Source organism: Salvia hispanica, chromosome 3, assembly GCF_029641045.1.
Source record: "Salvia hispanica isolate PSC_SH4W2 chromosome 3, Shi_PSC_v1, whole genome shotgun sequence".
Classification (NCBI taxonomy): Eukaryota; Viridiplantae; Streptophyta; class Magnoliopsida; order Lamiales; family Lamiaceae; genus Salvia; species Salvia hispanica.
In genome coordinates, this window is record NC_142694.1 from 27,490,902 (window position 1) to 27,562,990 (window position 72,089).

The 72,089-nt window shown below is 34.4% G+C and overlaps 6 protein-coding genes and 1 pseudogene across 7 annotated transcripts; 3 read left to right on the top strand and 4 right to left on the bottom strand.

Moving 5' to 3' along the window:
* The window catches only part of LOC148930478 (protein IRX15-LIKE pseudogene), a 716-nt pseudogene extending 14 nt beyond the window's left edge, over positions 1-702 (bottom strand).
* Positions 703-11,474: 10,772 nt separating this feature from the next.
* On the top strand, positions 11,475-12,599 carry LOC125210905 (transcription factor DIVARICATA-like). Its single transcript, XM_048110536.2, has 2 exons — positions 11,475-11,925; positions 12,012-12,599. The coding sequence occupies exons 1-2, from the start codon at positions 11,603-11,605 to the stop codon at positions 12,436-12,438; spliced, it is 750 nt and encodes a 249-aa protein (XP_047966493.1). The 5' UTR covers positions 11,475-11,602; the 3' UTR covers positions 12,439-12,599.
* Positions 12,600-27,082: 14,483 nt separating this feature from the next.
* Positions 27,083-29,305, bottom strand: PIRL4 (plant intracellular ras group-related LRR 4). Its single transcript, XM_048112901.2, has 4 exons — positions 29,095-29,305; positions 28,421-29,010; positions 27,368-28,272; positions 27,083-27,273 (listed from the first exon to the last, which is right to left on the bottom strand). The coding sequence occupies exons 2-4, from the start codon at positions 28,995-28,997 to the stop codon at positions 27,121-27,123; spliced, it is 1,635 nt and encodes a 544-aa protein (XP_047968858.1). The 5' UTR covers positions 28,998-29,010; positions 29,095-29,305; the 3' UTR covers positions 27,083-27,120.
* Positions 29,306-33,241: 3,936 nt separating this feature from the next.
* NTRB (NADPH-dependent thioredoxin reductase B) lies at positions 33,242-37,644 on the bottom strand. 2 transcript variants are annotated; one of them, XM_048116596.2, is made up of 3 exons: positions 36,518-37,644; positions 34,045-34,101; positions 33,242-33,412 (listed from the first exon to the last, which is right to left on the bottom strand). In XM_048116596.2, exons 1-3 carry the CDS (start codon positions 37,560-37,562, stop codon positions 33,384-33,386), a joined length of 1,131 nt encoding a protein of 376 aa, XP_047972553.1. In that variant the 5' UTR covers positions 37,563-37,644; the 3' UTR covers positions 33,242-33,383. The 2 variants fall into 2 exon arrangements, with proteins under 2 accessions (XP_047972553.1, XP_047972554.1); XM_048116597.2 differs by having other exon boundaries at positions 33,242-33,445.
* Positions 37,645-40,550: 2,906 nt separating this feature from the next.
* On the top strand, positions 40,551-45,292 carry PP7 (serine/threonine phosphatase 7). The gene is made up of 5 exons (XM_048109141.2): positions 40,551-41,143; positions 41,967-42,458; positions 43,614-43,760; positions 44,445-44,552; positions 44,829-45,292. The coding sequence occupies exons 1-5, from the start codon at positions 40,613-40,615 to the stop codon at positions 44,928-44,930; spliced, it is 1,380 nt and encodes a 459-aa protein (XP_047965098.1). The 5' UTR covers positions 40,551-40,612; the 3' UTR covers positions 44,931-45,292.
* Positions 45,293-53,819: 8,527 nt separating this feature from the next.
* On the bottom strand, positions 53,820-58,803 carry DGAT2 (diacylglycerol acyltransferase family). Its single transcript, XM_048111258.2, has 9 exons — positions 58,487-58,803; positions 58,323-58,397; positions 58,138-58,223; positions 57,486-57,592; positions 57,247-57,402; positions 56,412-56,498; positions 55,440-55,537; positions 54,310-54,397; positions 53,820-54,051 (listed from the first exon to the last, which is right to left on the bottom strand). Exons 1-9 carry the CDS (start codon positions 58,699-58,701, stop codon positions 53,950-53,952), a joined length of 1,014 nt encoding a protein of 337 aa, XP_047967215.1. The 5' UTR covers positions 58,702-58,803; the 3' UTR covers positions 53,820-53,949.
* A 3,386-nt stretch (positions 58,804-62,189) lies between these two features.
* LOC125212288 (uncharacterized) lies at positions 62,190-62,927 on the top strand. The gene has a single exon (XM_048112408.2). It carries the CDS (start codon positions 62,250-62,252, stop codon positions 62,814-62,816), a length of 567 nt encoding a protein of 188 aa, XP_047968365.1. The 5' UTR covers positions 62,190-62,249; the 3' UTR covers positions 62,817-62,927.
* The last annotated feature ends 9,162 nt before the right edge of the window (positions 62,928-72,089 follow it).

Below are 72,089 nucleotides of genomic sequence, written 5' to 3' on the forward strand. Positions count from 1 at the left end.
ACAAATTTAGCGACGGAACTAATTCGTCACTAATTGGGAGAAACTGAGCAGAATCCATTCTGTTATCCTCAAATTTTTCGATGACGAAATGCTCCAACAAATCTTTCGTTTCCACCAAATTCTCCACACACAGGAACTCCTCGTTGCAAACCCTCTCCACCTCCCGATTGAATTCGTGCACAAACACATGCGTCTCCGCCGCGCCGGCCCTCTTGCTCCGCGCCATCACTCCGGCGGTGAAAATCGCCTACATCCGCCCCGGCGCCGCCCCGAAGTAAGCCCTCGGCCCGTCGACCAGGATCACTTCCCAAGCGACGTCGTACAAGTGGTTCGGCAGGTCGTTTACGACCAATTTGCAATCGGAGAAGAGTAGATTCTGCAAGGCCGGCACTCCCCCCTCAATTCCCCTTTTGAATACTCAATCAGATCGTAAATTCGCTCACCTTTCGTCGTGAATTAGACGTCGTAGGCTTCGATCGACGACTGCTTCTCCTCCAATTTCGACACGAGGTACGCGCTGTCGCTGACGAACACGGTGCGGCCGTTGTGGTTGAGGGAATTCCACAGTAGGGTTTCGTGGCTGAGACCGAAGACGAGGAGGTTGCTGGGGGAGGCGCAGCCACGGAGCACGGCGGCGACGGTGTTCAGCTCGTCGGCGGATATGCGGCTGGTGGAGGAGGCATTGAGGGCGTCGGAGCGGAGTCGTCATTTAATTAGGAATGAAGAACTTTAATCAACCCTAATTAATTACCATTAGTATTTAATATAGTCAAATTGCAATCACCGTCTATTTTTTGACGGTTCTGTTAAGTGAGGACCGATTCGGGTCCGAGTTCATTTGTGCGGGACTAAATAATCAAAAAGATAATGTTAAGAACCAAATTGATAAAACGGTTATATGTTAGAGACTATTTTTGGCCTTTACTATTCTAAATTGGAGATGAGTGGTCCTTCACGCTGCATTATAGGAAAACAGTAGCCATTTCCACTCATTTTGTGAAATTTATTTTGTAAGCACAACACAACAGTAGTTTTGGGTAGTGTTCAAGCCAGGCCCGTCAGTCTTTTACGAAAATAATCCATGCAATAAAACTTAGGTGATAGGTGGATTACATGGCCCAATCCACCTTGAACCCATCAATAAAAAAGTTCCTACATGGTGTAACAAATAAATTAGTAAATAGATTATGTTTTTTCATTCTCTTAGATTGTAATGTATTATTATGATTAAAATAATAAATTTTTATTTGTATACTAGTGTATATATTTCGATTGATCTTTTATTGACTTAATTAATTCTCAATTCAATTATTCAATTGTGGTCTTCGATTTAATTTTATAATTGAAGATTTAAATTGATTTTATATCAATTAATGATTAGGAATATTAATAAATTTTAGATTTAACTAAATAGTTTAACATTTGATTATTTGGATTCCTACGTAGTGGAATAATTAGTTATTTCAATTGATCTTAAATTCATTTGAATAATTAAATTTTAAAACTATTGTTGGAGTATTAATTACTAGTATTATAAAATATTATGACTATCACATGCACTGTATATATTATTTGTTATATATATAAAATATAATTAAAAATATCTTAATTAGAAAAAAAAAATTCAATCTTAAACTTATATTGAAAAAATAAAAATATATAAATAACAGTACACTAATTTATTCAAACATATTTGTAGATATTACTAGTTTATTTTTGTCGAATAAATTCAGTTTTAGTTTTTCTTGGGCCATGAGGTGTTTTGGCTGTTTAATTTTTGTACATCTCTATATATTGTGTAACAACTTAATAATCATACAAACTATTCTTAATAACATAATACTCACAAAAGCATACAAATTATACAAATTCTTAAATGATGGAGGGAGTAATATATTAATAGTTTCAAAAGATATGAGATGCAACTTTTAAGAAATTAGCATGATCGTCCATGTCAAAGAACTTATCAAGAACTTGCATTCTCTCAAAGAGAGTTAAAAGATCTTCTACTAGTTGGTGAAATATTTTTTTACAATGAAATTATAATTAAACATCTTGCCAATTCATTACTCCATTTGTCCAACTAAAAATGAAATGATTTCTTTTTTAGTAATGGAAACAACACCATCTCTATTTTTTCATCTCTCTTACTGCTATATCTTTTCATTTCACAAAATAACACTACATAAAATCTCGTACAAAAAGCGACCAAATATTTCATGTTTGTTGGGACGATGTATAATTATAGAACTTGAAGTGTTAAAATTTAATTGATTTTTTTTTCACTCTAATATGTTCTCTCAATCAACATCTACATCTTTAATTAGATTCTTTTTTATATATAAAAGTCGATTGCTTTCTAATATTTAATTATAACAACTTGGAGTGTAAAAATTCAATTGATCTTTTACTACTTATATAACTTCCGATATTTAAAATCAAGATTCTTAGATAAATATGTATTACTAAAATAAAATACATTGGAAGAATTAAAAATAAAAAATATACGTACAAAATAAAACTTAAAAGAGAAAATATATATAATATTACAGCACAGAGACTTAAAAATAAAATGGACTCAAAGATAATGAAAGAATTCAAAACAAAAATTTCGTACCCACCCATGACAATTGATGAGGAAGGCATTGACGTACTGCAAGCCAAGAAATTGATTCTTCCGCTGCCTAGAGTTCTGTAGTGTTGGATTGACTTTAGGATATACAGTTACAATATAAATTAAACCATGATAAAGTAGAAATTTATATTTTTGGCAAGTGAAAAATTGGGACATCATATAGATGGTGTGGATTTTTGAGGGTTCATGTAAATATATTCTTTAAATCTAAACGAGTTTAGTTTTGCATATTTGGGAAGATTTACTATATATTTTTAAATTAAACTTGTTGGATTATAGTTGGATATTTATGCTAGACTCTAAGTTAATATTAGATCTCAAGTTTCTAATATTTTTAAGTATATTTATAGATTTTTTTAGTTCGGAGTTAGAGAACTGACGGATTTTTTTTTACAAAATATAGTACTAAATTAAGTTAAGAATCACTTAAAAGAGAATTTTGTTGGTACATATTATTTTTCCGTGAACTTTTTTTGTTCTTTCTAGTTGGGTAGTTTTTGTTCTTATCCCTAATAACTTTTCATCTCGTCTTATTAATTCATGTGACTTTACATTAATTAATATTCCTTAGGTGATTTTGCATTTTTCAAAATTATCTAGGTGATTTTATATTTCTTTATATTTCTATGTGCTTTTATAATTTTTAGGTGGTGTTCGGTTTCCTAGATAAAATAATACCAAGATACAATCTAGGATTGAGTTGTAAGATTATTTAGTTATAGGGTTAGCTATAATTAATTATTCCATAATTATCTATCTAGGATTGAGTTGTGAGATTGAATCTCATGAACCAAATACACTATAAATTTAATCCGAGATACAATCTTACAAACCGAAAACATCCTTAGTTTAATTTAAAACATTTACAGTTTTTCAGTTACAACTAATACTTCTTTTTATTTTATTTTATTTTTAGTAATGTTAACTAGGAGTAGTCAATAAACATAAATTGGTTGTTACCACACTTTGATTCGTGGGGCCCTAAAACTTTACCTCATCGCCCAAGTACGCCCCCACCCAAGTGAGAAAGTAAAGAAATAAATTGATTCGAACATCAATGCGTTTTGAAATTTTAGGTAGTTTGTTTATAGGTCATAATCTTAAATAAAATTTACGTGATTGTATATAGAATATTGTCAGGATTGTCGGCGTCGGCAAACATTAGTTTGATATTGTCCGCTTTGGGTCAAGCCCGCACAAATTTGTTTTCGGGTCATTCCCAAAAGGCCTCAAACTAATTGGGGTTGGACAAGAATTATATACACCTTCCAACTTCCCTCAAATGTCTGATGTGGGATAAGTTTGTACTAACAAACCTCCCCCTCAAACCGAGACCACATCGAAACACATAATGGGCTCCGACTCAGACGGATCGTCGGCCCCACTCAAACATGGGTCTCGCAAATCGGACAAGACCCGACGCCAACCTGGCTCTGATACCACTTGTCAGGATTGTCGACGTCGGCAACCATTAGTTTGATATTGTCTGCTTTGGGTCAAGCCCGCACGGATTTATTTTTGGGTCATTCCCAAAAGGCCTCAAACTAATTGAGGTTGGACAGGAATTATATAAACCTTCCAACTTCCCTCAAATGTCCGATGTGAGATAAGTTTGTACTAACAAACCTCCTCCTCAAACCGAGACCACATCGAAACACATAATGGGCTCCGACTCAGACGGATCGTCGGCCCCACTCAAACATGGGTCTCGCAAATCGGACCAGACACGACGCCAACCTGTGTCCAACCCCACTTGTCAGGATTGTCGGCGTCGGCAAACATTAGTTTGATATTGTCCGCTTTGGGTCAAGCCCGCACGGATTTATTTTTGGGTCATTCCCAAAAGGCCTCAAACTAATTGGGGTTGGACAAGAATTATATACACCTTCCAACTTCCCTCAAATGTCTGATGTGGGATAGGTTTGTACTAACAAACCTTCCCCTCAAACCGAGGCCACATCGAAACACATAATGGGCTCCGACTCAGACGGATCGTCGGCCCCACTCAAACATGGGTCTCGCAAATCGGACAAGACCCGACGCCAACCTGGCTCTGATACCACTTGTTAGGATTGTCGGCGTCGGCAAACATTAGTTTGATATTGTCCGCTTTGGGTCAAGCCCGCACGGATTTGTTTTTGGGTCATTCCCAAAAGGCCTTAAACTAATTGGGGTTGGAGAGGAATTATATACACCTTCCAACTTTCCTCAAATGTCTGATGTGAGATAGGTTTGTACTAACAAATACTCTCTCTGTCCCATTAGAAATGCAACGTTTTCCTTTTTAGGTTATCCGACTAAAAATGAAACGTTTCCTAAAATGGAAACATCACTCTCTCTAATTTTTCCTCTCTCTTACTTTACTCTCTCTTCATTAACTCACAAAACAACACTTGCATAAAATCCTGTGCTAGAAACCAAATGTTTCATATTTATTGGGACAGAGGGAGTATGTTTTAATGTGGGATGAAATATGTGATCATTATGTGCTTGGAAATGTGAGTGAGATATGGGTGATGATATTAAAAGAATTGAAATTTACTATATTTATGTGATATGATATTGTGTGGAAATAAGTTGTTGTTGTGCTATATATGTTTGGAATTTGTTGAAAATAGGTGTTGATACGAAAATAAGTATGACCGAACGGTGTTTATGACCCATGCTTGAGTTTATTCCGGGGTATAGTTGACATGCCATAGGATAATAGCGCTACAGTATCTGTGATCACTCGTCTTCTAGATAACTAAAGCGATGACTGTTTGTTATCCGATGATCCCTTATCTGATATGTCTGATATGTACTCTCATGCGCAGTCTAATGTTTTCTCGGAATTAATCTGTCTACACCCAAAATGGATGGTCCGTGCGGCTTCCTATTGAGGGCAATATCCAAATATGTAATTTCATCTGATCTGCATACCCTAGACTATCGCTAAGCATTTAGGCTATATATATGGGTGATATCTGATATGTAATAATATACTTTATGTGTATAATTGTTGGTTGATAAGAATGTCAATATTTTTTTATGTTCGACTTAATGACTTGTGTAGATATATACCTATCAAGTTACATAGTTCATTAGGCATTCTATCGAATTATTTCTATAAAATGATAGTATCTGTTATAGCTTTAGTAAAAATTCTTTGAGAATAAATGATCCTATATAAATGTCAGATTTGAGCTATTGTTTAATATTGGTTCTTGAGAGAAAGATTTGTGAGAGATAATATTGTACTGCAAGTATAGGTTGTATAACGTTTACTTAATTTCATAAATTATGTTCTAATTTTGAGCATACTATTGGGATTGTTGATGAAGCACACATTTCATTCCCCTTTCCTTAAAAAAAAAAAGTTTTTTTTTATTTTTTATTTTTTTTTTATTTTATCGTGCAGCTGCTCAGGTATGGTTGCTAATCAGCCTATTGTTGTCCGAGTATTTCTTTTAATTATGATAATTGTGGCGTGCATAAACATATTTTGGATGTATCTTTTCGCCTGCCTACATTTTAATAATATTGTATTCATAGTAAACAATTTTCCATGTCAATATGTATCAAGATTTGGTGATCAGGTTCATGGCTCCATTCTAGCCGTTATATAGTTGTTTTCTCGTTTGCCAAAAAAGAGAGAGGGATTTTATGTTAATATGAGAATTGATATGACCTCACTTAGATTGTTAAGTAAGGGATGATACAAAAGGTTAATTTTATAATTATTTTATATTGGCACAAAACAAGTACTCTAATTGACATAATTGAGAGCAATATCCACATATGTATTTGCGTATGAAATATTTTGAATCAATTATATCAATGTGAATTTTTTTAACCAACATAAAACAATGATGAATTTTTTTTTAAAGAATAATGCAAATTCCTCATTTTGGGTTATTTAAGCCAAAGACTCGGTGGCCATGTAGGAAAAAAGTTGACATTTTCAAATACATGATGACATAATGTATCACAATAAAACCAAATAATCGAATGTATAAGAGACATTTTTGAGTTTAGGATTGCAACCATAAACATGTGAAAAATGGTCAAAAGTTTTGTATGAACGATGTAGTTACTCTTCGTTCCAAGATGAGAACAAATCGTTAGTATTTGCAACCATAAACAAAATATAAATTTATTAGCATTAGGATTAGAGACTAAAATAAATGTAGTTAGCATTTTATTATTCTTTTTAGATAAAAATAAAATAAAATTTCGCAGGATCGGGGAGTGTCGACATTCACATTCTAATAGTAATATTTTTATAAAGTTCATAAAATTCTTTTTCGACCTATACTAGATATACTAATTCAAATGTGACAAAATCTTTATTACTTATCAAATAATTAGGATCTCTACAAAGTAATAAATTCATGTTTCCTAGCATAGGTTTTTATGTAAATTTAATACAATCTAGTTAATTTGAGGGCTACTAAAGCTAACTAAAAGTTTTAACATTGTGCTAGGATTTTATATAATAAAATGTATAATAGAGATTTTTTGGTTAAGCGATAGTCATATTTTATTTTAAAATATAATAAATCATTTAGTCCATAATCCAAATATATAAATAATAAATATATATCAAATAGATCGTAAAAAATTCTCCCTCCGTCCACGAAAAATAGACAAGTTAATTTTGTCATTTTGATCCGTCCACAAAAAATAGACTAAGTTCAAAAAGAAAAGTTTTCAACCAATACTAACCCTACACATCATTCTAAATATGGAGTCTACAATCCACTAATACTCATTTCACTATCTTTTTCTTCCCTTTTTTTTTTATTTCTTTCTTACTTTACTAATTATACATTAAAATCTGTGTCATTCACAATCTTGTTTATTTTTCGTGGAGGGAGTAGTAGTATGAACGCGTAGTGTTTCAGTTATGTCATTAATTTAATAAAATCAGTTAAATCTTGAAAATGTCCACTTACTGTTTTAATTTATGCATTTAAGAGGGGAAAGGAAAGGTGGAGAAAGAGAAAAAGAAAAAAGATCCCTCCTCTCCAAATTGTAAAACTGTTGGCTCAATAGTCAATACCTCTTCCTGTCGAAGGCTGTATTTCTTCATTTCCATTCCAAAATTTAAAATGAGTAACTTTAATTTATGAGTAACCGTTTTGTGGTGATGAATCGAATATGCATACAATTTTTTAATATTATTTTATTCATTTGTGAGACTATGATTTCTGGTTCATAGTTAGCAAATTACAAACTGCCAAATTAAAACACTGAGAATTCAAGACGTCGGCTTGGAGATAAGAACTAACTCTGCTTTATTTGAAAAAAAACAATATTATATTGCATGATAGTAAAAATTTTGATTCTCCTCATTTGACTCAATTCTTCGTTGTGTCAATCCGCGGGAAGAATGAAGTTTAAATGAAAAAAATAAAACAGCAGAATCTAATTAAAATATAGGCATTCTTCATGATTAAAGTCATTTTTTTGGTGAATTATGATTCAATCTCTTATGTTATGTACAAGACTTTTTTGTGATATCACTTCACTTGTTCTTCCAGAGATAAAACAGCCTATTTAAGTACACTGCTTACTAATTTGTAAATCCATATGAATTTAATTAGGAAAAGTTTAATTTCTACTTATTTTTAGTGGATTCGGACAACTTTTAGTACTCGCGTGGAATGAAAGCTAATATTATATTTTTAAATATAATGTAGAAGTACACCAAATTCAGAATAAAATAATAATTTTATTTCGAATGCAATTTATAACATAATGTGTCACACTTTTTCATTTTTGGACGTTTCATTTTAATTTTATTATTTTGGTAAATAAACATTACATTCCACACTCCTAATTCAGCCAATTTAAGTACTAATTTGGAAATCCATATGAATTTAATTAGGCCACCTTTAATTTCTACTTAATTATATATAGATGGATTCGGACAACTTTTAATCCAATAGTGTTTGCACGGAGTATAATAGCAAAAGTATTTTTAAAGTATAATGTAGAGGTTCACCAATTTCAGAAAAAATAATTACTTTATTTTGAATGCAATTTAAAACATAGTGTGTCACACTTTTCCATTTTAGACGTCTCATTTTACATTTATTATTTTGATAAACATTACATTCCACAAATTTATTTTGTGTCAATCTCATTTTACTTTTATTATTTTGGTAAATAAACGTTACATTCCATAAATTTATTTTGTGTCAATCTCATTTACTTTTATTATTTTGTTAAATAAACATTACATTCCACAAATTTATTTTGTGTCAATCTCATTTTAGTTTAATTATTTTGGTAAATATACATTACATTCCACAAATTTAATTTGTGTCAATCCGCAGGATGAATGAAGTTAAAATGCAAAATAAAGCAACATAATCTATTTACTTAAGCTAATATAAAAGTAAAAATATATATGCCGATGAACTACTTCTTAATGATTAAAAATTCTTATGCACTACACCCTTTTTTGTGATATCACTTATTCTTGTAGAGATAAAATCCCAAATCCCAAATCCCAATTCCTAATTCAGCCATTTTAAATAGCAAAAGTATTTGTAGGTATAATGTAGAGGTGCACAAGATTCAGAAAAAATAATTACTTTATTTTGAATGCAATTTATAGTAACGTAGTGTGTCACACTTTTCCAATTTAGGACGTCTCATTTTATTTTTATTATTTTAGTAAATAAATATTACTACATTCTATGGATTTATTACCTATATATTATAAAACTAATACTACTATTTTTCTTCAAATTTTATAAAATGGGTCAATTAAAGTGGGACAAATTAGGGATGTCGCTTATTATTTAACCACATGTGCACTCTTCTAATTCCAGCAATCTTCTTAATTAATCGTGTTATATATTCATAGTTCGTCGTAATTTTCAATCAGATGCTGGTAATAAATTTAATTTACATCTAGAAAAACATAAGTAATCACTCTCTACATGTGCTTGAGACAAATGAACTTTCAACTTTCGAAACCACATACATTTAAGTAGGTAAAATCTGTGTTCATATCCAGATTTACCATGTATTCATTCTAATTAAATCCAACTAAAGGCTTATTGATTATTACTAGAGTTGAATTAGATTTTAAAAAAAATTGGTTGCGATGTAAGATAACAAATTCATTCTATTTTTTTTTTTCATTAAAGCCAGAGTCTTCCGATTATTTGAAAATCGAAATTCGAAAATTTTAACATTGGAATAGCAAAAAGGGTATCTAAATGTGTTATAAATACATAATTAATGTCGCATTTCATAAGATTTGAGGTCTCATATTTTTTATAGTAGTGTATTAACATCAATTGTTTCATTTTCTATTTTGATATAATTAATTAAGTACGATGATGGGCGTCGTTAAAACCCATGTACTGAAATTGAGTTGAGACTTGGATATGAAATTGCATTGCAAAACATTTATTGCATATATCTTTTTATGGTTCATAATAATAAATTACATAGGACTTTTGACGCCCAAAGTTCTACCTTTTCTATAATACGCATGTAAGTATGTCATAAAAGGCTTTTTCTCTAAAGCCCTCTCATTCACTAAGACAACTGTTGGATTCAATTTAAATTTTTTTGCATGAAAACACGTTCTAAAAGAGTCTCTAATTTGGCCATTTCTACCAAACTATATGACCTATTAGCCTCAATGTTGACAAAACTATTCTATTGCAGATAGACATGCCACACTTTTCTGATATCACATTCCCTTCTTGCATGTGCCGTAGCCCGGCCCAAATTCCGGCCCGGAGAATTTAATTAGGACACTAGCCAATCGACCACCTCTCGTGTCGGTGCCATCACATATTAATATTCTCATAATCGCGGCAAATATAAATTAATCAGGACACCAGTTTGACCGCAATCCGACAACGGGGAATTAATTAGGACAGTATCTCGCGTATATTTGTCCGTCCGTACAAAGTGTTTCCGAGTACGACAAAGAGAAATCAATTAATTAAGACACTAGCTAGCATATATCCGGGCTTTGCCACGTTGCAAGTGCGACAACGACAAGTAAATCTAAACACAAGCTTGCGAATATTCGTACGACCGTACACCTTTCGACATCGAAAAATAGTTAGGTCACTAGTATATCAATGGTACCTTTCACAGTGACATATAATTAGCAAGATAGTAAAATTTGGTTTAAATCACACAGTTGTGTGTGATAATTAAGGAGAAATTAATTAATTAGTACATTAGCTAATATTCATATATTTGCACCAATTTTTTTAATTTCATCCTAGTTAGCAATAACTGCAATTTAGTAAAACTTTTCCATATAAAAAATACGGAAATTAGGATTAAATTTCATGCATCCCCACCATTGATGATTCACTCATTTCTGCATGCTTGCTAATTAGTAATGCCAGATCCTTAATTTTAATAAACTCTACTCACTGATTTCCAATTCTATCTGAAGAAAGATATAATAATCATAATCATAATCCCATGTTTATATATAAGCCACACTAATTGTCACTTCCAAGTCCTAACAAACCACAAATCACTTTCTGTTTCGCATTCTTTGTAATTTAGTTCTTTCCAGCCCTCTACGCCCCAAGTTTTTCACTCCCACCTAAAAACTACTCCTTCCCCATTATTTTTTATATTAAAATTAAATAATCAGTTAGCATTTCTAACACATTTCTAACACATTTCACCATTTTACAGAAGATTCATTACCTCACAAATTTGACTTCGAGTAGTCCCAATTTTTCTTATCTTTTTTTTTTTTTAATTTCTAGGGTATGAAATAAGGGTTTCCCCCCCTATTTATAGAGCCTTGAAATGCCTAAACAAAACCACAAACACAAGAAAAACTCAATGGAGTGGTCTGATTTCCATAACTCCAACTTGGACGAATCCCTCTTCAGCCTCCTTTCCCAATTCCCACCACCACAAACAACCCCTCCACCACCCCAACAAACCCCTCCACCACCACCTCCACCACCCCCCCAACAAATGCCAATGGTAACTGGAGAGTGGAGTAGTGAGGAAAACACTGTGTTCGAAAACGCCCTGGCCGAGGTGGACCACTCCTCTCCGAACTTCTTCGAGAGCCTCGCTGCCAAGGTCCCATGGCGCTCCCTTGACGACGTCAAGCTCCACTACGAGGCACTGCTGCACGACCTCGAGCTCATCGAATCCGGCCACTTCCCCATCCCTGACTACCCCCCTCTCGACGCCGGTGAGATGGATCCCAACGACCAAATCCTCGACGACATCCGTGGCAAATCTGGCCAGCCACGCCGCAGAGGCATCCCATGGACTGAAGAAGAACATCAGTAAATTTATTTTGCTTTCAATTTTTTTTTAAATTTTAATTTTTTTTTGTTTAGATCGGAGATCGAATGCTATTGTTTCATTTCAGGCTGTTTCTGATGGGGCTGAACAAGTACGGGAAGGGCGACTGGCGTAGCATCTCCAGGTACTACGTCGTCACCAAAACCCCAACTCAGGTGGCCAGCCACGCCCAGAAGTACTTCCGGCGCCAGACCAGCTCCACTCCGGCCGACCGCCGCCGCCCCAGCATCCACGACATCCACACCGTGAATCCTGGCGCCGCCACCCTGAACGCGCCGCCGCTCCCCCTGCCATTCCCGCCTCTAGCCCTAATTCCCAACATTCACCAGCCCTATGCTGCCCCGGGCCTCGGCCTCGCTGTGGATCCGAATCAGGGCTTCATGCCGCCCATCAGCGCCCCCTCTCACGCGGTCTACCACCAGACCGCGCCTGCTTCGTACCCGTCCTCCTCCTCGGCCCCACCCAGCTTCCCCCCCAACCAGTACTGGGGGTGAAGGAAGGAAGGAGTGTGTTTGTGGTCTTTTTAAATAAGAAGTTTGCTTAATATAATGCAGTGTTGTTAACTGCAGATGGATATGTGAGAGCTATCTGTCTATCTATCTTTTATCTTAATGTTATCTCTTTTCATCAATAAATCTATTATCTAGAGTTATTAAATAAACTCTTAAAACTCTCTCATGTATTTCATTTTCATTTTGATATGGATTTGCTTTCCATTTTCCAGTTCGATTTAAATCTCTAGCTCTTTCACTCATCATTTTATGTGTATGATTGTTCTTAATTAACACTGAATAATCTTTATTTAATTGGTGTTCTTGTGTCTTGGTTGGCATAAAGGTACTGCTTCTTCTTCATTGTCTTGCACGAGATGTAATCCTTGTTGTTGAATTTGACGCTACCGGAATTAATTAGCATTTGAGATTTGTCTCACTTTTTTATTATTCCGTTTTCATACTTTTTCATTTCATCATTTAATTTTTGTTTTTTGTGTTGTGTGTACGTTCTATTTTTCAGTTCTACACTTGTTAATTAAGGTGTGGAGTATAAAATTTGTCAGCATTTAATTCCGAATCGATCTTTATGTATATTTTATATTTTAAAGAAAGTGTCAATCATTGTTCATTACATATACGTACTAATAATATTTTTTTTGAATATATATTTTAGAATCGCTATAATAATAGTGGAATATACTTGGCGAGACATTGAGTTCGGACTGAAAATCCCATCATATATATATAACCCAAAAAAAAATCTTCGAAAAATGAAAATTAAATTTGAATTATCATTACCGAACATTAGTTGCAATGTAGGAGCTGAGTATTAAAATTTGAAAAAGGAAAATGAAAATAATAATGTACTTGGACAGCAATTAAAATTGGGTTAGAAGACCTGAAATAGTAATAGCGACCTGCATTGATGGGGGTTTGCCTTTTTCAATCTAGGATATGACAACAAAATATACACGATTAGAGACCTGAGGATTGATATTTGACTGAGATTTTGAATCTTGAGCAAACCGTGTGGATCCAATATGAGTGAAATTGGGAAGATTAAATTAATTGATTAGGGTTTTCAATTGAAAATGTAGATACAATTTACTTCTACTCCGATGCTCTCGTTGCTGAAATAGTTGAAAATATATATGCTGCCTAAACCCAATGTCATTCATCTAAGTATTGGTTTCTTTGCAAGGCATAATTTTTTAATGAAAACTTTCCCAAGACCCAAAAATCAGTAATTATATCATCCCAGTCAAATCTCCAGATTTTTGAAGCAAAATAAATTCCAATCATCAGTTATATGATAAATAGCAAAACTGGTTCTAGTTTTGTGAGAATGTGTGTTTTCTGGCTTTTAGTTCCTAAATGGAGTAATAGTTGGTCTTCTCAAGCCCAATATTTTTAGAAATAAAGTATTTTGTACAGAAATTTCTAGATTTAAAGAAGTAAATAATAGAATAGAAAATAAAAAGGAGTAGATTATTAGTAGAGGGAAAAAATAAGTTTAAATTCATAGAAAATTTACATATCTATATATGTTTGTGGTAATCCTTTTGTAATAGGGAATTAGAGTGAATCCAAAGTTATTCCATTTAGGTAAATTCACAATAAAGCGGTAGAGTCAACGTTCCACTCTTATTATAACTAGCGTCACATTCGTACGTGTGATGTGGTTCCACTTATATTTTAACTAGCGTCACATCCGTACGTGTGATGTACGACCGCACTAATTTTTTTTATTGCACTTATTTGAAATTGTGAAACATATTTTATCAAATGAATTTTTTTTTTATTATGAAGTTCTAAACTCACAAAAAAAAAGCAATAACAATTTATTATACTAATAAAAACTCATATAATAAAATAAGGTGAAACTAAAAATTGCACACAAAACATACATTGACGTGTGCAAATTCAAGTTAGAATATATTTCAATTTATTTAATAAATTTATAATTAGAGATATTTCTATATTGAAGATATATAACTTTTATGTTTAATCTATAAATGCGATTCACTATATTTCGAGTTTGTAAAATTTCAAAAAAAGTTTGAAAAAAATAGTGAATTATGCCAATGTTGGGACATAGTATAAACTTAGAATATGATTAAAAGAATTTTAGTATTTTTCACATTTTTATATAATAAAGGAATTTTATATATGATTTGACTTAATATATGTTGAATTTTGAAATTTTGTGCTCATATAGTCTTATACTTTATTAAATGTTGAAGTAAACACAACTCTTTATAAACTTATTTTGTGCTTCTGATAACTAGTATGTTAATGTTATCTCTTTTTATCAGTAAATCTATTATCAAGACTTAACAAATAAACATAAACTCTACTCATGTATTTGATTTTGATTTGTTTTTCATTTTCCAGTTCGATTCAACATTTGTTTGTTACATCATCAATGGTTGCATTGTTTGTTTAATGGTGATACAGAAGCTAAATCCCAAATTCAAGCCCTAATTCTTTCATTTATTATTTTATGTGTATAATTCTTGATTTATTTTATTTTTTTCTAACTGATACGCTTTGTTTAGTAGTTCTTACTGCTTTTATGAACCTGGATCTTTAAGAATGTATTGATTTTTATTGATAAATAAGCTAATTTTAGAAAGAAAGAAAAAAAGAGTCCTCTCGCATATAGTTAAATTAATATGAATTTTCTTCAATTAATTGGTGTTCTTTGGGTCTTGGTTTACTATCTAGCACAAGATACTGATTCTTCTTCATTTAAATGGAGTTCTTGTGTCTTGGATTATTATTTGACATTAATGATTCTTGTTGAATTTGAAGCAATCGGCACTAATTAGCATTTCAGACCTGTCCTACTTTTTGTTATCCCCATTTCATACTTTTTCATTTATCATTTAATTTTTTGTTTTTTTCAATTGTGCATACGTTTTAGTGTAGATCTACAATTGTTAATTTGGTGTACAAAATTTGGTAGCATTTAATTCCCAATCGATCTTCATGTATTAAATTATAATATTTTAAAAATAAGGTCAATCTTCTCATTACATATACGTACTAATAATATTTTTTTGAATAATGATGATGGTGGAATACAGTTGACATTCGGACTGAAATCCAACAATAAACCGAAATAATATGCTTCAAAAATTACTGAACCTTAGTTGCAATATAGGAGTATTAAAATTATAAAAAGGAGAATGAAAATAATAATGTACTTGGACAGCAATTAACAGTTGGTTTAGAAGACTGAAATAGTAGTATTAGGGACCTGCATTGATTGGGGTTTGCCTTTTTTAAGCTATGATATGACAACAAATATTCACATTAGAGACCTGAGAATTGATATTTGACTGGGATTTTGATTTTTGAGTAAATGGTGTGGATCCAATATGAGTGAAATTGGGAAGAATAAATTAATTAGGGTTTTCTACTACCCCAGTTTGATTCTTAGTGTTGGTTTCTTTGCAAAGCAAAGTTTTTAATGAAAATTTTGTCAAGATCCAAAAATGGAAGTTGTATCCAATAATTTTATCATCAGTCACGGACTCAGATTTTCCAGATTTCTGAAGCAAAAGAAATTTCCAATCATCATGTTATTTGATAAATAGCAAAAATGATTCTAGTTTTGTGAGAATGTGGTTTAGAAAGTAAAGATATCAAGTCTTCTCAAACCCAATATTTTTTAGTAGTACAAAGGTCCAGATTTTTGTATTTAGAAAGTAAAGATATTTTGTAGAGAAATTTCTTGATTTACAGAAGTAATTAGGGGTGCAAATTCGGGTACCCGAACCCGAAATCTCAAAAATGTTATACCCAATACCCGACCCGTATGTGAATTCGGGTATCCGAACCCAACTAATTGGGTACCCATAAACCCGAAATTATTATATTTAAAATTTATTCTTTTTTATAAATTAAATTGTGATGAGAATAGAAATTATTAAAAATAACACAATACTACTATTTATTGATTATAATTCTATATTATATAAAATAGACATCAAACAAATAGACACTACTTAATTTTAAAATAATTTTTTTTTTTGGTATAAATTGAAACATTAAAGAGATTAAAATAATTTTTTAAGAGATTAAATGAACATGTAAATAAAATGGAGAAAGCATAACTAATTAACTATATATTTTCAAAAGATAACAAGTAAGAATATAAATAATGCAACATGAACCGAACACGAATGTAAAGAAGTACTTAAAGTCGAGATAATAGAACAATAAAATGTCAAAGCAACCAAACATAATCTAAATAATGTCAAAGCAACCAAACATAACCAAATAGTAAACTAAGAACTTTATAACCCAAAATATTTATCACAAATACATAATTAATCGGGTATTATTCGGGTACCCTAATACGGGTTTAGGATACTCGGGTACCCTAAACCCGAAGAATCCTAACATTAACTACCCAAACCCGTACCCAAACCCATAATTTCGGGTTTCGGTTATCCAAAACCGTCGGGTATTGGGACTGGGTCGAGAATACCCAAAACCCGCGGATTAAATTTTCAAGGAAAGAATAAAAAAATAAAAGGGTAGATAATATTAGTAGAGGGAAAGAATACGTTCAAATATAAAGAAAACTTACCTATCTATATGGTCATGTTTGGTTGACAGGATTCTGTCTGGGAAAATAATCTGATTCCTTAAATTTTAAATTCTTGTGTTTTTTTCGATTTTTAATTAAACTGGAAAAGTGGTCAGAATCCGAGAACAAGGAAAGTTAGTACAACTTTTCAGGATTCTGAATCCTAACTTTTCTTAGGTATTCTTTTAGTTTTAGGATTCTTACATATTTAATGTAATATAATATAGTTATTTATTTATTTATTTATTATTATTATTAGTATACAACATTTTAAAATAATTTAAAATTATAAATCATACTTAATTTCACTATAATAATAACTATAATTAAAATTATCATAATTATAAATATTTTTATAATAATTCATAATAGTAATTAATAATTTAAAATAATTAAAATATAATTATACTACCTCCGTCGAAAGTTTGACACAGTTTACCATTTTGGTCCGCCCCTGAAAGTTTGACACACTTCACTTTTTACCATTTTTGGTAGTGGACCTCATATTCCACTAACTCAATCATACTCACATTTTTTATTATAAAACTAACACTTTAAAAGTAGGACTCACATCCCACCTACTTTTTCAACTCACTTTCCGTTACATTTCTTAAAACCCGTGCTGGGTCAAAATGTGTCAATATTTGGGGGACGGAGGTAGTAATAAATAATAATTATCATATTTTATAAATTATTTAATAATTAATCAATAAAGTCATAGTGCAATTTTAATTTATAAAATTTATTCAATTAAAATAAGTAAATATTATAATTATAATATAATAATTATTATATTTATTATTATAATAAATGAGTATAATACTCCATGTAACTACAATTATAATTATAATTATATTATTATATATTATGATGGATAATCCATATTTAAACTATCCGTCGTAATAAAAACATAATAATATAATTATTATTATTTGTAATTAATAATTTATTTAAAATTTTACATTATTATTTTTTTTATAAATAAAAAATATATTTTTAGTTTGTTATTTAAATTAAATATAAATTTAAAATCTTGATATTTTCCAAACACATGAAAGTAAAGTTATTAGGAATCATATTCCCGTAATTTATTTTCTCAGGAATCATTCCTTGCCAACTTTCCTTTCCCGTCAATTAAACATGACCTATATATTTGTGGAAATCCTTTTCTAATAGGGAAATAGAGTGAATCAAAACTTATTCCATTCAGGCAAAATCACAATAAAATAGTAAAGTCAATGTTCCACTTTTATTATAACGAGCGTCACATCAGTACGTGTGGTGTGCGAACCACGTTAATTTTTTGTTGCACTAATTTTCAAATCGTGAATTCTCATTTATGAAATGAAAAACAACATTATTATGACAAGATCTAAACTATTCATATGCAATAACAATTTATTATACTAATAAAAACTCATATAATTAAATAATTCAAAACTAAAAATTGCACTCAAAAGCACACATGATTGACGTGTGCAAATTCAAGTTAGAATATGATTCAGTTTATTTAATTAATAAAATTTATAATTATAGATAATTCTATATTGAAGATCTATGGTGTAGTAACTTTTTATGTGAATGAAATATAAATGTGATTCACTATATTTCGAGTTTTTAAAATTTCAAAACAAGATTGAGATAAATAGTGAATTTTATTATATCAATGTTGGGACATATAAACATAGAATATGATTTAAAGAATTTTAGTACTCTTCACATTTTTATATAAAAAAAGGAGTTTATTTATGATTTGACTTAATATATGTTGAACTTTGAAATTTTATTTATAATTTTTTTATTAAATATATTAAAGATATATAAACTTATTTTGTGCTCATATAATCTTATGTAGTACTACTTTATTAATCGAATTAGATAACTCGTTAATAAACTTGTTTTGTGCTTCTTATAACTAGTAGTGTGTTAATTTTATCTATTTTCATTAAGAAATTTATTATCAAGAGTTAACAAATAAACATTAACTCTATTCATTTATTTTATTTTGATTTTAATTTTTTTCCATTTTCCAGTTCGATTCAATATTTGGCTGCCTTGTTTGTGAAATGGTGATACACAAAGGCTAAATCCCCAATTCAAATCCCTAATTCTTTCATTCACTGTTTTATGTGTATGGTTCTTAATTTGATGTACATTGTTTGATTGTAGTTCTTAATGCTTTTAGGCATGGATATTCTCATATTCAAGAACATATATAATGGTTTTCATTGATAAAAAGCTTTGAAAAAATTGAGTCCTCGCATATGGTTGAGCTTAATATGAATTTTCTTCATTTAATTGGTGTTCTTGTGTCTTGGTTTATTATCTGGTACTCCAAGATACTGATTCTTCTTCATTTAAATGGTGTTCTTGTGTCTTGATTTATTTTATTTGAGACAAGATATATCAATGCTTCTTGTTGAATTTGAAGCAATCGGCACTAATTAGCATTTTCAGACCAGTCCTACTTTTTATTATCCCCATTTCTTACTTTTTCATTTCATCATTTCATCATTTAATTAATTTTTTTTATTGTGTGTACGGTTTAGTTTTTAGAGCATCTTCAACCATTTATGCTAAACTCAAACTCATTTTAATGTAAATGTCATACTGTCAAATAGTGATTTTTAAACCATCTCCAATGGTACTCTAAAACCTAAAATGGAGTAGACAATTAATTAGCTATCGGTACTCCAAAACCAATTCCATTTCTGGGTTTTGAGTAGTACCTATTTTTAGATATACACTAAAACAAAACCAAATTTTTTTCAAATTTTATGAGTAAAAAAAGCATAATATAGAGAAAATTCTTTTAAGTTTGATCAGTTTAGTGTAAATAGTTGGAGTAAAATCACTTTTGATGTGACATTTATACTAAAATGAGTTTAAATTTAGTGTAAATGGTTGGAGATACTCTTATTCCAACTATGTATACAAAACTTAAACTCAAAAGAATATTTTCTATATTATATCTTTTTGCTTACAAAATTTGAAAAAGTATTTTTAGTTTTGTTTTAATGTAAACTTAAAAATAAGTACTCCCTCCGTTCCACAGTAATAGAGGCGTTTCGTTTTGAGCTCTTGTTTTGAAAAAATGATAATAAATAGTTAAAGTTGAGAGAGGGTAAAGTAAGAGAGAGAATAATGTAGTGAAAAGTCTTATCTACAATATTCTATCTCTTACTTTTACTCTTTCTTCACTTTAACTATTTATTATTATTTTTTCAAAATGAGTGCTCAAAATGAAACGCCTCTGTTACTGCGGAACGGAGGGAGTATATTTTAGTCAAAAATAAAAAATAAAATTAGCTTTGGACTACCATTAAAACTAATTATATACTCCCTCCGTCCCATGTTACTCGCACTTTTCATTTTAGGCCGTAAATTTGAGATTGATTTTTTAGTGTAATTAAATTAGAATTTTAAATGTAATGAGACATCACTTTATAAAGGACTTATTAACTTAATCTAACATATTAATTAAATGCATTAATTCTAACTTAAACTATAAATAGTGTAAAGAGTTTGTGACGTGCCGAAAAGTAAAAGTGCGAGTAACATGGGACGGAGGGAGTATTTCATTTTGAGTTTTAGTGTGCCATCGGAGATGATCTTAGTTCTACAACTGTTAATTAAGGTGTATAAAATTTTTTAGCATTTAATTTTAATGTCTATGCTCTATAAAATTTTATTTTTTATAATAAGTTCAATTAGTGTTCATTACATACGTACTAATAATTTTTTTAATATATGAAGTACTAGTATTTTAGAATAGCTATAATAATAGTGGAATACAGTTGACGAATCATAGATTTCGGACTGAAAAACCCCATTATATATTTACCCCAAATAATGTTTTTATGCTTAAAAATGAAAATGAAAATTAAAATTAAAGTATAAATTATCATTATAAATTATACTTGGAATTACTGGGCCGTATTTGCAATATAGGAGTATTAAAATTTAGGGAAGTAAAATGAAAATATTAATAATGTACTTGGAAGGCAATTAAAGTTGGATAGAAGACTGAAATAGAAATAGGGACCTGCATTGATGGGGATTTGCCTTTTTTAATCCAGGATATGACAACAAATATACACGATTAGAGACCTGAGGATTGATATTTGACTGGGACTTTGATTTTTGAGCAAAATTTGCGTGAAATTGGGAAGATTAATTGAATTAGGGTTTTCAATTCATGAAAATGTTGTCAATGCTGAAATAGTTGCAAATATATATGATGCCAAAACCCAGTTTGATTCATAGTGTTTTTTTTTTTTGCAAGGCATAGTTTTTTAATGAAAAATTTCTCAAGACCCAAAAATGGAAGTTGCAGACTCAAATCTCCAGACTTAATTTTTTGAGCAAAAGAAATTTCCAATAATCAGTTATTTGATTATATAGCAAAAGTGGTTTTTGTTTTGTAAGAATGTGGTTTTTATATTTTCTGGCTTTTAGTTCGGCTAAATGGATTCCTGGTGAGAGCAAAGGCTCCTTTATTCTTCTCAGCATTGTCGTCTTCTTCTACTCACATAAAGTGTATATTCTTTCTTCCCTAAATTCACATATTAGGTCTTCTCTAACCCATTATTATAGTACAAATATCCAGTTTTTTGTAAAAAGTAGAAGTTTTTTTGTAAAACAATGTAGATTTAAACAAGTACATAGAATATAAAACAAAATAAAGAGTAGAAAATATAAGTAGGGGGAAAGAATAGGTTTATATGTAATGAAAACTTATAATAGGGAATTTAATAATTAGAGTGAATCAAAGTTATTCCATTTAGGCAAATCACCAACAAAGTATCATGTATTGTGAGCGGAGTCAACATTCCACTTTTATATAACTAGCGTTACATCCGTACGTGCACGATGTACAACCAGATTGTAATTTTATTTGCACTAATTCAAAACTGTGAATTCACAATTATGAAATGAAAAAATAATATCATTATATTGAGTTCTTGTTGTTTCTTTGGCTCTTTGGGTGTTTTGCGTTTTAGTCGGTCTGTTGGTGTTAGACTGAAATTTCGTTGTACTTTTCTGGTTTTGATTTTTGCGGTTTGGCTTTGGGCCACTTGTCTTGAACCTTTGCTCGCTGTTGGCCGGCTCGAGCCTTTTCCGCTTATCAAAAAAAAAAAATTGAGTTCTAAACTCACAAATGTATGCAATAACAATTTATTAAAAACTCATACAATTAAACAATTTGAAACTAATAATTGCATAACATATGTCAACTAAAACACTTTTCTATCTCTAAATTACAATTTGATGTTTTAAGGAAGAATAAGGGATAAATTATTGATATATGTGTTGGAGCATGAGTGACGTGTGCAAATTCAAGTTATAATATCCTAAATTACATGTTTTAATTTATTTAATAAATTTATTAGTATTAGAGATAATTATACATTTAAGATATTATAACTTGTTACGTTTAATAAATACTAATGTGATTCACCATATTTCGAGTTTTTAAAATTTCAGAACAAATTTGAGAAAAATAGTGAATTTCGTTATATCAATGTTGGGGTACATAAACTTGAATATGATTTCAAGAATTTTAGTATTTTTTTCACATTTTTTAAAAATATATTGAAGGTATATAAACTTTTACTTTATTAATGGTGGAATTAAACATAACTCTTTATGATTAAGTATGGTAAGAGCGAATTAAAAATGCAAAACAAACATTCATAAAATATAAAATTGACTTCATGTTACAACAATATTTATGAAGATCATAACAATACCTAAAAGTGGGTATAAATTCTGCAGAAAGTTCAGCAAATAATGTGATGAAAAAATAAGGTAAGAATATGTGGATGATATACTGTACTATATATAATCAAAAGAAACTTTTTAAACTCTTCCACTAACGTTTCACTTCCTCTATTTAGCATAAATGTAAAAGAAACTTTTAAAACTCCCTAACATCAAAATCTATAAAAATGATTAATATAGGGCCCAGTCGATTTCTTGGATATCAAATTCGGGGCTATAAAGATAATTAATGTCGTTTTGCAATCAGTGGAAAAGTAACTTGGGGCATGGCATCCCTTGTACCCCACCCATCTTAATTTTCACTATTTATTTTACAGATTATATATTCTTTCAATTATACATAATATTTTTAACATCTCTATGTTAGCACTTATTTCAAAATCTCTATGTTCTAGTATGAATTTTATTTTAAAATTCAGGTCAATTGTTGTTCATTACATATGTACTATTAATATTTCTTTGAATATATATTTTATAATAATATTGGACAACATTTGACGAGACGTAGAGTTAGGACTGAAAATCCCATCATATGCAACCCAAAGTAATTTTGTTACTTCAAAAATGAAAATTAAATATAAATAAATATTATAAATTCTAATGAATTAGTGAACCTTAGCAACAACATAGGAGTTTTAAAATTGAAAAAAGGAAAATGAAAAAATTAATGTACTAGGACACCAATTAATATGATTAAAATTAGTCTGAAATAGTAATAGGGAGAGAAAATTAATATGATTACCTGCATTGATGAGGGTTTGCCTTTTTTTAAGCAAGGATATTACAACAATTATTCACGACTGGAGACCCAAGGATTGATTTTTGATTGGGATTTTGAGCAAATTGAGTGGATCCAATATGAATGAAATTGGGGAAGAGTATTTTTTCAGGGTTTTCCGATGTTTCTCATTGCTGAAATAATTGCAAATATATATATGATGCCTAAACTTCTAAGTGTTGGTTTCTTTGCAAGCCCATAGTTTTTTAATGAAAACTATCCCAAGACCCAAAAAAGAAGTTGTATCCAGTAATTTTATCATCACAGTCAAAGACTCAAATGTCCACATTTTTAAAGCAAAAGAACTTTCCAATCATGATTCGTTATCTGGCTTTTAGTTATGTTAAATGGATTCCTCGAGAGAGCAAAGGCTCTTTTCTTCTTCTACTCACATAGAGTACATATTCTTTCTTCACTAACATCACAATAATAGGTATTCTCAAAACCCAGTATTTTAGTACAATGTCCAGATTTTTGTAGAGGGAAAGAATAAATTTTAATTGTATTGAAAACTTAATTACCTATCTATACATGTGAGGTTAGGGATATCAATCAGGTCAGCCAAGTGAATTATGACCCTGCTTTACTAGGATTGCGGGCTAATTGGACTATACTTTTATCGGGTTAAAAAATTTCAACCCCAAACCTTAAATGTTATTGTTTCAGGTTAGCCCAACAAACTTTTAATCAAAATTATCTTAATATTTATTATTAGTAAAGATTTTACATGTCTTATAAATGTCTTATAAAGAATATTAGTATTCAAATTTACATCATTAACAAAATAAACATTATAAATAAAAATATATATTTAGCATGAATTAAAAAGGAAAATAAAAATATAAGGTGAATATAAGAAAAAGTATCAAATTCGTAACAAAACAAGGAATTATAATTAATTCAACATTTATTTATATAGAAAATTTGCATTTCCCTTTTTTCTTTTTAGTTTGGGGCATTTATAAACTCTCGTCCCTAAACCCTGAACTCTCGTCCATCTTTTACATGATCACATATATTTTTCAAAGAGAAAAAAGAAAAAAAAAAAAAAAGTAGAAGAATTGTTCAAATGAAAATGCATGTGTGACACATGACAAATGAAAAACAAGTAAAATACCTTATTTTTTGCAGACCAACGGGCCAGCCTACCGGGATGGCCTGCTTAACCCGTCGGCATGAATGGACAAACCCGATTTCTAATCGGGCTATAAATTTTCAATCATAACCCTCTAATTTTAGCGCGCTAACCGGATCATCCCATTAGGTCCGGATAGTTTCTAGTATTTTCCACATTTTCAAAAATAAGAAGTTATTTATGATTTGACTCAGTATAGGTTGAATTCTGAAATTTTATTTATAATTTGTTTTATTAAATATATTAAAGGTATATAAACTTATTTTGTACTATGATCTAAATGTGTAATTAGACACATGTGCTCGTAGGTTTTATTTCTACACTATATGAATTTTACCTTTTGTGATTAAGTAAATTTACATTTTACTATTGTTAAGATCGAATTAAGGATATGCATAACAAATTATTAATACACAAACTCGAAAATGAATTATAAAATAAAAAAAAGTTTATGTTACGATAAAAGTGGATCTAAACTGTAGTACATAAAGTTCAACGAAGAATGTAATTAAAAAAAAATGTAAGAATGTGTGAATTATAAGTTACCAAAATGTCATATATAGTCCAAAAAATGATTATCTATGTGTCTCTTCAAAAATCCTTCACTTTTTCCACTTAATTAATAAAGATGCTTTTTAAATTCCCCCAATCAAAATCTGTAAAAAAGATGATTATTGTTGGGCCATTTTGCATATCAAATTGGAGACTAATAAGCTAATTAACTAGTGTTGCTTTGCAACTCATGGCGAAGCCACAGGCGGGTATGGAAGGTTTAAGTTAAAAAAGGGTTTTTAATCTTATCATAAGTGGGGTAAATGAAAGTTTTGTAATATGATTCTAATATTTTTATTGACTATAAACATAATGAAAAAAGGATCGGGTGATCTAAGGGGGGATTCAAGGGCCCAATAGTGGATATGACCATGGTGAAGGAAATGTTTGCGGCATCAGATTTGGAGCGATTGCAGCGTTTCTTGTCTTTGAATTCGGTCGTGTATTATGTTATGGTATGTGATGTTTTTCCAAAGTAGTTCACAAATTAATTTCATGTTTTTTTAGGATTGGATTTTCTTCCTAAATTAATTATATACGTTTCTTTTTACTGCATTTGTTTTTATTAATGTTATCTTATTGAATTAGATGGTTTGCACATTTATACGTAAAATATTAAATGTGTTCTATTTTGTATGCAAGTGGTATCGGCTACTATATTCATACTTGCTTTTCAGTTACTTATTTTATTTTAGTGTATTGGGTTATCAATGAAGTATATATATTGATATTAAGATTTGGTGCCAAAATATATTGCATGCCTTTTGTTTTTGTTTGGGCTTTGCCAAGGCCCATCCAATTATTTGTAATAAAAATGTTGCAAAAGTATCATTATTATACTCATATTTTCGTAAGTACTCCGGAGTATTATTCAATCAAATTATTATCAATATCAAATATACGATTTACAACTTACAGAAATATGAATTCATATAATATTTGTGCATCGCATACGTGTTACACTAAAACTCTATATTTTATATAGTTTATTTGATGTTGTTTATGATAACGCTACTGTCACTTTTTTTACGCTACTAGTTCTCTTGACATTGTCATTGCTTCTGTAGACGACGTCTCTAGATGTTGTCCCTCAATGTCATAGCTGCTTTTTGTAATATCGATAACCAAAAATACACAAAAATTATTCAATAGTTTGAGCCTCAATGTCAAAATCCTGGTTTTGCCTTTGTTCCCAATAATTATTATACTTGATGGTTTAATAACGTTACAAAAACTAATCAGTAATCTTCATGATGGCAGTAACGGTCTACATTGTATGACACCACTCACACACTCTTGTGACCAAACACCATCTTGCTTAAATGAAATTGGGAGATTTCTTTTTAACTACTGTCGGCATTTAAATGCGCAAGTGCTGCTGAGTAAGTTTAAAATATTATGCATTCAAATTAAAAATTACATTTCTTCATGTTTCATTGCCTTAATCACATTATTTTTACACTGTATGTTAGTTATATCAGCCTATGTTAATTATTCTCTCATTTAAATTTTGGTTTATGATTGAGCATCAAATAAAATCCAACTAATTTTACATTTATTTGTTACTACTTAATAGTAGTACTATATAGTAAAAAATTAGGTCCAATAATGATAATATTAGTAGTAAATATTGAACTAGCAAGAACTAATTATGTGCTTCTTGGTTCGATTATTGAAACAAAAAAGGGATTGAACTAGCTAGCAAGAAATCAGAATTATGCAGAAAGATGCATGTGAGCAAAGGGTAAAACACAATGCAAGTAGGAATCAAATAATCTAAATTTCAAAAACAGGATAAGTAATCTGCTTGAAAAAAGCAAAAACATTAGCAAATTAGGCTTTTGCATACTCCACAAGATTGCATTTGCGTTTGCGTTTGTTAGATATTGAAAACAACCAATTGTGAGCCCATGATTTCTTCTGTTTGTTTGCCTGTGGCTTCACCTCCCTCTTCCCTGCTACTTCAGCCATGTAACCAACAACAGCCTAAAAATAATAACCAAACAATTTTAGAATAATTGAAAGTAGTTAACACTGTGAATTAATAGTAGTAATGTTATGTATCAGCCGCAGTGACCACCTGAGCTCCTTTCTCCACCACATCTCTCGGTGGCACCACGAGGGGGTTCCCATCGACGTTCAGCACGCGCAGCCTAGTCAGCATCCCGAAGGAGTCGGGCAGCGCCCTGATCTGGTTGTTGTTACTCATCAACTCCTCCAGCATCTCCAGGTTGCCTATGGACCTCGGCAGCGCCTGCAGATCCGCAAAGTTGTTGCTCACATCCATCTTCACGAGCGTCGTGGCAAAGCACAGGCTCTCCGGGATGGCCTCCAGCTCGTTGAAGCTCACATCCAGCTGCCTCAGCCTCAGCAGGGAGGCCATGGTGGTGGGCAGCTGCCTGATGTTGTTGTAGCGCAGCGTTAGGATCTCCAGCGACTCGATCCTCCCCACTGCCTCCGGGAGCGCCTTGAGGTGGTTGTAGTCGGCCCGGAGCTCCTTCAAACAAGTGCATCTGCCTATGGCATGAGGGATTTCTTCTAAATCATTTGTTTCAACGTTGAGCTTCTGGAGGCTGGAGAGGGAGCCTATTGTTTCCGGGAGGGATGTGATCCCGTTGGAGCTCAAGTCGAGCTCCTGGAGACGAGCTAGCCTGTCGATGGATGCAGGCAGTGCCGTCAACTGATTCCCTCTGAGATCGAGATGGAGCAAGCGGAGCAAATCCCCTATTGACTCTGGCAATTCTTGGAGTCTGTTTCCGTGCAAGTCGAGAGTTTTGAGGGACGAGAGGCCGCCTATGGCACCGGGCACCATCATGATGGCGTTCTCGGATAAGTCCAGCTTCATCAGAGCCGAGAGCTTCCCTAATGAATCAGGTATCCATTCAACTTGATCCGAGAGCTTGCCTTGTAGAATCAACTCCCGGTCTCCTTTCTTCGCAGACACCTCGATGCAGCTAGCCACTTTTATTAGATCCATTTTCTCACCTGCAACAATCACCACAAACTGTTAAGAGACAACACTTATATACTGCTTTCAACTTCCCTCATTCTCGGAAGTGGGATGAGTTTGCAAACCAACACCAACATCTGAAAATAGAGACGAACACAAACAATGTTATCACAAAATACTAACCATGAACAGAAGCCTCTGGTCCAGGAGTGGAATCTACAACCAGTGGAGACGTCGTAACATCCCTTGATCGAGGCTTGGCACCAACACGGTCCAAACGAAGAGCGGACGCCTTGAAGGGCTTGTTCAAGTAATAGTCATCCTTGGCCTTCATAGGCTCCTCATAAGATTTTCTCAGTGGCTTCTCATTGGTTATCGTCGTCGTCTTCGGCTTGGAAGAAGATGATGCATTGGACTTGAGGCACACAGAAGCTCTCTGAATCAATTCATCAAACAGTGAGTGGGTGCTCTCCAGATCCAGCAGCTTCTGAGCCTCCTTCTTCTGCTCACTGCTCTGCAAATGAATCAGAGTCCTCTGCATTTCCTGCAGAATGCTCACCAACTCTTCTGGGATTTGTTTTGCCATGTTTGGCTGAAAAATTCTCTCCAGTTTCATCTCATCTTCCCTCTCCAAGCTCTGGATCAAGCTGCGGGCCGCTTCGACCTCCTCAATCCCGGGCCGGGCCGGCAAAGACTTGTGCATTCTCATCACCTCTTGCACGGCCTTTTCCACAGTCATGCTTGAGGCATCCATCATCATTTCTTTTTCTCCACTGTAACATACAAAATCAATTATGCAAACATATTAATATACCATGTACATGCAACAATGCAAGGATTAGAAAATGTTTACTTACAGAGGTACAAAAATCCTAGGAAATGGAAGGAGGGGTAATTTATATGTTTGGGTTATTTATTTACTGGATTTGGTAAGTGCAACATCTTGAGATTGTTTTGACTAGAAATCTCAACTGCAGCTGTTTGTTTCTAGTCTCAATCTGTGAAACGTGAAGAAGCTCTATTCATGTCTCTCCTATACTACATTTATGATGAAATTGTGTGGAAATTAGTAAAATTGCATTTTCTCCATTTAAATAAGTTCTATAATATTTTGAACGCATTATCAACATCTCGTGAGCACAGTTGACATATGGTCCACATTCGTATTTTTTTCTATTGCTCATAAATTACATACATGATCATCAATTTTAAAAGGTACATAAAAATATAGTAATATTGCTTTCCCTGTAACGTGAAATATGTAGTACTCCTACTACATTAGTATATGTAGTTAACGAGTTTTGATTTATTCTTTTAAAGAAAATCAATAATTGGTTTCTCATCTACTTCTCTGATGATATGATTCTTTGTTGCATGTTGTAGAATGTTGATGGATCTTTTATGAACCCGGTGGAAGACTTGAGAGGATTAATTAGTGGTTCCACAAATGAGTATGAAAGTTTGTTTGGTGAGTCGGATAAAAGTCTCGAAGATTTGAAAAATCGAAAGAGATAAACTAACAAAAATATTATTGATAAAGTTCTGAATTCATTCATCATATTGAAGCTTTTACACAGGCATTAATTCAAAGAGATAAGAATTTTTTTAAGGTAATAAACTAGAAAGAAAATAAATTAAAAGAAAACTCTATCAGAAAGAAATATTCCTAATTTATAGAAGGAAAGTAAATCAAAGTTAATTTATGTTGAATCATGTCTGCATTATCCAATTTATTAGATAATGGAGACTAAAGAAATTAAAATTTATATTTTCTTTTTTAAGAGGATTAGTGTTCAAATGTCTCCCCGTAGTAATTTATAAAAAAAAATTACTATGTTAGTAATTTAACTTTTATGTATATTTTATATTTTTGCATAAGATAAGAATTCTTTTTTATTCAGAATTTTTCAAATTATGGTACTCCCTCCGTCCGCCATTAGGAGTCCCGGTCCCTTTTGAGAATAGTCTTCTCAACACTATTCTCCCTCTAACTTTGTCATTTCTTCACTTTAACTATTTATTATCATTTTTACAAAATAAGTACGCAAAAGTGACCGGGACTTCTAATGGCGGAACGGAGGGAGTAAGATTTTTCTTTTATTATCTTATTGTACCTAACTAGCTTATGCATTCGTCAATCGTCACATATATATATATCAAAGAAATAACATCCATCCTTGACTGGTCATCTCATGTTGGCAAATCAATGGCCAACTTAGCTATCCTGATAAATCGAGCATATTTAAATTAGTTAATTTGTAAGCTATATCCCAATATGACTAAATTGATTAATTGATTGTGTTTGATTATTTTTGCAGTGCTTGTAAAATTTGAAAAGGAAAAAAAAAATCATAGGTAAAATTGATATATCGAGAAGTTCATATTATGAGACTATATTTTACATGTAACATATGACAAAAAAAAAAAAAAAAAAAATCATGGTAATTTGATTTACTATGGAAACGAAGGTCCTTTTCTACAAACAAAATTAGGCAGGTGTATAAGGATTATATCAACCAACACCTCACGTGGCATTGTTTCAACTGAATAACAAGCTGGCGTTTCTTCACTTTGCCTTTAAATAATTTATAAGTTCACGTGTATACATATTGGTCAATATATAACACATTGATACTTGTACCCAAATTAAAGAATATATACAATTAATATTATTATTTTGATCTTGAAAATTATTTAATCATTCACAAGAAGAATGACTGTGATAAAATAAGTAGCATATTAATATTTTATAATTTGAGGGGGAAAAAACAAAAACAGATTTTATTGCTAAATAGAGAGGATAAATGCAGTGATAAATGGTAGCATGTGTAAATGTTGGAGAAAATAACACGTGTACAACTGTAACGTGGTGGCAGTTGGGCCTCACGGCAAATCCGTTTCCGGCAGTTGGAATGGGCTGTCTTAATTTTTTTTTCTTTATGTTTTAATGACTTCTAGGCTTCCACGTGGCCTTCTTTCATTATAACTCCTCTCCACAGAGGAACCTCACATTACATGTAAGTGTTACTACTAAACACTGAAAACAGTCACTGAAATTTATTTTATAATAATTATTACAATAATTATTTAAGAAAATTAAATTCTTGGTATTCTAGGGTCATGTTCTATTGCTTATACCATTACAATCCAAAATCAACACCAAATCTCCCACCTTAGATTTTAAAATGAGTGGATAAGATTAAATCTTACGAATTTCAATAAATAGTAGACAAAATATCAACAAAATGTAAGATCGTCATTTTGTTATCATATCATAATTTTTGTGTTTATTTTATATTAACATAGTGTATTACAAATATCAACACAATGACATGAGTATTTCAACACAAGTACACGAAAATATCAATCCAGATTTATTGAAATTTTACATGCATTATATTGAGATTTTTATATGCATTATATTGAGATTTCGTCAAATCATCAATATATACGAAAACTGAAATAAAAATCATCAAATTTCATCATCCTATCATAATTTTCGTGTTTTTTTATATTAACATAATGTATTACAAATATCAACATAATGACATGAGTATTTCAACATAAGTACACGAAAATATCAACCCAGTTTTATTGAGATTTCACATGCATTATATTGAGATTTTGCATTCATTATATTGAGATTTTATATGCATTATGTTGAGATTTCGTCAAATAATCAACATATACGAAAACTGAAATAAAAATCATCAAATTTCATCATCCGAACATCGTCGGAACATATGCAATTGATCTCGTTAGAATCCTTATAAAATTACCTTTAATTTGATATATTTTTTGCGAAAAAAATAATTTAAATTGAGATAGTTACGTAAATTTAAAATTTTAGGATAATTTTAATAAGAGGGGATTGGCATTAATGCCCTTTAATTTTATTTAATAATTATTTAAATTTAAAATATAATATACTTGACATTATATCAACTACTAGATTTATAATCTAATGATTAAAAATTCATCTTAATTTTGGATTATTAATTAGTTAGCCATTAATCACCTCCCTTGCCGGAGATATTCTTGCAGTTTTAGATTTGTAGACTCTGAAAGAAAATTAAATTTATAACTTCTTCCGGAGACCAAAACTAAGAAAGATATATACATATAAAAAATCTCTTTATAAGAGATTTATGTATGTAAGATGCAAATATACACGTGTATTATTCCTTTACCTGGAGTACTTGCTTCCTACTGTATCTTTATATTCTAATACTACTTCTTCAGAAAATTATAGTGATTGTAGACATCGGTTTTTCTATATTCTTGAATACATATTTTACTTTCTTCATCCATAATTGATAATTTCAAGGCCTATTTTCAATCGACACAAAAAAATTTTAAAAATGTGAAGGAAAGTATGTGGAAAATATTATTAATAAATCATATGAGTACATTAATTTAGTATAAGCCCACTTATCCAAATGGAATTTTTATAATGAAACATGAGTGTAAAATAATTGTGTGAAAATAGGCCCAATTATCAAAATGGGAGAAAAAGCAAGTGATATTTTAAACATAGACATATTAACAAAATAGAATATTATGATACCTATTTTTTTATGTTTTTATTTTTGAAAACAGAAAAGAAATACTCATATTCAACTAAATTAGTTGCACGACACATCAAAGTATAAACTAAATATACTTCATCCATCTCCAAAAGAGTACGAACTATTTCATTTTTTGTCCGTTCCTAAAGAGTATGAACTTTCTAATTTTGAAAAATTCAAACAACATACTACCCCTACACATCATTTTATTTACAACTTATACCATTACCATTAACACTTATACAATTATAATAATATGGACCATACTCCATACTCTCCACTTACATTATTTTCATTACCCTTTCTCTCTTCTCTTACTTTTCCCCTTATTTATTAAAACTCATGCCGAACCCAAAGTTCATACTCTTTGGGCACGGAGGGAGTATTAGTTTATTATTAGTTCTATTAAACTAGTATACCTTGTATCCACCAAAGAAATCTGAATTAAGTCTTTACTATAATTTAAATCAAAGGACATAATAGCATGCCTAGTAGTACAAGGATTGTAAATAGAGATGCTTAACCAATTGAGGGGATTGACCAAACCTCGGTGAGACACTACCACCCTCTTAAGTTCCTCAGATTTTGGAAATGTGCCCACCGTGATCTGTCAAATCAAGATTCCGGGATCTTCATCACACTACAAACATCAAAACAAACAGCAAGGAGAGCACATGTACAAAGATTGCAACGGTGTGGATGCAGTGCAGAAGCAGACACTAATGCAGGCACCTATGAACTCCATGTCTATAGACAGAGCAGAGACGAGAGCTAACAGGTCTAGCAAAAGGACTGAATTTATAACATTACCCAGACATCATCATCTGATGTTCATAACAAGGTGACTGAAGTCTAATTCATTTCCTTATGCAACAGTACATGAATCTAACCCAACATATATCAAGCAAGTCTAGGTCTGTGACTCAGTGTTTATATTTGACTTCTAATTGGGCCTTGACAGTTGATAGTGTGAACATGACAGCCCTATTATGGTCCTAAATTCCCAATAAGAAGAATAAGGAAGTAACTAACAAAAGTAATAGAACAGCAGTAATAATCAAGATAAGGATGATATAAATAAATTATAATTTCATAACAAATATTTGTTCTTCAATCGTAACAAGTTCAGCACCAATATCGGATACTAAAATAAGGGTAGCACCATAGCTCTTCATTTGAAATGTCTGTAATATTCATTGAGACTAATTCCAATAAGCTTAAATGCTCAATCACTCTTACCCTCCTGAGAACCGATCTCTTGAAGGTAATGTTCTGCATCCAAAGCTGCCATGCACCCTGCATAATGTAGATAATGATATCAGTTTAGATTCCTTGAGAAAATATAAGCTCTAGTATATGTTCATCAGATTAGGAGCCACTACAGATGATAATGAAATAATGAATCAAAAAGGACTAAAACAGTGGTTGCAGCAAACAAAGCAGTGAATGGAATTCCTGAATTAAGTGTCAGATAGGATAGATGCATAACATATTAGTTTGTGAAATCTTAAAACATTGTTAATGGCTCTTACAGAAAAGTTGCAAATAAATATGTGGTGAAAGTTTGTTCCTGGGGATAACTTCCCACTTACTAGTATTCCCTATATGTCTAAAGACTCCTTTCTGAAGGAGGCTAGAAAACGTCATAATTTTTAGCTAGGACAAGGAGATCGCTTAGAACACTAAAATAACCTGACAAGTGAACTACAAAGACCAAGAAACATATTGTATTTCCTTAATCCTTGTGCCAAATGACACATGACATGCTTTTCTTGACAGTTGACGGTGTCTTGGTCTGACTGATCTGATGAAGTAATGAGGTTAGGACATATAGAGCTTAGTAAGGATCACTCTGTATTCAGGGCAATCTTTTGAGGATGATCAACTATTTTCCCAGGATAAATGCAGATTATTCATTTCTATAGGGAAGGTTGAATGGTTGATAACTTGCATACAAAAGAAATTAGTTCAATCAAGTGAACTGCAGATTCAGATTTAGGGATAGGAATGGAAAGTGTGGGTTTAAGAAGTATAATATTAAGGAAAGAATTCAGACTGCAGACGATATTTGAGGATATAAGAGAAATATCCTGTACTATGTCTTGTAAAATAAACAGGATACAAATACAATAAATGAAATTTACACAGAATCTAATATTGGTCCTAACTGCCACTAAGAAAAGTGCTTTCTCCTTCACTGGAAAGGGTGAAGAAAGACCGGTTCAAACAATTCCAAATATTAGTGTTAGTTGACTGAAAATGCCTTGCATTTCCTTTGGTTACAGTTGGTAACTTTGGAAGGTGACTAATCTCTTTGTTACATCATTCCACATAGAGATTCCGGGCATATTATATACTAATACACACTAACAAGTATCTTACAAATACAACACCATGAAAAATATACCCTATAAACAAAAAATGATTCAAGAGAAGATTACTGGTCTCACTTAGAGAAAATTTCAAACACATAACATGACTCAAGCAAAAATTAATTTGGTCACACTTGTGGATATATCATCTGTTTTTGTTGAGCAGTCATTACTGATTTAACCCTATCTCAATTGCCAATTTACACATACCTATGTCTTGAAATAAAGCTACGTCATTTACTAATGTTGTTTTGACAAGCTTCTAAATCTTTTCACTAAATTCTATGTTAATTCTTTGCCTATTCGACAATATAGAACTCTGAAATTGGAGTAATCTTAGAGTTACCAGTGTGAAATAAGTTAATAATCTAGGTAACAAAGTGTTCCAAATTTCCAATGTACTGATATTCATAACATAGCAACATGATGATATTAGAGGTATAAACCTCATTAATATCCTACTCTACATTATAATGAAGCATTTTCATCGTGCAAGCTTAACTTTTTTAGGTGAGTTTTAGTAACTTAGTAAAACCTTTTCAAGTCATATAAAGAGAGATGAGCCATGAAAACAAGTAACCTGTGCTAGTATACTCCAAATTACTTGTACTCTACACCAAACAATAGATATCAAGCAACTTTGTTCTCTCAAAAAATCTTTTCATCAACCTCAACCTTACTTGGGAATTAAGAAACTGAATACACTCAAGCAATGATGCCTAATGGATTCTAAAAGTCATAGGCTCAAAACTATTCTTTTCTTTTCATTGCAATTCCACATAATTGGCAAGGCATAATTGTAGGTGCGGAATCAACACATAGAACTATATCACATCCTAAATATTCAAGATCATCCATGTTTTCTTAAGAAACTAAACTAATCATGTTTAGATACTAACACTAGGAGGGCTGTAACAGGATACTATGTAAAGAAGAGGAATCCCTATGTTTAACTTCAATTTGATCCTTTCATATCAGCAATTGCGGAACCTAATCTTTGTTTCACAATAGCGCCTTATACTATACATTTCTTAACTTCCATATACCAAAATAAAAGCACATACTGGTGAAACATCATGGAAGCTACATCATGAGCTGAATTCTTTTCTTAATGAGTTTCACCAAAATAGTAATCCATCATCCAAAAGGCATCAACTTTTTCTATGTTGAATCATAAATATATCTTTTTTATTCTGCAATAGTTATGACGGCGATTTCTGGTTTAAACAATGTGAAAGTCAGCAAACACCAAAAAAAGTTTCAAGTATCAAAATCAATACAAAAGACAGTAAAGAGTAAATTAAATTCAGCAGAGAACAGTTTTCTTATAGAATACTTACCGCTACCAGCAGCAGTAATAGCTTGCCGGTATTTCTTATCCTGAACATCACCAGAAGCAAAGACACCCTTCACACTGGTATATGTGGTGCCGGGCTTCGTGACCACATATCCATCCGAATCCAATTCCAGCTGCCCATCCAGAAACTTGGTTGCAGGTTCATGCCCAATTGCGAAAAACAAACCAGAAACAGCCAAATCTGAAACCTCCCCGCTCTGCACATTCTTAACCTTCAATCCCCCCAAAGTTCTCTCCCCATACGCCTCAGTCACTGTCGAATTCCACAGCACTTCAATCTTCGGATTCGTCTGTGCTCTGTTCTGCATAATCTTCGAAGCACGAAACTCATTCCTCCGATGAATAATGTACACTTTAGAGCCATACTTAGTTAAAAAGTTAGCTTCCTCCATGGCAGAATCACCACCACCAATAACTGCAAGTGGCTTATTGCGGAAAATAGGCGCCGCGCCGTCGCACACGGCACAAGCAGAAATCCCCCGGTTCCAAAAGGTTTCGGAGCCGGGGAAATTGAGGCGTTTCGCAACAGCACCAGTTGCTACAATCACAGAATCGGCAACAACAGTCCTAGAATCGCTAAAAATCTTAAACGGAAAGCCGGAGAAGTCAACCTTGGAGACAGTCTCGGTGAAGATCTGCGTGCCGAATTTGACAGACTGCGCGCGGCACTTGTCCATGAGATCTATCCCGCCAATTCCTTCGGGGAAGCCGGGGAAATTCTCGACCTCGGAGGTGGTGGTGAGCTGGCCGCCGGGGGCTATGTCGTTGGCCATCCAGCCCTCGAAGAGGATGGGCTTGAGCTCGGCGCGAGCGGCGTAGATCGCGGCGGTGTGGGCGGCGGGGCCGCTGCCGATGATGCAAACGCGTGTTTTGAGGGTCTGGAGGTCGGATTCCATGGCTGAGAACTTGGGGGAAGCCGGTGCGGCGGAGGCGGCGGCTGTGGTGGTGGTGGAGAGGGCGGCGACACCGATAAAGCTGCGGGCTTTCTTGAGAGTGGTGAGGAATTTGGAGAAACAGTTGTAGGTCATCAAGCTTTCAGAATTGGGATTTCAATTGAAATTGAGCGGGTGGACCATTCAAGGTTTCGACTTTCGATTTAGGGTTTTGCTTTTTTCATATTTAAATGATTCTTTTATGGTTTTGGACTTGCTGGGGTTGTTTATTGTTTTGCTTTTTTTTATCAAGACTCCTACAGAGTAAAGGCCAAAATTGGTTCTAAACATATGATCATTTTACTTTTTTGTTCGTAAATATTATCTTTTGAATTTTTGGTCCTGTACATATGAAAATTTTATCATTTTGATCTTCCATCAATATTTCCGTTAAAAACTAACGGTCAACAGGTTTAATCCCTATTTTGACCAAATTAAACTTTTAATTCTAATTTTTTACTCCCTAATTAATTCTTTAATTATTTTTACAAATATTCTCCATAGCCTTTAGTTCAAAACAAAACAGAGCAAGATAAAGGGATTCTTGATGAATTTCCCACTTACATAAACCAATAATTGGTGGCAGATTTGCTAGCTTAGCATAACTTATCCCCTGTATTTCCCAAAAACAAATCCCTAATCAAAATTCTATAAATTGAAATCAAGAAAACTCAAATTTGCATGAAAAAATCGATCTTGGACGAGAATATTCAATTTTTGGGAAGAAATTGAATTCTTAAAATTAGGGCACCTGGGAAATGGCGAGTTGGCAGTGGTGACGCCGAAAACAACGTCGGATTTGAAGAGCTGGAAGGTGTAATTGGGGGCCCAATCGAAAATTGGGAAGAAGAATTGCAGCGCCAAAATCAGTTACTGAAACTACGACTGATCCTTGAACTTGTGGAGCGGGTCGTCGGGGAAGAATATCTCGGAGAGGCGGTGGCGGAGCTTCTGAGAGGTGGTTCTCGGCGGCGGTGGTTGTTCGACCTGGCGGTGATCGACCTAGCGTCGCCGGAGTCGCGGCCGGAGGCGTCGAAGAAGCTGGAGTAGATCTGGGGTGGTGATGATGGGTTTAGAATATTTACAAAAATAATTAAGGAATTAATTAGGGAGTAAAAAATCAGAATTAAAAGTTTAATTTGGTCAAAATAGGGATTAAACTTGTTGACCGTTAGTTTTTAACAGAAATGTTGACGGAGGACCAAAATGATCAAATTTTCATATGTGCAGGACCAAAAAATCCAAAAGATAATGTTTAGGACCAAAAACGTAAAATGGTCATATGTTCAGGACCAATTTTGACCTTTACTCATTAAAATTAGAAAAATGTGGGATTGTATATTGCCCTTTTTCAAACACGAATTTTTATTATTTTATTTAGGATAAACTGCCTTTAAAATCGTCAACTTTCATAAAAGGCTGAATTTCCCGTGAACTTTAAAAGTTGCACGAAAAATCACAAACTTTGCTCCCGTGTGCAAATTTCCCGAGTCGGGTATTCCGACTAAGTAGAGTGCTGACGCGTGTAACTGTCTGACGTGGATGATGTTGTGGACGCTAATGTGTACAATGACTTGGATTTAAATTTTATATTTTTAAAATCTGATTTTAAAAGGCAAAACCCCCAAAATTGAACTTAAACACATCTAACCCTAACATCAAATTAAACATCAAACATACGCTTTCTTCTGCACAGCGCGACGACGCGACCTCTTCCCCGCAACGACGGTGACGGCAACGGCGACCGCAACATCCGATGGCGCTGGCGACTCTGTAAGTTCTACACTCCGTAACCTCCGCTGCTTAATTTTTTGTTGATTTTGAGTAGGATGAATTTTGGTTTCATTAATTGTCTGGATGGTGATTTTCAGATGGTAATGTTCGATTTAGTTCGGATGGTGATGTTCTCCAGTGATGTTCTCTCGATGCAGATCAGCACGATTTTTCAGAGAGATCAACGCGATTTTTCTCGCTTGATGAAGATAGAAATTGTAAAAAAATTTCCTCCAGAAACATACGTAATGAAATATGAGGTTTTTTAATAATTTTTTTTTAGCATAACACAAAACGACGTAGTTTTGTGTTCCAGCTGCCTAGTCACGCTTCCGGTTCCCACAGAAGATAAGTTAATGTCGGAAAATTTCAGAATCGGGTACTCGGGAAATTTGCACAACCCGGCAAAGTTTGTGATTTTTCGTGCAACTTTTAAAGTTCATGAGAAATTCCAGCATTTTATGAAAGTTGACGATTTTAGAAGCAGTTTACCCTTTTATTTATTTACAATTTTTTCTCAAGTTGGAACACTCATTAAACATTGTTGCAGCATACCACCAACCATTACTAAACTCGATCAAACTTATAACCATGGTTATTTAGCACTCTAATCAGTGGTAGGGACCAAATAAGTGGCTAAGACGAAATATATGGTAAATCGGCTGAGATCTGTTAAGTGTGCTTAAAATGACTTCTAATATATTCATGTTCGGATTGGACATTTTATCATTTGGTTGTGACTTGTGGGATTTAATTAGTGACTTTATCATTTTCACTAATCAATATCCCATAATGTACATACTTGAATTTAATAAAAGAATTAAACTCTATAAATCTCCACAAATCACAAGATTTTCTTGCTTTTATCAACCGAAAAAATGGATACGGGTGGTTGGTTTGGCCAACTGGAAACTCCATTGTAAATTAAGGGGTTATTATGCAACTTCATCTCTTTTCAAGGTTCTCATGAAATGTATCGGGCAAATTTTGTACTGTGAATAACAGTGACAGATTTTTTTTGTGCTATCTTGTGCTATTTAGAAAAAACACAAGTAAAACTGATTTTTTTTTTCTAACAAAAAAAGTTGCACTATTAATAGGTGTGCTAGCTGAAATAATTGAATTGTTTTAATTACTTAATTACATTAATAGGCGTGCTACCTGAAATAATTGAATTGTTTTAATTACTTCAATTATATTAATAGGTGTGCTAGCTGAAATAATTGAAATGTTTTAATTACTTAAATCATATTAATAGGTGTGCTAGCTGAATTATTTGAATTGGTTGAATTACTTAATTAAATATAGTATACGTAGAATTGGTCGACCATCAAAGCCACGTCGACACAGCATCAGAGGCAAAATAGCCAGCTATGCTCCCATCACCACCGGCGGCGGCGGCTCCTCCTCCTCCTCCTCTACCGCCGCAGTCCTCCGACGAGGACTTCTTTTCCGCCGCCTCAACCTCCACTTCCTCCGATTCCAAGCCACGCTCCCCACCCCAAACCCTCCCTCAGATCCCCATCGTATGGCCCGAAGACGGCGCTCTCACCGCCTCCTGGGTCTCCGACCTCATGCACGCCTTCGAATGGGCCTCCAAAGCTCTTCCGCCCTCGGAGCTCCCCTCCGTCCTCCCCGTCGCAGCCTTCGACAAGCTCGTGCTCACCGCATCTAAGATTTTGCACAAGGAGCCCAATTGCGTCAGGATCGACGAGAATTCCGATCTCAATTCGGACTGCCGTGTCGTGGTGGTGGGGGACGTTCACGGTCAGCTGCATGATGTGCTTTTTCTGCTCAGAGATGCCGGATTTCCTGCCGATGATCGCTTTTTCGTGTTCAATGGGGATTATGTGGACAGAGGTGCTTGGGGGCTCGAAGTTTTTCTGATTCTACTGGCCTGGAAGGTTAGGGTTGCGTTTTGTTTTCTGCTATGTTAGTGATGTCTCTAGCTAAATTTGTGATTTTCTGTGATGCGTGAGGAAATCAAGTGTTAAGTGGTGATTGGTCTTTCTAGTTCATATTCGTTCTAGAGTTTAATCTTGTTAGCTTTGGTGCCAGTGCTTGAATTATCATTTAGTCTTTCATGCCTTGTTCAGCAATTAATTACTTGATCTTCATAACTGAGACTGAAGAGTTCACTTCTGTGGTAAGATAGATATTGCTGCTCGTCTCACTTTAAATGTTAGTTTTGCCTGGAACCATTTGTATCATATGTCTGCTGTGTTTAGACTATTATGTATTTGACTAGTTAGTCTCCCGAGGTGGCGAGCGGTTCGTTGTAATAAAGAGTATGAAATAAGCTAGTATATGAGATTTGTCTAAGATTTAATCAGTATTGAATTTTATGCATATACCTTTTTTGATAAGCTTTTTCCCTTTGTAAATAGGGCACACTAGATTCTAGTATCTAATTTAGATGCCACTTGACTGAATGTAAAAGGAAAATAATGAATAGGATGATTAAGAAGACGATAGTTTGGTTATTGGAATGTGATCCAATGCATATATTTTGGCTACATCACGTTCAGCCTATTTTTGTTTCTGTTAATAGAGAGTCGGTGTGTGAAAGGCTCATGAAATTCTGGACTTTGCTTACTTGTTACTTGTAGTTACTATAGCTTTCACAAAAGAGGATTCTAGTCATAGAAAAAGCTTGGTTGCTCAATTATAATAAGTTAAAGCTACTACTGTAATTTGAGATTATAATGGGGTTCACATACTTTGTAGGTTCTTATGCCTCACAGGGTATTTTTGCTTCGTGGAAATCATGAATCTAAGTATTGCACTTCTGTTTATGGATTTGAAAAGGAAGTGTTAGCTAAATATGGTGATAATGGAAAGCATGTCTACAGAAAGTGTTTGGGATGTTTCGAAGGACTCCCCCTTGCTTCAATCATAGCTGGGCAAGTTTACACGGCACATGGAGGGCTTTTCCGTGGTACGATTGCCACTCCATCAAAAAGGTCTAAAAAGAAGAATCGTAAGGTTGTTCACAACCCTAAAGTGGATTCTTTAATTCTCGGTTCCTTTGAGGAGTTAGCAAAAGCTCGAAGATCTGTCCTTGATCCTCCCTGGGAAGGTCAGAACTTGATTCCTGGCGACATCCTATGGTCAGATCCATCAATGACTCCTGGTCTTTCCCCAAATACTGAGAGAGGAATTGGCCTCTTGTATGGTCCGGATTGTACTGAAGAATTTTTGAAGAAGTTCAATTTAAAGGTATTCAACTTCACTACTGTTCATATGAGAATTAATTTTTATTGGTTGGTCTATATCAAATTGGGCAACTTGTAATTTTTGAACATGTATCTGACATATGAATCTTTACCACACGAGAGATATATAACTGCATAATTCATATACATGTTGGTGAAATGGAAGGCATGCTGACCCCTAATCCCTTCATTAGACTGACTTTGTTGGAATGTCCTAATGCAACTGAATTGAAGTTTTACTTGTAACAGATAATTAATGAACTGAATATAATTTCTCACTATTGCAATCGCTGGGACCATTATAATGGAATATCTGAGAATTAGGAGGACCTGGACTGTGATACGAACTTGCTGAATTTAATTGCTGGGAAATAAAAAATACTAGTACTATGTTTTATTGTAGTATGGACTATTTCTTGTGGAATAACCAAAGTATGACATGAGAACAGGAAAGAAATCTAATCACCCTTTATACCTCATTTGCCCCATGCATTTACAACATCATAAAACCTGGTCAGCAACTCAGGCATGATAAAATATAGGTCTTCTAACCAATATCAGATTCTTGATCTTTGACATTGTTTGCTCAATGCAAACTGCTCCAATATGCAGAGTCTCAACAGCCTGTTTTTCATTTGTGGAGAATATTGAAAATCTCTCCTTGCTGCAGTTATTTTGTCATATGATAGGTTTCAGAAAATTTATTTTCTGTCAAACAAGAACTTATATACCCCGTGGCTTTTTCTTGGAGTAGAACGAGACTATCCTTGATGGCTACATTACATTTTACTATAACCTTAGCCACATTAATTACCATGATATGGATATCTGGGAATGTGATATCCCCTCTTACCTGTGTTTTCTCTTAACAAGAATCGTTATATGTTGGTTTGCATTTGAACCCTAACTCTTACACAGTATGCCGTAGTGTACATTTTTGTATTTAAAGTTTTACTTTTAGGTAAAAGACATATCCTTGCACTTACCTTTTTCTGGAGTTATCTTACTGCAATTAAGTTGGTTGTATGAAGTGCATGGCTCCTTTGTGTAGATTTTATTACTATATACTTGTACATCTCACTCTTCATCTGTGTGAGCTTATCTATGATTCAATTGCGAAATTGATGTGCTCAAGTGCCATTCATTTCCTGCATTTCAGTTAATCATCAGGTCACATGAAGGCCCTGATGCACGGGATAAGCGGCCTGATCTTGGAGGAATGGATGTTGGATATACTATAGATCATATTGTTGAGTCCGGCAAGCTCATCACATTATTCAGCGCCCCAGATTATCCACAATTTCAGGTAGCTTCATGATCTCTGAATTCAGAGCCTAGAAATGGCTTCAAGTTTTAGATGTAACCTAAAAAATTAACAAATTCAACGTAGAAGTTCTGCCACTGCATGGATTCGGTATCTACTAAGCAAGTAGACCAAACATATATGCATGTTCTATTTCTATTTACCTTAGGTACTATGGTATTATAGTTGGTTGGACCATCCACGTTATGGCGTAAAAAACATACTAGAAAGTTAACGATTGAGTCATGCCACATGCCAAGTCTTTTCTAAGGACCCATAAAAAAAATTCAAAATAGTAGGAGTCATCAGACCTTATCTTGTACTATCATTTACACTAATAATTGAATGAGAAATTGGGGTGTTTGATTGAGAATTTAGGAGACTTTCTGATACCAGGAAAATTGGTTTCTGGAATTAAATTGTAAAACTGAAAAATAATGTTCGTTCTAGTTCTAGAATCAGGGATTCAAGTTTGATCATATATATGCCAAATTATGTTTGGAAAAATGTTGCATGAACTATCTATGAGTTAGACCATTAGTATTATTTTTGGAACCATGGCACACAATTTCGGTAGATGTCAAATCATGTTTGTAAAGGTACGACAAATTTGATCCTGGAGCTAGAACTCAGAAGTTCTAAAATGCATTTTACGATTTTCATCTCAATCTTTTGTCTTATTCACAGGCAACAGAAGAGCGTTATAAAAACAAAGGAGCCTATATTGTCTTGGAACCTCCAAACTTCGACACACCAATGTTTCACAGCTTTGAAGCTGTAACCCCAAGACCGAAGGTAAAGTTTCCTATTTGTCAATATTATGAAAATAGGTACTAGTCATATATCATTGCAATAGTTATTATGTTATCATTTTAAGAACCTGTTATCATTTGATTACAATTCTATATACGGAGTATAATTTGGAAACTTGAATAGAAAAGCTTCCATCTGAAATGGAGGATGTCTGCAATCTTCGACTCTTTGTTATGCATGTTATGGTGGAGATATATATTTCATACAGAAAAATGAAAGATTTTCACTGTTCTAATTGTTGGTTTACGATATTGGTAGGTAAATCCTTATTATGATTTCGAAGATGTTATTGATTCTGATGAAGAATTGGACCTGGTATCAATGGTGACGGATTCTGGATTGCAGCAGTCTGCTGCTTGAAAAGGCAATATTACGACTGCAAAATACCGAATGAATTTTTGTGTATGCTCTTTTGCCCGTTTTCTATTAAAGTGTGTATTTATATATTTGTGAAAAGGCAAATATAGATTCCCTACTGGTGAGTATCATAATCTTGTACATTATGATATCATTGCCCTGCTGAATATGAGGGTCTAATGACGTCGCAATTTTTATTTTCCTCCAAATTATTGTGTAGTGAATTTGTTTAGATTGTAACTGATTCAGTGTAAAGAAACTAACACCTCAGTTCCAAATTCATTGTATTTGAGCGTTTAGAGGGGAAATGTGTGTTCAGTTCTGTATATGTTTGAATGGCTATGTTTAACATCGGCTTGATCCAACTGCATAGAATACTTTGAGGTTGGTTAAATCAGTTACTGAAGCATTTTGTTAGCTGATTTAAACCAATTTTTTTTTTTTTTTTTTTTATATTATTATTATTATATATACGCTAGAAGAAGATAGATTTATTTTATTCACTCCCCGATATACAAGATACAAGATGACACAACAATATGAATCAAACCTTGAAACCCCAAGGTTTGTGTTGGAATCTATGCCCGGTCAATGAACTTTGACCAATTATAATTTCAACGAGATATTTAATTTTGTGAAATTAAATAATATAGTGTCGATCTACGTTTGGAGTAGATGACCGTGGTATATTTATTTTCTCAAATCCGATTCCCGGTGAGTGAGAAATAATGGATTAAAGTTGTGCAAAATTGCAAACTTAATGAGCTATGAGAGAAGCTTAGGGAATAATTAAGAGAGTTAATTATCCCACATTGAAAGTTACAACCTTATTAAACTAGTATTTAATAAGAAGGATTATTACATGTAATAATTATAGTGGACTAAAATGGGCTGTAAGAGCCCACACGCGCGAACACGCGCGCGCCGCCCGCCCCGCCTCGCGCCCGTGTCCTTGTCCTTGGTGGACTTGGACTTGGACTTGGACTTGGATCTTGGTCTTTGGGCCTAGTTGCGGGCTTGGCCCAAGTCTAGTGGGTCTAGTTCTTTTTAGACCAGGCTGCGTTGACCCCTACAGTGGACTGAGCCTATAAATAGGCTAGCCATTCTAGCATTCTACACACATCAGAAACTAGAATCCACAATCTGCATCCATACACTCTCTCCTCCCTCTGCATAGTTCTTCTGTCGAAGCTTTGCCCTCTCCTCCATCCAGTTCGCCGGAGCTCTGTTGATTACGGTGCTGCTTCATCAGAGACGTAGCCGTTTTATCTTTGGGGACGAAACGCCAATCCGAAGAGCACTACCGGGGCATATCTCGTCTTGCGGAAAGAGACCTCCTCGACTCGGCTAATTCCTTGACGATCTATTTGTTTCGAGTTTTCCACTGTAATTTCGTTTCAGTTTCTATTTGTACTTCTTCTTGGGTTGTATTACGTCCGGCTAGTTTATCTATTGTAATCCCTAAATTTCCAACAATCGCAAGACGAGATATACTTGCCTTTGAAGGAATTTGGACATAACTGAACCTAAATACTTTCGAAACCTTAACACCTTTGCTGGAGATGTCGACTGAATCCAACACCGCCGCTGCCACCAATCCGGCCACCACCACCGCCATCATCTCCTCCACCATGGCGAACACCAGACCAATCCCCACAATGGTCCCTACCCCTGGGTTCACCTCTTCGTCTACATTGTCATGGGGGTTTACGAACCCCTTTGGGCCCACTGTTGGATCATCCTCTAGTGGGTCGGTTGGTTCCACTTTTAGTGGTTCCTTCGGATCCTTCAATGGATCGAGTGTTGGGGCCTTCGGGTCCAACACGGGTACCGGTTCCTTCGGATCTGGTACGACCATGGCGGGCTCTACGCCCAACATGAATGGTGGGGGCTCTATGCCCAACCATGTTGTTGGCTCCTTCGGGGGCAACGGAATTGGTTCCTTCCAAGGACCAAGTGCGGCACCTTTGGCACCGAGAATGATGCCACCCGCCGAAAAACCACCTAAATTTGGAGGAGCTGACTTCAAGAGGTGGTATCAAAAGATGTTGTTCTACTTGACAACATTGGGCATCGCCAACTTCCTCACGGAGAACGAGCTGCCCGCGCCAAGTGATCAAGAGACAAGTGTTGAGGTCATGGCGGACTATGAAGCATGGCGCAAAGGAGATTATCTTTGTAAAAATTTTATTCTAAGTGCATTAGATGATAGTTTGTACAATGTATACTCCCTTGTAACCACATCAAAAGAGATGTGGGAAAGCCTAGAGAAAAAATATAGTATCGACAATGCCGCCGGTACGGAACATGTTGTAGTATCCAAATTCATGGACTACAAAATGGTCGACTCTAGACCTGTCATGGAACAAGTTCAAGAGTTCCAAATGATCATCCACGGACTCGCGGCTGAAGGGATGAGTTTGCCCGACAACTTTGTGCGGTGCATACTCATTGAGAAGCTTCCTCCTAGTTGGAAGGACTTCAAGCACTACCTCAAGCACAAGCGAAAGAAGATGAGTCTTGAAGACTTGATCGTGAAGCTGCGCATTGAAGAGGATGTGCGCAAGATCGACCAAAAGGCTAAGGGCTTTAGCCCACTTGATGCCAAAGCCAACTTGTTGGAGCGGGGCGGACCCTCCAACAAACGCCCCCGCCCAAATCAGAAAGACAAAAGGAAGGGAAAGCAGCCTGCAAAGAAATTTGAAGGCGAGTGCTACAAGTGTGGCAAAATCGGCCATTTTTCCAAAGACTGGCGAAGCAAGAAGAAGAAGCCGGCAGCCCACGTCGTTGAGAAGGAGTTCAAGGACTGGAATGAAGATGACCTCGTTGCCGTGGTCACTGAAGAAGTCAACATTGTTGACAACAAGGGCGGCTGGTACATCGACATCGGCGCCACTGCTCATGTTTGCTCCGATAGGAGCAAGTTTGCCTCCTACACTGCTGTTGAAGGGAGGAAGATCAACATGGGAAATCAAGCATCATCCGAGGTCCTCGGCATTGGCAACGTGATTCTCATGATGACCTCTGGCGTCACTATCACTTTGAAGGATGTGCTGCATGTCCCGGACATCCGCAAGAACCTAGTGTCAGGATCAATATTAGTTAATAAGGGGTTTAAACTTGTATTCGAGTCTGATAGGTTTGTTTTGTACAATTTTGGGAAGTCCCTCGGAAAAGGTTATGTAACCGACGGACTTTTCAAGTTGTTCCAAAGCCTTTGGCTAACAACAATAATAAAGCATCTACTTCCTCTTATTTGACCGAGTCTTCAAATTTGTGGCATTGTAGATTGGGACATGTAAATTCAAAAGCCGTTAAAAGATTAGTGAACTTAGATTTACTAAAGGCAATTGAAGTGGATAGCCAAGACAAATGTGAAATATGTCTTGAGGCTAAAATGACTAAGTTACCGTTTCACTCAGTTGAACGAAAAACAAAACCCCTTGAATTAATTCACACGGATGTATGTGATTTAAAGATGGTGCAAACTAGAGGTGGTAAAAAGTACTTTATCACTTTTATAGATGATTGCACAAGATATTGCTACATTTATCTTTTAAGAAGTAAAGATGAAGCAATTGAAGCGTTCAAAAATTATAAGAACGAGGTTGAGAATCAACTTGGTTGTAAAATCAAAGCGATTTGAAGTGATAGAGGAGGCGAGTATGTAGCCCCGTTTGAGGAGTTATGCAACGCAAGTGGTATAATTCATCAAACAACAGTTCCATACTCACCACAATCTAATGGTGTAGCAGAACGCAAAAATCGAACTCTAAAAGAGATGATGAATGCGTTGCTACTAAGTTCAGGATTACCACATAACATGTGGGGGGAGGCTATTTTGACAGCCAACTATATCCTAAACAAAATTCCACTCAAAGGAAAAGACATCACTCCTTATGAATTGTGGAAAGGTAGGAAACCATCCTACAAATACCTCAAAGTGTGGGGGTGTTTGGCCAAGGTGATGGTTCCCCCGCCCAAAGAAGTTACAATTGGTCCTAAAACAGTCGATTGTATCTTCATTGGATATGCACTTAACAGTAGTGCATATAGATTTGTTGTTCACAAGTCTGAAATATCGACTATTACAGTATGAACAACAATCGAGTCAAGGAATGCCGTATTTCTCGAAAATACATTTCCTTGCAAGGACAAAGAAGAAGTCCCAATCAATTCCGAGACAAGAATTGAAGATGGGGCCACTAGTTCTAAAACAGTGGATGAAGCCACTAGTACTAAATCCGCGGATGAAGAGCCTAAATCGCGCAAGCGAGTGAGGCATGATCCAAGTGATGCAGTACTAAGACGTGGTAGTAGGGTCAGAACACCAAAAACATTTGGTCCTGACTACATTGCTTTTATGTTGGATGAAAAGCCAACGTCAATAAAAGTAGCCTTCGATGGCCCAACGGGTTACATTGGAGAGAAGCTGTTCAAAGCGAAATTGATTCAATTTTGCTAAACCACACTTGGGAGTTGGTCGATTTGCCCGAAGGTGCGAAACCTTTAGGGTGCAAATGGGTGCTTAAAAGAAAATTTAAGGCCGATGGAACAGTGGATAAGTATAAAGCCCGATTGGTAGTAAAGGGTTTTAAACAAAAGGAAGGACATGACTTTTTCGATACCTATTCACCTGTAACGAGGATTACATCTATCCGAGTGCTTCTCGCGATTGCTGCATTGCACAATCTTGAGATTCATCAAATGGATATTAAGACTGCGTTTCTAAATGGTGAACTAGAGGATGAAATCTATATGGAACAACCCGAAGGGTTTGTAGTGCCCGGACAAGAGAAGAAGGTATGCAAACTGGTTAAGTCCCTCTATGGATTAAAACAAGCGCCGTTGCAATGGCACTTGAAGTTTGATAATGTGATGTTATCAAATAGGTTTAAAATCAACGAGTGTGACAAATGTGTCTATATTAAGAGCACTGATAACGGGTACGTTATAGTGTGTCTCTACGTTGATGACATGTTAATCATGGGTAGTAATACTCAAGTGATTAACGAGACAAAAGCCATGTTAAAGAGAAACTTTGAAATGAAAGACATGGGTCTAGCCGATGTAATTCTTGGAATGAAAATTCTAAGAACATCCGATGGAATCATCTTAACTCAATCTCATTATGTTGAGAAGATATTGAAGAAATTCAATGCCTATGATGGCGCGCCGGTTAAGACTCCAATTGAACTCAACGTTCACTTGAGAAAAAACAAGGGCGAACCCGTTGCACAAGAAGAATATGCACGGGTCATTGGGTGCATTATGTACTTAACTAATTGCACTCGGCCAGACATTGCTTGTGCCGTGAACAAGTTGAGTCGTTACACGAGTAATCCAAGCAAAGAGCATTGGAGAGCTCTTGTAAGGGTTTTGAGATATCTAAAACATACTCAAAATCATGGGCTACACTTTTCGAGATACCCCCCGGTACTTGAAGGGTACTGTGATGCGAATTGGATATCCGACAATAAGGACTCACTTTCAACAAGTGGGTACGTCTTTACTATTGGGGGCGGTGCTGTCTCGTGGAAATCCACGAAATAGACGTGTATAGCCCGTTCAACTATGGAATCATAATTCATAGCTTTAGATAAAGCTGGGGAAGAAGCCGAATGGCTTAAGAACTTCCTTGAGGATATACCAGGTTGGTGCAAGCCAGTGCCTCCAGTGTTGATTCACTGTGATAGCCAAGCCGCTATCGGGAGGGCAAATAATGGCTTCTATAACGGTAAGTCTCGACACATTCGTCGACGACATAATACCGTAAGACATTTGATCACAACAGGCGTGATTACCATTGACTATGTGAAGTCAATAGATAATCTAGCGGATCCGCTAACCAAAGGGTTAAACCGTGATCAGATGAATAAGTTGCTACAGGGAATGGGTTTGAAATCCACAAACTAAAGAATTGTCATAGTGGTAACCCAACCATGATGACTGGAGATCCCAAGAACTTGGTTCAATGGGAAAACTAAGCTATGAGAGTTCGTGTGAAACACTCATCTACATCTATTCCCTAAAGAGCAATAGAGTGTTAAAAACTTGCCTTGTAGTGAGGACAAGTCTATGACTTTTAATGATTCCTAAGGATCTCAAGGAGATTGAGTTCTCAAAGAGACCGAGTAGGGCAAGATACTCGAGTAGGAATCACCTATGTAAGTGTGAAGTGTGGCCGCTTCAAATTACACACTTATGAATCCAAAGTGGTGTCCAAGGCCGCAAAGGACACAAAACGTGAGAACAGATGAGGTTGAGGTGTTTAAGTGTTAACACCATTGTCTCGGTGCACGCCGTGGGGGACTAGTTCAAAGCATCGCGCTACTAGGCCGCCTGTGTATCCGATGGCGTTGACTATGGAAGGTTCAAAGCTAAAAGCTACCTATCCTTATGCTTACATACCTCTCGAGGGTTGAGCTTGTGTCTGCATGCATTTGCATTTGGCTATTTCCACTCATGTGGGGGAATGTTGGAATCTATGCCCGGTCAATGAACTTTGACCAATTATAATTTCAACGAGATATTTAATTTTGTGAAATTAAATAATATAGTGTCGATCTACGTTTAGAGTAGATGACCGTGGTATATTTATTTTCTCAAATCCGATTCCCGGTGAGTGAGAAATAATGGATTAAAGTTGTGCAAAATTGCAAACTTAATGAGCTATGAGAGAAGCTTAGAGAATAATTAAGAGAGATAATTATCCCACATTGGAAGTTACAACCTTATTAAACTAGTATTTAATAAGAAGGATTATTACATGTAATAATTATAGTGGACTAAGATGGGCTGTAAGAGCCCACACGCGCGCGCCGCCCGCCCCGCAGCGAGCCGCGTGCCGCGAGCCTCGAGCCCGAGCCCGAGCCCGCGCCCGCGCCCGTGCCCTTGTCCTTGTCCTTGGATCTTGGCAATTGGTCTTCGAGCCCGCGCCCGTGCCCTTGTCCTTGGATCTTGGCAATTGGTCTTTGGGCTGTTCTTTGGGCCTGGTCGTGGGCTTGGTGCTTGGGCCTAGTTGCGGGCTTGGCCCAAGTCTAGTGGGTCTAGTTCTTTTTAGACCACCACCATTTCCACGTCAGTGAGCCAAGCGGGATGCCACCTCGTCAGTATGACGCGGTAAGCCTACGTGGCTGACACGTGATAGTCCACGTCGTGAACGAATCTAGAAGCTTCTAGACTCAGCCTCTCTAGCTCTGAGCGTGTAACGGCTCGTAAGGCCCGAACGTTACAGCTCGTAACCGACGACCGTTACGGTCTGGCATTGATGACAGCCATCAAGGCTGCGTTGACCCCTACAGTGGACTGAGCCTATAAATAGGCTAGCCATTCTAGCATTCTACACACATCAGAAACTAGAATCCACACTCTGCATCCATACACTCTCTCCTCCCTCTGCATAGTTCTTCTGTCGAAGCTCTGCCCTCTCCTCCATCCAGTTTGCCGGAGCTCTGTTGATTGCGGTGCTGCTTCATCAGAGACGTAGCCGTTTTATCTTTGGGGACGAAACGCCAATCCGAAGAGCACTACCGGGGCGTATCTCGTCTTGCGGAAAGAGGCCTCCTCGACTCGGCTAATTCCTTTACGATCTATTTGTTTCGAGTTTTCCACTGTAATTTCGTTTCAGTTTCCATTTGTATTTCTTCTTGGGTTGTATTACGCCCGGCTAGTTTATCTATTGTAATCCCTAAATTTCCATCAGTTTGATGGTTCCCTCGAGAGCATCAAATTGGCATGTCTATGTGAAGAGGAGACTGTGATGACAACGTCGAGGCTTGAAGTGGAGAAGTTAACCAGGAAGAATTACTTTAGTCTTTGGCGCATTAAGAAAAAGGCCATGTTGATCCAACAAGGCCTTGCAGAGGCCTTGTTGTTGGATATAAAAGCGAAGGAGAGAGATTTGGCTGATGACAAGAACTTGGTCAAGAAACAACATATATGATGGAAAAGGCTTGTAGAGCCATCATTTTAAGTTGGGAGACAGTCTTGTATGGGCGAAGAATGCAACCGGGGTATGGGTGAAGCTTGAGAGTTTTTATATGGTCAGATCTCTTGCAAATCAGGTTGTATATGAAACAAAAACTTTACTCATATAAATTCCAAGATGAGAAAGGAATGAATGATCAATTGGATAGATTCAATAAAGTTATTGATGATTTAGAAAATATTGATGCAAGTCGTGGATAAAAACAAGACAATTTTCTCATAAATGCAATGCCAAGATCTTTTGATCGTTTGCATTGAAAGCTAAGGGACTTCAAAAATCCAGTATTGTGCATTGCAATCCTGCTGGGGAAGCTCCATTGGTGAAGAAGTAGAAAGGCAAGAAGCAAGAACATGACTATGTTTAACATCGGCTTAGTCCAGCTGCATGAGGTTACTTTGAAGTTGGTTAAATTAATTGTTCAGTAACTGATGGGTGCAAGTTGGCTGATCTTTGCGAATTGCAGCAGCAGTTGAAGCAGTTTGCGAGCTAATATCAATGTAGATCTTTGTCTTATATATACGTTGATGACTAGTGTGTATAGAGATTAATTCATACTTCGCCACACACAAACACACTACACAAAAGCCGTAACGTGTATCTTGTAGTATCATGGAGAGTGAATAACACGATCTTCTTCTTCCGTTGACACAAGTCTTTCATGGATCAATCCATGTAAAATTCTGTCTTGTTTAATCGACTTGAACTCAAAATCTCTGGTCTCAGGAATTAACCACTCAACCATTAGGTTAATATACACACACTTCATTTTGTGATTCATATCACATATAGCGTCGCGGAGTAGTATTTCTTACCAATAAATGGTCCTAAGTAATACTTCTTGTAAACTTTATTTTTCTCATTCAAATAAAGGACTAAGATAGAAATATTATGAACACCATCAGTGATGATGTGATCTAAGCATATTATTATTACTAAAAATGGATTGTTAGGGCAGATGCAAGTGGACTAAAAATAATAAATCAGCTAGGAATAATATACAACAACATAAATTGTTGATATAAATTAAGCTTGTTATAGAATCCTAAGCTGCAAGTCTGGGTGGCCGACCCTTGCTTTGTGTCTTTGGAAAAGATCTTGAAGCGCTTCCACAAACCGGGCATGGACCTCCATAACCTTGTATGGTGCACAAATCAAATTACAGAACTACCAGGAACTGTAGAATCATACATAAAGCCTTTCCTAATGCACATAATGTTTATTGAAATGCTTCCACTGTTTCCTATCTTAATCTCCAGTTTATGCTGATTATCCACCAACTCCCATCACCAGTACAGACTCGTTATTGAAACTCAGATATTTGAAGATGATTTACTTCACAAGTACTATTTTTGTTCTTTATAAATTATATCATAGAAGGTGTATAGGGTATACCTCTTCTTTAGTAGGTTGAGAATTTTTCTTCACCAGAATTGGTTCACCAACCACCACATGGAGCGGCTGTCTAAAAGGTAGAGGTGAACTGCAAAGAATTGTCATAGTTTGAAATTCAGTACAGATGATAACTTTTTAACATCAAAATGGAAATTCAACTGTAGAGCGGAACTTGCAGATGAAACTTAGTTTTCCTCAGTTTGAAATAAATGAAGAAAAAGAGTTGACAAAACTGTGGTGAAGTGAATTAAAAATGAATTTTGAATTTCAAGTTCAGTATTTTCTTCTAAGTTATTCGAATAATCTGTAAAACAAGTCTTTGACTTGTTCTTTCTGGTATCTTTAGTCAAGTCAGTTACTATTTTTTAGGAGTGTTATTAGTGCTTAGTTAGTGTGTTAATGGATTAGTTATTGATGCAGTACGTGTTTATTGGATAAGTAGTATTTTTCTGTCTATTTAAGATCGAGTGATTATCACAAATCATATATATAAGTTCTACATTCGATCAAAAACAGACAGAAAAATACTACATATCCACTAAGCATGTACTGCATCAGTAATAAATCTACTAAAACACTAACTAAGCCACTAATAACACTCCTAAAAAGATACTGAAAGAACAAGTCAAAGACTTGGTTTTATAGATTATTTGAATAACTTAAAACAGAAAATACTAAACTTGAAATTCAAAATTCAGGTTCTATTTCACTTCACCACAAAAACATCTTGTAGAAGGTTTATTATGGCTTTAGAACCTCCTCTTGACCTAAGCTCAACTATTTAAGAGTTTTTTTTATTCTTAAGAGCATAAGTGTCCATGATTGCTCGTATCATATAAACGATCAATATGGAACCTGTGGCCATTGAAATTTCACCACATCTTATACAATAGTGAGTATGATGGAAAGAACTCGGTAAGATACAACTAATTATGAAGAAAAAAGACACCTGTTGTGCAGAAAAATAGTACATTTAAATTCCACATTCCTCTCTATTCCACATATTAAGCTTTTTTTTAAAAGAATAACCTATCATGGCCCATTATTTTCAAATTAAATCATGCTTTAAGAAAAAGGAAGATCAGCAACATCTAAAACTCAGTAACACAAATTTCCAAAACAGAACATACCCTAGTACGCCCCAGAACACAATGGGTGTGAACTTTATGGCTCTGGAGAACTCCCTAAAGAGTTTCCCACCTGGTCTCCACCACTTGTATACATCAGTCTGTAGAACAATTAAACAATCACAGAGTAAGTAATGTTTTGAATTTCTGGCAAGGGCTATAATTTGTAGGGTATAAACCATTACACAATAAGAAAACATGTAAAAGGTTCAAGGTGTAATTCAGAATATGTGTTCGTGCAAACATTAACTGCAGAGCAATAGTACAACCACTTATATAAACATTCAAGGAAAGTTCCCTCCAGATTCTGGTTATTAATTGGCTTCGTCACATTTCCTGTCTATTTCTTTCTTTATTTCTTTTCATAGCATGAAGTGTGTTTCTGGTGATTCTTTACATTCCCTAGATTTCATTAGTTAAGACAATGATGCACCATGTTTAAATTTGAGGCTTACAAATTTGTTCCACATGCTCCTTTATGTGCTGGTATACTACTCTACTTGTATCCAACATTGTTCAACAAATTGTTTTTCATGAACAGGTGGCAGCAATGATAGTGTAACATTTCATTTAGGCTTGGTGTTGGGAATTTCATCCAGCATTCCAGTGTTTCCATATGATTCCGGTCTTACACTAACAGAATTGGAGGGGGCACACTTCCAAAGGTCATAAACCCCCAGCATGGCGACCAAACTATCCCAAATTTATCAATAGGTCATGACTCACCTCAACTCCGACCTAATTTATATCAAAACTACTAAAAATTATAGTCAGGTATGACCTGAATCGAAACAAATGTGTGAGCAAACTCATAAAAAATCCAGATAAAGCACAAAAGGTAGCTTGCTAGCAATCTCCCATACAGAAAGTGTGTATTCATATTGATGCATGTCACATATATTGATATATATGCATCCAAACTTATATTATTATCAGAATTCCAAATGACGAGAAAAATAATGAAAACTGACTCACCTGTCCAAAGCAGAAAACAGGCACCAGAGGTTTGCCAGTCTCTATAGCAATTCGTACAAATCCTTTTCTGCTTTGTAGAAACGCAACCTGTGCATTATAGAAAAGAACATAGGGTAATTAGAATCATTTTAACTGTGAACCTGTGATTTAACAATGAAATTCAGCACTACGAACAGTCACTCCTAACACCCTTCAACAGACAGGAGTAACATGAATTATGTACTACAGTCAAATTCTTTTATTGTATTCCATTTGTCAGTACAATCTGAGAAAAAATGTGCAGACATGCATAGAGACTACATACAACTAGTCAAGTATAAAAGTCATAGAGACTACATACAACTAGTCAAGTATAAAAGTCTCACTTGCAAGTTTTGTGACAAACCCACAAATGGTAGGTTCTGGGCTTTTCACATCTTTCTTCTACTACAATACATAATCAATATATATATATATATATATATATATATATATATAGGTTTGTGTTAAAATGACAACCCCTCTTAAAATGACAACGTGACAACGCTTATACAGCAATATTATAAACGCTACACAGCAATATCCAACACGTTAGACAGCAATCTATATTGCTGTCTAACGTGTTGGATATTGCTGTTCAAGAAAAATTGATGTTTTTTTTTGCCACGTGGCAGCTTTCAATGCTAGAAAACATGTATGCTTATGAGATGAGGATGTCAAGACAAAGTAGGTAAAATTTGTTTACAGCAAACATCATAAACGGCAAAAGGAAATCGAGATGGTATAAGGACAAAAAATTATGTGATGAATTAAAAGACAAGCAATAGAAGAAAGTATCCAAGTTGCTAATGATCACCTCAGAGCCATGCTCCATATAGCAGGCCTCCTGGACTCCTCCTGGAATTATAATGCAGCTATAACCAGATGACAAAAGTGCAGTAAAATTTTTCCTTGTAGCAGCTGAAAGTCCCAACCACGTCCATAAATGTCGCATGAAGGGAGTGTAGAACACCTGAAAAGTTATCCATAATCAAATTTTGGGAAAGGCAAATCATTATTATGACTTCAGGATATATAAATGCATGTGATTCTTACAGCAGAACTTGCAAGAACCTTGATCTTCGGAAGAGGCATGAAACCAGTAAGATCTGCTATCGCAATTACTCCAATAGGCCAAACTGAATGTGGTTCATAACCAAAAACTGCAAGAGATAGAGGAAGAACTTTCAGGAAGCGAGGGATTCTGTCGTCTAATCGTTTGTGCTATGAAAATTTAGCAAGAAAAGGCACAAACTAGCTGACAAATAGCTCCCTACTTCCCTAGTAACATTCCACTAATGCAAATAATACCGTAATGTTTACCTCCAAGTTGAGTTATACTATTCAGCTCAAAGGTTTCGGAGTTGGCTATACTGTTAAGAAAGTGGTTCCTACCCTTTACTTCCACTTAGGATCAAAACTGTTCAGGTCACCAATAATATCAACCCCGAGAGGGTTGGTGGAAATACAGCAGCACAATTAACTCCTCTCATGACTTACCATGCTATTGCCACAAATTAGTTACAACTTCATTATCTCACAAATGAAGCAGCCCCATACACATCTTCACTACAGTTAATGGAGCTATTAACACTCAGAAATGCTAAAAACTTTTACTTCAATTAAGTAAAGAACTCACATAAAAAAAATGCTAGCTGTGGAAAGTAAAAAGGGGAAAATCATAGTAACTCAAAAGAAGTAGCTTTACCATATGCTTCATTGGGATCAAAGGCTTTGATGTTCTCCACATGCAACGCCACCGGAAAATAACCAACTGCATGCTTACATATATACCTGATCAAATCATTCACCAACACATTCAACCTCACAAACGCATAATTCAAACAACAAGATAAAAAATTGAATTCGTATGTGCAAACATTATAACATAACCTGGCCAAATTCCGGCCCCATCTGCTCCGCTCATTAATCGGAATCACCATAAATACGAAGAGCAACACAATTCCTCTGCAATGAACGCCGCCACAGATTCGATTTTAATCCAGAAAGGCACGAATTGAGAAAACACACAGACGATAGCAGGGATTGTTACAAACCCGAGTGATTTGGGAAAGGGGAGGAAGAAAAACGAGGCGAGGACGATCGAGACGATGAGATGGACCGACCCGAGCCACAGAACAATTGCAATAATGGAATTCATAAGCGATCCTCGAGTGCCCTTGAACTCTGCCGCGGTCGGGGGCGCGTCCGACTCTGCTTCGGACGACGGCGATCTCCGCCGCCTGACGTCGCCGTTGGATTCAGACGACATTGGAGTAAGGGGAGAGAAGAAGGAGTGAAGGCGATTGATGGCAGCAGAGGAATGGGAGAGCTGGAAATATATATCATGTGGGAAACAACGCCATCTCGGAAATAATTTATCTCTCAGCGACTTTTCGTCGAACACTTTCTGGATTCTACCTAAAAGTTATCACATGTCACCGCAGGCACGGACACGTGCCATTCAATTTACATAATTTGTTACTATCCACGTCATTAATGCTTAATCAACGAAAATTAATAAATTATGTAAAGTTAGAATGATAATACCTATTAAAATAACACATATCACAATTCCTAGTCAATCATTTATACACGCAGACGAATAATAAGCTGTCATGTGGCAATAAAAAAAATGCTCAAGTGCAAAAATCTCGGCCAGCAATATACAACACTGTATACAATAAATTTTTCTCGGTCAGCAATATCCGACACGCTATACAATAATCTATAGATTAATGTGTAGCGTTTATAATATTGCTGAATATGTGGTGTCACGGTGTCACTTTAAGAGATGTTGTCATTTTAACACAGACCAAACTACTATTACTGTATTTAAATTTATGCTGAATTATCGATCCGAACAAAATTATAATAAAATACATATTTTTTATTCGGCAAAATTCGTACTAGAATAAGAGTAGTACCGCTCAGATTTTTGTCACCATTGGAAAAATTAAATTCTAATTCTGATAATTTTGTAATATTATGCGATTATTTTAAACATTTAATACTATTTAATTCCCAACAAGTTTGTAGGAGTTTTTTTTTTTCAATGGTTGGGCCAAAGATATCTGTTGGCCGATCTAATTTACTCTTCTCTAGTCTATTTTGTAGACATTTTGAAAGATGAAACAGTTGGAAAAAAATTTTTTTACTATGTTTTCGAATTATTTATAGTAAATATATCGATTTTCACCAAGATACTAAATTTTCATTTTTGTGGAGAAATTTTTCGAAATTGGCAATATTCTCTGACATTCTTTAAACACTGTCCTATATTTGATTTTTGTAATCATGTGTCCAAATTTTGATTTTTGGAATTCATATAACTTTCCGACCCAGTTTCTTGGCTTTGTCTATTACTTTTGTCTTTTTTTTCATAAGAAAAACGATATACGCATTTTTCCCATGATAACAATATTTTGTAAGATCGCAGTAAAAACACTAGAGAGAGATAGCCTGTCACATTCCAATAGACAGGGATGCTAAGTTTCTTTTTAATTCTAGTGCTTACTTAAATTTATTGTTACCAGCAAAATGTTTTTATGATGAAATTTTAAAATTTATATTATACTTTAGGCTTGGACCGAACCATCATAATAGCATAGGTGTGAATATATGAAGAGGCTAGTTAATAATTTATGAAACGGTCTGACCTATTTTGTCTAGTTGAAGTAGATGGACAATGCCTTTTGAAGGATCATTTAATTATCAGTCTAAAGATCTCGTGCAATATACTTATGAAATTGGGACGTTTGTAATAGAGCAATATCGGAGTTCACACGTAGATATTGGATGTATGAATTTGGGAAATAACATTATGAAGCCGATATGGATGATGTTGGTGTTGAGGAAGAGGATGTTCCATGTGATGGTGACAGTTATGTAGTCCATCGTCTCAAGATGAATCTGAATGAGAGAAAAATTTAAGTCATAATCAGATGAAGGACTTTCTAACCAAGGTCATATTCTCCTTTAGTTGATATAGATCCATCGGTTCTACATTATGCGCATTGTGTTATAGAATATTTTCATTCTATCTTCATAATGATAGTCACAACGATACAACCCAAGTTACTTTGATATGGCAGTCAAGAGCGACTCATGGTATTGGGATGAAAGCAACCCCACACATATTGGATTGAGAATAAATTTGATGGAAAACTACATTTGAAGATTATTAATTTGTAACATTTGGAAGTTGTTCACGGTACATTATTGTAGAAAGGAAAGAGGAAAAGCTGCATGTAGCATGCAAGTAATTGTGACACGCATTCTTTACTATATGAGGTTCTATATAATGAGGTCTTTGACAATCCAATAGACCATCAAATCCTTTTTCTTTTTTTTTAAACCACCAAATCTCATCTTACTCTCATGCAGGGACGGATCCAGGAATGCATATGAAGAGAGGCAAAAATATATATAGACAAAATTTAAGAGATTCAAGAGAGGCAATTAGTGGAAAATTAAAACTAATATATTTTATAATGTATAATTTATGTATATGTGATGAAATTTGAGGTGGGGCATTTGCCCATGCTAACTAGTAGCTGGATCCGTCCCCGCTCTCATGTTTTCTGTCATTTAACTTTGGACTTGGTATCCGGCCCAAACAATATGAGATAAATGTACGCTCTACAAATATAATAAGGCCGGATCATCGGGAGCCTATAGATAGATCAAATTAGCCTTATTTTTGCAAGAATGTATATACTACAAATTTTCGAACCCTAGTTTTTCTATAGAGGCACCACAACAGCAATTCATGGATAAATAATAGTAATACGATAATAATAATATTAATAACCGAAAAAAAATTTATCAAGGGACAAGGGATTAATTGTTACTGAAGAAAGTTGTCAGAAATTGCCTCCAACTCACGCTGACAAGATGAGGAGTGGGGTTAGGGGTTCGGTTGAAATTATATGTTTAATAAAGTCACGCACATGAAACGCGACTTTAAAGCAGAAAAAATGTAATGTATTCCAAAACCGCGCATATGTAACCCGTTTCTAAAGTCGCGTTGTCAACACTCAGGTTTAAAGCCCCGTAGCTCAACACGTTTTTACCACTCAATTGTAGATATTTGCCTCTGATGAATATCAAGCTAAACCGAGATATTTTGTCGAGTTTCGAGCGGGCGGAGGAGCATCAACAATAAGGGACGTCAGCACGAACTAGCCATAGGCTAGCGGGACGGGCGTGGCGGACGTCTACTATTGTGTTAGGCTAACGCGACGGACGAGCTGTCATCTGCGGACAATACACGTTAGCCTATCGGTGGCCGTCTATTGCGTAGCGAGCGATAGACTAACCGATTTTATTTTATTTTTAATATTTTTTATTTATACTATATATTTACAACTCATTACACTTCATTTTTTAATATTTGATAAACAACAACGATTTGAATTAATCGTATTTGTGAATTTATTTGCTCGACTAGGGTGTTGACTAGCTTGTTACTGGACTATGAGAACTCCTTAATAATATGATAGGTGGAGTTTTTGGCTAGCCTATTTCTAGCTTATAGCTAGTCTATGATCAGTTGTGTATACTCTTATATTTGAATGTCTCTTATTGCCGTGATACATTTGATAGTCCAAATGAAATTTACTCACCCATATTCAGAAAATAGATTAACTTCATTAATCAGAATTCGCATATATTTAAGCTCAAAATTCGCATATATTTAATGGTATATACTTTAGTTTATATAATATCCTGGAATTCTGGATCCGCAAAAGGATTTATTTTGGTTTAATTAAATGAAAAAATAGCCACGAAAAATAACACAAAGAAAAGATTAAGATAATGTCTTCCTCTGCCACCAGACCTTCCTCCTTCACACTCTTCACCATCTCCGCCCCTTTTCCACCGCCGCCACCGCCGCGCCTGCTCTTCAAAACCCCCACCGCATTCTTCACGCCCCTCCACCACCGCGCCAAAACCCCCATCTCCATCAATTCCATCGACGTCTCCAAAGAAGACAAGCAAGACCAAGACCTGCCGATTCCGTCGGAGGAGCCGGAGTCAAATCTCGATTCTCGGCGATTGGAGGAGAAATTCGCGGTCGTGAACACTGGAATCTACGAATGCAGATCCTGCGGGTATAAATACAACGAGACCGCCGGAGACCCGTCGTACCCGATTCCGCCGGGCTTGCCCTTCGATAAGCTTCCCGACGATTGGAGGTGCCCGACCTGCGGCGCGTCGCAGAGCTTCTTCGAGAGTAAGAGAATGGAGATTGCGGGATTCGAGCAGAATCAGCAGTTCGGATTAGGCGCCAACACGCTCACGTCTGGTCAGAAACTTCTGCTCATCTATGGTGGTTTGCTTTTAGGGTTTGCTCTGTTCTTATCGGGATACTTTCTCCAATGATCCATCGCCTGTTTTTTGGTGTATGCTTGTTTGTTGTCTATGAAAGTGTAATCTGTATATCGAATTTACTTTTTGAAGTCATCAGTAATGTATATCAATTGTATTTGGGAATGCCTGTTTTGTGTTTGCTTTAATGCTGCTGAGATCAAGTTAGATTTTTTCTCACTGTTATGTTGCTGGATGTGGTATTTGGTTATGAGGATTTTGAGAGAGTGATTTTAGGTGAAAATTGGAGTCATGGAAAGGTGCTGGTCTTGTATGTGGTTATGAAGTGAAGAGTTTTGGGCATGATTGAATTGTAGTCCAATTGAGGCCAAGTTAGATTTTTGCTTACTATAATTATGGTAGAGGTATTGTTAGGTAATGAGTACTATGTTAAAAGAGTAGTTTTTGGCGAAAATGGAGTTTTGGACATGGGAATGCTTTCCATATTCTGTGGCAGCTTTCGTGTTAAGTGACCGTTATCTTGACTGTTGTTGTTTGGAACTCAAGGAGAAGCCTAGTTCAGCTGTTTCTATAGGATCCTGAGAAAGTTGTATGTGAATCAGAAGATTACAGTGAGTTTAGCCTTGATTTGAGGTCCTCTGTTTTAGTTAAATATGTGGAGTTTAGGAGTGCAAAACTAACTGCAGATGAGGATTGATCTCTGAGGTGGTGTGTAGTATGAAAGTCATGAATTTCGAGAGCTTCCTCATTCAATAGTTATTGTCTTTTCAGTTTGAGCTTTGCCTCTTTGCTAAAATGGAACATCCATCTCAATGGAAATCGTAGTTGCTAGTAGCTACTCCACTTTCTTCCTTCCAAGCTCATAGTTGGGAAAATCCTATTTTTTCATAGGGTTCATGTACTCTTTGGTGATACTTAAAACATTCTTAGGATTTGGAGTGCATGTTCAACTACTACATTAGAGCATCCCCAACCCGGCTCTTAGCCGTCTCGCCGAGACGAGATGGCTAAGAGACCGGGTTGGGAGTCTCCCAGCTCCATAATATTTCGTCGGGGGGGGGGGGGGGGGGGGGAGAAATTCTAGAGATAGCTCGCCACCCCCCCAATCCCCCTCCACGTGTCGAGTTTGGATTGGGCTGTGACGCCCACTCACCGGTCCGTGAGTGGCCATCGTTTATTATGGTTTTTTATATTTCTTTTGAAAATCAGAATAATTTGAAAAAAAATACCAAAATTAATAAACCCAATTTCCCAAATTCGAAAAATGGTTTTAATTAAAAAAAATCAATTTTTCAATAATTTTTTTTATTTAAAAGGAGTCGTTAATTATGTTTTTAAATTTTTTATGATTTTAATTTGTAATTTTTGGGTATTTTGATTAATGTTTTTTTAAATAAAATATTTTTTTTATTGAATAAATGAAATAGTTAATAGATGAGATGGTTTTGAGATGGAGGGTTGCAAGTGGTATCTTTTGATGAAGAAATGGAGTAAAAAGTGGTGTGAGGCCATGAACAGTATAGAGATGAGATGAATTGGAGATAGGAACGGGGATGCTTAGCGTTTGTAATTTTTTTGTGAACTTCTTAGAAGTTTATAATCAGCCTAAATGGAAGTTTTTATTAATTAACATCTAAGGTGGAAAATTTATCCCACACTTGGAGACTTGTATAAAAAATTTTCCTTTCACAAATCTCACACTTGTATAAAATTTTAGTTGTATATAGCTGACCTGATACCCTCTAGTTAGTAATACAAGAAATGATTTGTCAATATTATATTTATATCTGTTATTTTATAATGATTCTTCAATTGATGCAGCCAAATCATTTTAAATTGGAATTACATTTTAATAACTCCATGTATTATTCCCAACTAGTATTACACATGTGCGATGCACAAATTAAAATATTTTTAATCGAAATCAATTAAATAAAATTAGAAATAATATCATTATATAAAAATTGTAAATAATAAATGTGTACTCTATAATACAATGAATTATTGGTGAAGAAACTTATGAATGATAATTTTGTAGGAATGATTTACACCAAATATTCAAACAAAAATGCATATTCACTACTTTGTTTACTTTTTCAGTTTTGCATATATAATCAACATGAATGTTCCTATTACTTTATTACTTCAATTTTTATTTTAATTAAAAGAATATCAAATTTCTTTCTTTTTCATTTCTCATTTGATTTGTTTATACTATTATACATCAAAATTTATTTATTTAAATTGATAAATTTTCAAAAAACACATACTTATTTAAAACATTAATTAGTTTAAATTAATACGGTGTGTAACTTAAATAAAAAAAATTAAGAAATCCCATAACGTAACTAATTAATAAATATATAAACCAAGAGCAATAATAGACTTGTATAAATAAGGAGTATATTCTATTAACAACTTTAGTAATGATTTGATGAAACTCATGTATTGAAATATGTAACTAAACTCATGTATTGAAATATATAATTACGAAGCCTTAACAAATTAAACCTAATGTATAAAATCGCGTCTCCATACCACAACGTCTTCTTCCAGAATTTTGTGTCCTCCCAGAAATTGATTCTTCCTTTATTTGAACTTCCTCTAACATGGTCAAGGTATGTTGTTATTTTCTTATTAGCATTTAACATAAGTGGATCCACTGGAAATGATGCTCTCAAAGGGATGGAAGCAAACACGCGTAACAGAAGCGCAGTGGCTTGGAGAACAACCACTGGATCGGGAGGATGCGCCCTTGCTCATTATGTTAAATAAATTGGCTACATTCAACCCCCATAAACATATGACTCCCTATAAGAAAAATGAAATTGACCATTATAAAAGTAACATTACATGTACAAAGTAAATCATGAATAACAAAAGGTCATATGTTACGAACTCCACAAAATAACTAAATTATACTCCCTCCGTTCCATAGTAATAGAGTCATTTTGTCATTTTGGTACGTTCCATAGTAATAAAGTCATTTCTTTTTTTAGTAAAAGTCAACACATTTTTCCACACCTACTTTACTTTCTCTTACTTTTTTCTTTCTTCATCTCTCTACCTTTTTCATTTTTCACTTTATTATCCATTTACTTAACTTACCTAACACAATTTTTCTTAACCTTTGTGCCAAAAAGAAACGCCTTCATTACTATGGAACGGAGAGAGTAGAATTTTAGAAAACTTGATAAACTAAAGAAAAGGAACTTGATAAACTAATGGAATTGAAAATATACTTTTCTATTTTTCTCTGCTTAATGCCAAAGCTTGATTAAGCCACACATTTCCCCTGGAGACTGATCAATTCTCAATATAGGTATCCTAGAGTTAACCAGAAAATCATCAATGGACATTCTACATTCATAAAAACATCAACTTGACCTAAATTTCATTTCAATCCATTGGAAAAGAGTCTCATATAATAATGGAAATCAATTAATAAAAAAATGTTAATTCGTGGTTGGAATGAGATTTTCACCTGGCTAAAGTTGGTTGCCCTGAAACGCTGAATAAATTATTGAAAGCCATTATGCCACTAACTATACCACTAATCATCTAATTATAGAATCTCAATAACCAACTCTTATCCAATAATTATAAAACTAAATAACTTTAGTTTGCGTAATTTTACTACTACTATTCAGTAAAAAAAGGCAGTTATATTTAAATAATAATATCTATTTTAAAAGGGCATTTTCCTAATCACCTCCAAAACTCACCTTATTTCTCTAAATATCTCTAAAACTCCCCTTTTATATAGTGTATAGATCTTCTGCACATTGAAAAGTGATTTTATAATCTATCTCATCCCCTTTTATAGTATAGATCTCCTGAACATTGAAAAGTGATTTTATAATCTATCTCAGCCCAATATCTTATTCTATTATCCTGTATGAAAGGGAGTGTAGCTATCCTTGTCGGCCCAAGAATACACCCACTCTGCCTTTTCTCTTATGCTCACATTTATGCATTCGAAGCTTTTCTTTGTTATTTTGATCTTACTTCTTCCGCAAGTCTCATGTGTAAACGCCATAAGTTTTTAAAAAAATTAGTAAATAAGAGAGAAAGAAAAAATAAGTAAATTAAGAAAAATATGAAAAACATTGTAGATAACGTATGAGAGATGAGAAAAAATAGGTAAATTAAGAGAAATATGAAAAAAATGTAGATAACGTATGAGAGATGAGATATAGTGGGCAAAGTATGAAAAGAAATTTTCCATTTTTAAAAATGAGCTTAGAAAAATCTAATAGAACTGTGCTTGGTGTGAAATATTATTACTATTTTTTAAATGTATTAGCTTCTTGTACATAATGAATTACTAGTTCTTTGTATTTCCTTTTGGCACGAAAAAATAATGAAATTTTGTAATTACTCAAAATAAACTGTTCTTGGACTGGAAAACTATTGATTTGTATATTGAAAACTTTTAATACAATTTTCGGCAGAAAGTATCTTTTGTGCACAAATAAATTATATAAATTTTCTAAAGCATCTACAATAGCACCCCAAAAATCCCTAACCCATTTTTATGTCGTGGTTTGGTGCTCTTTATACGAAGGGAAGTCATGCATTCACATATAAATCACGTATATAAATTTATTTGACTAATTATGGGATCAATTAATCATATGTTAAACAATTAATTGTATACAAGGACTCACATAAATCATGACTAAGGAATTAAAACCCTAATTCATGATATTCTACGATTTAGAATAACCGAACATATTCTCTAAAGAATCAATGATTGTTTGCACCTTCTCCACATGAATATCTTCGTACTCGACCACAAATCATCTAATATTTATCCGGAACTCAGATAATGACCGTTGTGTGGGAAAAATTTATCAGGTCGAAAAGGACTTGACAAGAAAGAAGACAAAATATCAGCTTTGTCGGACTTGACCAGAAAGAAGACAAAATATTAGCTTTGTCAAAAACCTTTTTTTTCGTCCACTCCTAGAAGGGGAGCACGAAATTTTGACTAATTAATTCCTTAAAACTCTTCTTTTCGGTCTCTTTTATATAGGGTTATAATGAGTTAGATTAGGTATCCATGGAGTTTGGACTAGGGTCAAACCTGTTGGTCTTTTACTAATTAAATTGAGCCTCAATTTAATACAAGCCCAACAGAATATTATTATCGGCCACTACATCAAAATAATACTTAACTGCCCGTCCAATCCAAAATTACGAGTAATCCGGACAAAAACCTCTTTAATTTATTATTTTCCTTGTTCAAGATATAAATACCCATTAATTAATTAGTCTGTTATTTAACTTTAATTAATTAATATCTTTTTCCAAGAGTTGTCTATTTCGTAATTTTTATTTATTATTCTGGAATAAATTCCAATCGGCCGAGTTTCTGAATAATAATTTTTTTTTCGAACACCTCTAGAGGATATTTTCAAACTTGACTCACTCAGCACACGATTCAGTGCAATAGCAATACTAGCACCTCTGGACATTGGTCACTCAAGATATAAGGATTCTTGGATTACAAAAATTCCGCACCATTTGATAAATCAAAGTAAAGCATAATAAAAATCGTATGTTCAATGTTATGTCAATAATGATTAAGAAATAACAATCACCAAGACCTAGTCTTTCAACAAATAGCAAGAAAGAGTTATTTCAATTGTTAGATCCTTCAGTGCTATATTGCACCAGTGTCATTTATTTCCTAAGGTAGGAAACATACGGACTGATACTGCAACCTTTCACGATAGGTAGTCAAAGTCTATCAAGGTTGTGAATTCTATTTCTCTTCTACAAAGAACTGACTGTGTCACCTTTTGTGAACGTCGTTCACGACCAGTCTATTATGCAGAAGAATTAGACTTGTTTGTTTCTTATACATTTAAATATTCGAGAGACATCTTATAAATGCATAAGCAAACTCCAAGCAATAAAAATTACTTCTTCTCGCCTTGGGCTAAAAGTGGATTGTAGAGTATATTATATATACAAGCAATTCTATTCGTGCAATATGCTCGAAATATGATTTTCAGTATACCAATCATAAGGCCATCCACAACGTTATCCCTTATCCATCTCTTAACCCCCTCATCTTTTCACTATTCATGGGCCCCACTGTACTTTTCACTCCATCTCTTAACTAAGAGATAGTACCTACATCCCTTCATCTCTTAACTATTCATTCAATTTCATTTTTTATTTTTATTTTCAACAAATCCGATTAATAAAAAACACACTTCATTAAGTAAAATAAAATTATAATTTAAAATCCTAAAAATATAAAAATATAAAAAGCACATAATTAAAATCCTAAAAAAATAAAAACACATAATTAAAATCATAAAAAAAATAAAAAAACACACCATTAAAAAAATGGAGGCAAAGAATACAGAGGCTTTTTATGGTGGATAATTTGTGGGAATGATTTGGTATTTATAGAAGTGATTGGAGGCTTTAAAAAAATTGAAAAAAAATTACAAATTAAAAAAAAAAACGACTATAAACGGCTAGTATAATTTTTGGAATTTTTTTTTTATATTTTTTAATTTTTGAATTTTTTTTGAATTTTAAAAAAAATAAAAAAAAAATCAATTTTAACGGATATAAATGTCGTCCACTCGCGGGCCGGCGAGTGGGCGTGCACGAACCACAGCTCGGCGACGTGGCGAGCTGTCTCGCCAGCTTCCTCTTCGGAACGAGATGGCGACGAGACGGAGCTTGTATCGCTGTCTCGCTGCCATCTCGTCCGAGACGAGATGGAGACACCCACGCTATGCGCTGTGGGTGCCCTAACATTTTCCCCTACTACTTCAACATTTTCAGTTTTAGTCCCAAAATCTGCAATAAACCAACTCCAAAATTAGTCCCAACTTATTTTTTCATTTTTCATACTCCCTCCGTCCCAAGATAAGCGACTCACATTCCTTTTTGGGACATCCCAAGATAAGTGACTCATTTTCTTTTTTGGTATTCTCTCTCTTACTTTTTCTCTCTACTTTATTAATTCTCTTACTTTATTCACTTTCAACTCTACTAACAAAACCTCATTTCCTTAAATCCCATGCCGAAAATTTGTGCTCACTTATCTTGGGACGGATGGAGTATTTTTTTTTTCATTTTCGATTTAGAATCAAATAACATAGATTAAAATATCAATATTTATACAAAACACTACAATGATAATATTTTTATTAGATTAAAATTACTGCATTAAATTTCAATTGTTACGCACATAAGAAAGGATGTATTTAAAGACTGAATAACGTATTAACATTTATAAAAAATCAAAAATAAATAAATAAACTGAATTCTGTCACATTTTAACAATAAGGTCGCAAAAAATAATAACCGCAACACCAGCACCCGCCGCAGCTGTATTCCTCCGGCCGGCCACAAAAAAAAACATACCCTAAGGCTGGAATTTTCAGCCTCATTGTTGATACAATTAAGTTTTGTGATTCGAATCCGGACATAAGGTTCATGTGGCATGTCTAACATGTGAGTAGCAAAAAAAGTTGGCGTAACCAATCTTGCAACAATTATGTACCGTTTTCAATAGCTACAAAACACACTCAAAATCCAATTTCATTTCAATTAGTAGTAGTACTTTTTTGTGTTGAACATGATGTATTATTTGTTTTTGATATTAAGATTAAAAATACCTCATAAAAAATATGTTAAATAATTATTTTTTGTAATATTCCTTAATACTTCCAAAGTAAGGCCAGTGTAAGGTAACTACTGTGTACTGTGTCGTGAATAAAGATGCCATTATAAATCGCAGATGGGTGCCGTTGACATTTGTGATTACTTATGTTTTCAGGTCAAATTTGTTGATGGTATCATTATTATACTATAGAATTTACTAAAGTGATAAATCATTATTCAACCACACATACATGAACTGTCACGTGATTCAGATTCAAGAAATTAGTACCGGAATCAAATCATTTCGTAAAACTCAATATATTGAGCTGGATTTAGTAAGATTTTTATTTTATTTTGCACAAACTAGATCTACATAAAATAGTTAGATTTGTTTCTATTTTTGACTTTGATGCTTGAATTTTACCCCCCTTGAATGTCCCTAAAGATACATGAGTACAAAACTATGATGTAAACATACCGATATTAATTATAAACTATTTATAAAAAAAAAATTGATAAGATAGTGACACAGGTAAGTTCATTACTAGTTTCTTTTTTTGGGCGATGGAATTGCTTGTGACACAAATGAAATAGTATAGCATAAATCTCGATGGATTGAGGTTAATCACTACCGTTGGAAAGTAAAAAAAAAAAAGTTGGTAAAGAAAGCAATAAGTGAGGAAGAAATATTTCACATGACCCCAATTAATGCTACTACTTCATTTGAATGAAGCTATGTTGTGACCCAACCTATAAACAACAATGATGATTGTACTTGATTTCCAAATGTAATTAACGATTATCCTTTACTCAATCATTACTTGCATTAGCATTTCCCCTACCCTTAATCATCATTCCTATTGTTCCTAACGGTAAATAAATGTATAACGGATATTTCTCCATTTTCCCTATGTTTATGTTATGCTAATTATAGTTAACACCTTTTTGCCATAAAGAGGATGGAGAGACGCTTCTTTTATGTTTATTGTTTTAGTCAAACACATGTCATTTATATTTCACTTTGTTAGTGAAAAATACTTGCTTTGCTATTTAGTACTTAGTATAGTACTATAGTCTATAAGCCATCGGTTGACGCATGAATAAATTATGACTGTATTTTTTCAATAGAAGGTATCTCATGCCCATGGTAAGAACAACTACAGGACAAAATTTCTTGTCAAATTTAACACCAGTAGAATCGTTTAAATGATGTGTGACAATATGTAATAAATAGAAAAATTATTAAAACTTTGGACCGTGTGCCATGAGGTAGATGATTTCCTATTTTCCAATCCTCAAACCTCCCATCTATTGAATAAAGTGTGCCATGAGTTAGATGATTTCCTATTTTCCAATCCTCAAACCTCCCATCTATTGAATAAAGAAGAAGAGTACTCCATCCGTCCCAAAAGATTGTCCCATTTTAATCGGACACGGGTTTTAAGAAATGTAATGGAAAGTGAGTTGAAAAAGTTAGTGGAATGTAGGTCCTACTTTTATATATTAGTTTTATAATAAAACGTGAATATGAATGAGTTAGTGGAATATGAGGTCCACTACCAAAAATAGTAAAAAGTGAATTGAGACAAACTTTGTGGGACGGACCGAAATGGGAAAATGAGACAATCTTTGTGGGACAGTGGGAGTATTACTCTAATTGAGCTACAATTGCCTTCAATTCATGGTTCA

Bases quoted from the DNA above. Each gene is read 5' to 3' on its own strand.
- DGAT2 (XM_048111258.2), bottom strand. From the start codon at position 58,701: ATGTCGTCTGAATCCAACGGCGACGTCAGGCGGCGGAGATCGCCGTCG. The intron at 57,403-57,485 runs GTAAGAATCACA...ATAACTTTTCAG, and splicing joins AGGTTCTTGCAAGTTCTGCT to GTGTTCTACACTCCCTTCAT. The intron at 55,538-56,411 runs GTGAGTCAGTTT...ATTGTTCTACAG, and splicing joins CTGTTTTCTGCTTTGGACAG to ACTGATGTATACAAGTGGTG.
- LOC125212288 (XM_048112408.2), top strand. From the start codon at position 62,250: ATGTCTTCCTCTGCCACCAGACCTTCCTCCTTCACACTCTTCACCATC.
- PIRL4 (XM_048112901.2), bottom strand. From the start codon at position 28,997: ATGATGATGGATGCCTCAAGCATGACTGTGGAAAAGGCCGTGCAAGAG. The intron at 28,273-28,420 runs GTTAGTATTTTG...TGATTGTTGCAG, and splicing joins ACCAGAGGCTTCTGTTCATG to GTGAGAAAATGGATCTAATA. The intron at 27,274-27,367 runs GTGGTCACTGCG...TATTATTTTTAG, and splicing joins TGGTGGAGAAAGGAGCTCAG to GCTGTTGTTGGTTACATGGC.
- LOC125210905 (XM_048110536.2), top strand. From the start codon at position 11,603: ATGCCAATGGTAACTGGAGAGTGGAGTAGTGAGGAAAACACTGTGTTC. The intron at 11,926-12,011 runs GTAAATTTATTT...GTTTCATTTCAG, and splicing joins TGGACTGAAGAAGAACATCA to GCTGTTTCTGATGGGGCTGA.
- PP7 (XM_048109141.2), top strand. From the start codon at position 40,613: ATGCTCCCATCACCACCGGCGGCGGCGGCTCCTCCTCCTCCTCCTCTA. The intron at 41,144-41,966 runs GTTAGGGTTGCG...CATACTTTGTAG, and splicing joins TGATTCTACTGGCCTGGAAG to GTTCTTATGCCTCACAGGGT. The intron at 42,459-43,613 runs GTATTCAACTTC...CCTGCATTTCAG, and splicing joins TGAAGAAGTTCAATTTAAAG to TTAATCATCAGGTCACATGA.
- NTRB (XM_048116596.2), bottom strand. From the start codon at position 37,562: ATGACCTACAACTGTTTCTCCAAATTCCTCACCACTCTCAAGAAAGCC. The intron at 34,102-36,517 runs GTAAGTATTCTA...TACATTATGCAG, and splicing joins TATTACTGCTGCTGGTAGCG to GGTGCATGGCAGCTTTGGAT. The intron at 33,413-34,044 runs GTAAGAGTGATT...TTGATTTGACAG, and splicing joins AGAGATCGGTTCTCAGGAGG to ATCACGGTGGGCACATTTCC.